Source organism: Lygodium microphyllum, chromosome 1 (assembly GCF_053477565.2).
Source record: "Lygodium microphyllum isolate KBCC chromosome 1, Lygodium_microphyllum_v1.1.10, whole genome shotgun sequence".
Taxonomy (NCBI): domain Eukaryota; kingdom Viridiplantae; phylum Streptophyta; class Polypodiopsida; order Schizaeales; family Lygodiaceae; genus Lygodium; species Lygodium microphyllum.
This window is the reverse complement of record NC_141135.1, coordinates 48,782,336-48,854,424: the sequence shown is the minus strand read 5'-3', so window position 1 is coordinate 48,854,424 and position 72,089 is coordinate 48,782,336. Positions and strand designations below refer to the sequence as shown.

Below are 72,089 nucleotides of genomic sequence, written 5' to 3'. Positions count from 1 at the left end.
TGAGTTCTTGCTGGTCATAATCAGAAAATCAGAATGGATCAAAATAATACATTAAAACACGAAAAACATGAAAAATCAAGGGAAAATGATGGTTTTTGGCATAAAAATGGGGAAGTAAATAGGAACATCAACTAAACTTTCATTTTTCCGCAAGAAGGAACTAAGGGCCACAGTCTATAACCTATTTTGAATTTTCAGTAATTAAATAATGCAGGAAAATAAGGAAAAACACAAGAAAAGGGTGTAAAAACCCTAAAAAATAGGGGAAAAATACATTTTGGGTTTCGAAAAATAAGGATAAATAAGAACAATGGGTGTGAATGTTTGTGGGGACTGAAGCATGAGGATTTTCCTCAGTTCAACCCCACCTTCTTGTTCTAGTGTGTCTTTTTCCGGTTTTTTCACATAAAATGATGTCAAAATACCTTATAAACCTATCCAACGATGCAATACTTAAACGGGGAAGGGTAGAGGAGTTGAAATATGTCTAAATGCCGTGTGAAATGATGGGAAAGTTGTTGATTTCTATGCATAGCATTTTAGGACGGATGATAATTAAAATTAAGAGCTTAGTAGCACGAGGATCACCTCGGTGCTAGGCCCATGCAACGAAGCACGAACGGTAGTTGGAAACCATTAAAAGAATGTTTTCGCACTTGTGCACAATACTGTTTTACTAAATGTTTGAGCACTAGGCATCCACCAAATGCATAGAGCATGAAAAGAGTTTAGAAAGTATCAGTGATCAACTCCTGGACATGCATTGCAATTGGTTTATTAGAACATGACCTACAATGAGAGGCAGTGAGGTACCCATGCTGTAGGTAGACGCGGGTCCCAAAGGGGAAAGATAAGTAAGGTCAATGGTACATTCCTGGACACGTTTATTTGGTACCTTGAGCGACTTTTGTGCGATGTGTCTATTTGTTGAGCGACGCACTGAGGGGCCACTCCCCAAGGTGTAGGAGAGTCGCAGAGGGTTGACGGCATTTAGCCGTAGGAGGAACCCCATGTGTATGTGATTCGAGCCTTTTGGCTATGTGAAAGGGACTCCCTCTGAGGAGTAATATTGGGTTAGGATCAGTTGGACTACAACGTATACAAACGCAATGTTTAGAAAGGCAGAGATTTTGATAGACGCTCCTGGCCGCGAGGCCGAGGGGTTGTCTTGTGCGTAGTGACGAGGCCCGGCTAGTGCATGAGCCAGTGCCGGCCCGTTTTTTGGTCCATCAATAGTCGAGATTGTGTTCGCCAGTTTGGCACAACACTACTCCTACATCAAATTTTGAAGCATCCATATGCATGTGGAAGGTAATGGTCCAATTTAGGGCTCGTAGAATTAGTGTTGTGGTTAGAGATGTTTTTAGTTTCTCATATGCGTGTTGGAATTCTTCAATCCATTCGAATCTAATCAATAGCTTGTACAAAGGTCTAGCAATCAATGCATAATTCAGCACAAACTGTCAATAATACCCCATATGGCCTAAGAAGCATTGCACTCCCTTATAGTTGGTTGGGGGTGGAAGATCAACAATGACCTTGACTTTTGAAAAGTCTGTGGCAATGCCATTTTTCGACACCACATGCCCTAGGATACATCCGTGCTTTACCCAGAACTGGCACTTTAAGGGATTCAGAGAGAGGTGATATAGGAGACACCATTCAAAGACCACTCGGAGTCTGTCTAAATGTTCTCTCTAGGTCGAGTGAATGCACAAGTCGTCTATGAAGACCTCTAACTCTTTCCTAAGCATGTCTTTAAATATAGTGCACATAAGGCATTGAAAGGTGGCTGGAGTGTTTGTCAACCCAAAGGGCATGACAATGTAGGCGAAGACACCCTACTCAGTGGCAAATGCAATCTTATGCCTATCGTCAGGATGCACCTGCACCTAATTGTATCCAAAGAAGCCGTCCAGAAAATCGTAGCCTCTTTGCCCGCCACTTTCTTGAGCATGTGCTCAGTATATGGCAATGGGTAGTTGTCCCTCTCAGTTGTAGTAGCATTCACCTTCTTGTAATTCACACACACCCTAATCTTTCCGTTCTTCTTCATTATAATGACTATGGGTGATACCCAATCTATGTGCTCAATTTCGTAGATGAACCCTGCTCTCATCAACTTATCGATCTGAGCATGTTTTGGATTCATGGGGTATGGTTGCTACTTGGCCGCCATTGCGTCTGGCGTCATGGGTATGTTATGAGTCACTACACTTGGATCTACCCCCTTGAGTTCTTCTAAGGACCAGGTGAATACATCTATATACTCTGGTAAGAGGACATCGAGACGTGTCTCCTCCTCCTCTATCAGGTCATCGACAATAAAGACAGGTCGAGGTGTCTCCCCTTCCTGGGCTAGGTTCACCTCCTTGACCTTAGTGGGTCCCTCGATGGGTTCACTTGTTTGCCCTTGATGTTTGGCACCTAGCAAGATCATTACCCTATCTCCCTTTTTAAACTTCGTAAATCTCTTGGGGAGGTCATGTGGTTTTCATTGTTCGTCTGCTCTTGCATTCTTAGACTATCCTGCCCTTTCTTCTTTCAAGCGTCTACGCCTCAGGTGGATGGGCATGTCTCCCCTGGTATGTCTAGTCTTGGGATGCCTCGGTATTTCTAGGTCGCTTTCTGAACTCCGACTCGGAATCAAACTCTCCATCTTTGCTAGATGAGGTAGTCTGACCCGGTGGTCGCAGTTCAGAGGGCGACTCTATCCTAAGCATTGGTGTGTTATCTGGTTGGGTTAGGCCTGCTTGCTTCAGATCTATGGCTCTTACATGTTCCAACCAAGTGCAGTCACAATCCACACGCATGACCCTTTGCTCTATCCTGAAGGTGTTCTTTCTCTTTGGCATGGAATCTGCCTACATATGTTCTATCACTTGTCCTTCGGTGTCGTATTCTATGGTATCTATCTCCTCCTCACTCTCATCAATGCAACAGCGGCAGTCCTTGTATTCATCATTGGAAGCATCTTCATCGACCGCTTGTCATCTCCTAGGTCTTGGCATGTCTTGTGTATTTGAACGGGGACCAGGGCCCAATTGTATCTAAGGTTTAGGTCATGCACCCTGGCCCATTGCCACCTTGGTTCATTTAAGAGATCTTGGAGTGGCTTGAAGTTTGCTGTTGGATTGCCTGCTAGCTTGCCAGTCAAATACTCTAAAACCCCTTGGAGCTCCCTCCAGTTGGTTGGCACTTGGAAGGTGACAGAGTTGGGTCTTCTGCAGAGGTTTCCTACCATCATGTATCTCAACCTTAATAAGTAGCCTTATTTTTGCTAGATAGTTGGATGATACTCGTTATCATGTCTCTTTTGGTAATTCTTTTTGGAAGATTACTAATGGAAACCTTGGTTTTTTCTAGATGTACCAAAGTTGGGAGTCTTTATCCCTTGCTTATTTCAAATTTATGAATCATGTATTGGGCAACATTGATCTTTCTCATGTATCTCTGTGGCATCATCATCTTGGTCACATGCCACTTAAAGGAATAAAAGTTTTGAATCATTTGCAATATCTTTCACTATTTGTGTTTTGATTCTTCTAATCAAATCAGTTGCTTATATGGTAGCAAGATTAGTAATGGTCATAAGAAGTCTAGCTCTACATGCATGGGTGAGCCATTGGCTCTTGTTCATTTTAATGTTTGTAATCCCATGCCCTATCTTTATTTGGATGATGCTCAGTATTTCATTATGTTCATTGATGATTTTTCACATAAAGTCTAGGTGTATCCCATAAAGCAAAAATCAGATGTTTTGATTACTTTTCAATGCTTTGTTATTTTGATTCAGAACTAGTTTATGAACTACCTAAGATTAGGTAATGGGGATGAGTATGTATCTTGTGCTTTTGAATAGTTCTATGATGATTGGGGCTTTAAGCATTAGTTGACCACTCCATATATCCCACCCTACAATTGTATGAGGACTATTTAGGAAAGGGTCCATAATATACTTAGCCATGTAGACTTACCCCATATATTTTGGGCTAAGGCACTTCATACAATAGTTTATTTGATTAATAAATCCCCTTGCATTGCTCTTGGTGGTAGAGTTATAGAGGAGGTAGAGTCTAGTAAAGCTCATTCATATGCATAGTTGAGAGTATTTGGATGTGAGGCCTTCTAACATATTTCCAAAGATAAGCACAAAAATTTTGATCCAAATCCTATCAAATGCATCTTTCTGGGATATGGTGATGGAGGTGAGATGCACTATCATCTTTAAAGTCCGAAAGCTAACAAAGTTATCCATAATCATGATGTTGTATTCCATGAGGATAAGATGTATAAGAAACCTAAGTGATTAATATGCACAAGGTGATCTTTCAAAAGAAACCTATTGCTACTATTTAGTTAGCCCCCATTAGACACCGTATAGTTGCTATTGATATTCATGTGGCCCAGGATCTCCCTATTGTGTAGGATCATATTGATGCTAGATAGAGAGGACTTAATGTACTAGCTTCACATCTAGTTTTGTGATGCTTTACAAGAGCCTCGTGTCCTTCTAATTGTTATGATCCCTCTATGGATTATGCCATGGTGACACATCTTAATGAGACCTCTATAGATTATGTAATGGTGACAAATCCCCATGCATTGCTCTTGGTGGTTGTTTACTGCAGAAAAAAGGAAGTGGAAAAAGAGACATCAAGAAGAAAAGTGCAAGGCGAAAAAAAGGAAGAGGCGCCTCACAAGAGAACAACCCATAAAAATCTAAAAGCTTGGGAACAATCACCAGAAGTCCAAGATGCAACTATCGAAGCCACAAAAAAGCCAAGAGCAATAAGGCACACCTTTAAACATAAAGGCGTAGCCAAAATCCTTGTAAAAAAGCACTAGGCTCCCTCATGTGCAATTTGTAACCATGGACGGGTGGTAGGACTAAGCTAGGAAGTTAGGGCAAAGGGAAAAAGGGCCTACCACGACCGGCCATGTAAAAAAGGGGATAAGGGAATGACCGTCCAAAAGGGATTTAGGGTATTGTATATAAAGTTAAAAAGTAAAGGGAGAGCTCATTCTTGGCATGTGGAAAAAAACTTCTTCTTCTTCTTCTCTTCTCTTGTCTCCTTGCTTGTGCTTGAGTGAAAGTGTGAGGGAGTGTGAGAGAGTGAGGTATCGAAAGAGAAGAAGCTCCCCACCTCCTCTCTTCATCTTCTTCTCTTCTCTTGCCTCACGCGGCTATGGAGGACGGAGCTTGATGGAGAGGGATTGAGGTTTCTTGAGCTTGCCTCAAGGATTGTGGAGCTACCGGTGTGCAAGAAAGAGGAGGGCACTCGATTGAGCATCAAGGTAAGCTCACTACACCCCATAGGTAGGGATAGCGTGTTGGCTATGTGAGAGGTAGCCATGGCCGCTCAGCTTGAAATGCTTGACCAATAAGCAGTCCGTAGGTCTTGGAGGTTGAGCTAGAGAGCTCCCTTCATTTTGGTTCCATTGCTGGGACCAACGGATTCGAGCCTTGAGCACCGCATGCTTCGAATCGAGCATGGAAGTAGGGTTTCATACTCAAACCAGTGCTTGAGGTAGATAGGATATTTAGGTAGTTTAATCTTCAAAACAAGTAAGTATTTTGGGTTTTTGATGTGTAGATGAGTAGGTTGATTTAGCCCAAGCATTGTCTTGTGATTTTTGTTTGCATTTAGTAGGATAGGAGTAAAACAGTGTGAGCACGTAGTAGGGGTTTTTGTTGTTGTATAACAGGCTAAAACATGGAAAAGAAGGGCAAAAAATGAAATCTTGGGTTAAATGCTCGTAAGAGGAGAAAGATTAAGGTGAATGCGGACCTAGCCGGGGCAGTAAGAGGCTAGGAGTGGCAAGGGAGACCTCATTTTGCATTTGAGGGATTAAGGAGAGCTTAAGAGAGAGAGAGACCTGCTAATCACAGAGAAGATCATGTTCTTTGATTCTGGTGTTTTCAACTGATCCAGGTACGCAAGGATCTTCTTTATATGCCATTGATGTGATCTGGAAGGTATGATAGGGGGCCGTGATGAGCATTAGGAGAAATCGGCCAAAGATTGTTGTGTTGTGCCCCGTCGCTTCATAACCACTGTGTCTTGGTCTGACTCCCAACATTGGGCAATCGGACCACCTAACTCCAGGAGTCGGCGGACCACAATCCAGGGACCACAGATCTAGTCCTAGAATCCACACCCAATCAGACACCTAGCTGTCCTATCGGACAACCAATCATTGACGGGTCCAATGAGACCAACCTCGATCAATTTTTTACTTCCCACCAACTAGTCAGATAGCTTGTTCAAGTGGACCTGCCTCAATCAGACCTGCCTCGATTGGATCGCCTTGTCCGATTGGACCAAAAACTGTAATTAGATCATACTAAAAATCAAACCACTTTTCGAAGTCGGACTAGCCGAGTTGGACTGTCCAACCTCTGAGAGTCGGATGGGACCATCCAGAATCGGACAGTCTGATTCTAGGAATTAGACTAGTTGGGCAGAAGACAAAAAAAATAGGAATAGGACCACCTCCCCAGGTTAGGACCAATTGGGACACATTCTCGAACATCCTTAGATGCCCAATCCGGCTCGCCGAAGCCAAAAACTAGAGAAAATAGTAATTGTACGGTCTAGAAGTGACCTCCAGTAGCATGGCCAACCGACTTAACTTAAAGCCAAAAAGTCGACCCTTACATGGTAATCCACCCTTGATAGAGCATAGAGGGAGCAACATAAGACCCCGAACAATCCTTAGGAGCAACTTGAGACTGCACTTAGAGCCATATTAGATCGTAGACAAGAAAGGGGGATAGCTAGAATTGCATAATCATTTTGCAGGTGCACCCCACAATGATTTTTTCCACATAAGTGCACTGAAAAAGGACGTAAAGCCTGATTTTGCACTGTGCACAACAGAGCACCCAACACTAATAAGTGTACATAAGTTGAGGACTATTTTCAAATAACAAGGAAGACACTCAAACATAATAACTTGAAGGAACCCACCAATAGGAGGAGACCCCAAAACATAGTTGAGTGCCTCGGCCCCATTGATAGGACCTTCGAAGATGGCGACAGGACCAAAAGGACAGCAAGATTGAGGGCAAGGCGCTACCAGAGCTGCTCGGAGTGATCGACAACCTCGTGGAGCAGGAAGCATGAATGATGTCAGGAACAAATGCAGACTAAGGAAACAATTAGCTGGACTTGGGTGAATTCCCAGTCGCGGAAGACATCGTCAATGAATATGACATGCAAACCAGAATGGTAATCCATGGTAGGCCAGTAGAGGAGGTAATGATAAGCCTAGAGGAAGAGAGGAAAGCAATTAAGAAGGCACTGTAAGTCATAGCTGCCTACAACCATGAGCAAAGAGCTAGAAAGCTACAGCAGGACATAGATGTGCATGAAGCTCGATGCGTGCTAGCCTTAGGCGGTGGGAGCAAAGCAGGACCAAATGCAAAGAGAGAGAGAGAGCGCTAGAGGCAGATCTTACTTTGAGCGAGCTTGTGACCAAGCAGCTCATGGACAACACAGCTACCGAACAGAGTGCAGCAGCGCTAACTACCTCACTACTCTTAGGCCTAGGAATTACTCAAGGGGCAAAGAGCCAATAAAAAATCCCTACAATAGCTAAGTAGCTGGACAAGTACTAGCCTAGTATAGAGACCCATACAGCTTTGTGGAGCACTTCGAGCAGGTTTGCGAGGCCAACAGTCTCACGGATCTTGCACAACACTCCTAGGATTTTGGGCTCTGCTTAGGTGACAAGGATAGGACATGGTACACCAGTTTAGATGCGGCAGAGCAAGTGAATTTTACCCGACTAAATGATATCTTCATCAAAAGATTCTTGGAAGCAGGATACTTTGTTAACCTCAGTTCAAGATGGTAGAAAAATGAAGCAAAAAGTGGAAAAAGAACAGAAAAAGAGCACAGGCATAGAGGCGACTCCTAAAAGCTAAGGTAAGGAAAAAGCGCAAAGGCGACTCCTAAAAGCAAAGGTAAGGGAAAAGTGCAATTTTAAATAGAAGGCGCCTCAAAAAACTATTGTAAAAGAGCGCCAAGCTTCTTCCTGTGCCGTTTGTAAAGGAATAAATAGGTGTAGGATTAAGGTATGAGGCAAGAAAAGGGAAATAGGAAAAGGAACTTGCCACAAAGGCCGGTCATGTAAAAAGGGATGGGCGCCCATGGAAATCTAGGGCTTGTATATAAAGTTCAAAAAGTGAATGGAAGCTCATTCTTTGGTGTGTGGCTAGCAAGAGACCTCTCTTCTTCTCTTCTCTTTGTTTGTGTGTGTACTCTTGAGAGAGGGAGTGTGAGAGTGTGAGGGAGTGAGTGTGTGGGAGTGAGGGATCAAGAGGGTGAAGCTCTTCACCATCTCCTCTCCTCTTCTTCTCTTCCCTTCTCTTTTCTTGCGTGCACAGGACTATGGAGGATGGAGCTTGATCGAGGAGGCTTGAGGATGCTTGAGCTAGCATCCAGGATCATGGAGCTACCGGTGTGTATGAAGGAGGAGGCAACTCATTTCGGCATCGAGGTAAGCTCACTACATTTGTAGGTTTGAGGGTGTGTCGGCTATGTGAGAGTTATCCGTTAAGCTCAGTTGGAATGCTTGAAATAAGAAGCAGTCCGTGGGTCTTGGCAGTTGAGCAAGAGCTCCCACATTTTGGTTCCGTTGCCGGGACCAACGGATTCAAGCTTGAGCACTTGCGCGCCTCATGTCAAGCATCAAAGTAAGGGATTCATCCTCAAACCAGAGCTTAAGATAGGTAGGAAGTTGGGGCTTTTGATCTTCGATACAAGTAAGTATTTTGGTTAATTTGGTTGTTTAACGATTGGGAAAGAAGGGGAGATCATTTCAATTATTTGCTTTTGATTCTTGTTGCATTTAGCATAAGTTAGGATTAAGAATCAATTTGGAGAAGCATAAGATTTACTATTGTAAAATAGGGTAAAAGAGGCACAAATCGGGGTAAATGGGAAAAAAGAATGGTTGGAATGATTAATGCCAGCAAGGGAGTGATTGGGGATAGCAAGACCTTGCTCGGGAAGGGGCTTAAGGGCCAAGAGACCATAGAAGAGCTCATTTTTCACCCTAGCATAAAGAGAGAGAGAGAGAGAGAGAGAGAGAGAGAGAGAGAGAGAGAGTTTCCATCATTGGTTCGGTTTGATCTTGCCATCGGGGAGGTTGTCACACGATTCACGTATATCAGAACCTTCATGCTATGCATTTGTTGTGATATGGAAGAGTCGGTGTGCTTTGTGATTGCGTGGATCATTGGATTCAACGAGATCATCCTCGGCACAGCCGTCATCATGCGCGACTCAGCTCGTTCGAGTGCCTTGGGCCAAGTTCTAGAATCGGACCATTCGACCCTCGGATAACTCGGACTACTCCACTCGGATACATATCACTCAACCTGCCCGAGTCAACCATTCAGACCACTCAGACCACTCGGCCTCGGCCAACTTCACTCAGCCCTTTTTGACTTGGCCCACTAATGTGACTCGACTCTCGGACCACTCGGCGCACTCGGCCCTTGGCCACATGTGTTTGGCAATCCAAATTGCAAGTTCGGCCGGTGTTCCTATTCAGCCCTCGGCCCGGTCGGAGTCTACCACTCAGCGCCTGCAATTCGGACGAGTTGGACCGAGTTAGACTTTTACAAATTTTGTGGAAGTTTGCACCATACCCAACTAGATCTCAATGGCGCCAACCTTTGTGAGCCGTCATGATGTCCATAACTCAATTCTGGCACAAAGAATAGGCAAATTCGCAAAACACGGCTGTTTAGCAGCTTGAATAGGTTGTCGAGAGAGTTAGCGCCTTAACGGCAGCTAGTGGAGACCTAGACCCCAAATGAACCTAAATCGAGTAAGACGATGCAGCAAGAAACCCTAAAATCTACCAAGATGGCTAGAAATTGATTGAACAAGCCCATCAAGCCTGACAAGATGAGAATGCGCTGGCTGCTTAGACACTTGTTCTTTGCACTCACCTTGACTTCGAGCACTTGAAGTACACCTAAAAATAGCCGAAAGCCTGATTGAGCACAAGTGCACGGAAAAAAACACACTTGCTGAGTGGAGGTAACTTGAGGATTGTATGCAATAATTAAGGAACTTGCTCAGATAAAAGAATGTGAAGGAACCCACCAATAGGAGGAGATCCCAAGACATAGACGGGCAAGTGGAGCCCAACATAGGACTAATCGAATAGCAACAGAGACATGGATCTACATGACCTCCTTAACCTTATCGACAGCTTGGTGGAGCAAAAGAACCCAACCAGGTCAGAGGAAAGCTCAGACCGCAGGGAGAATGAGGAATTTGACTTAGGAGTTTTCCAAGAAGTGATCCAGCAGTTGGTGAGTAGCTACGACTCTCAGCTCGGTATGAGCATCGTGGTAGAGCAAAAGAAGCCATCATAGCTGACCTAGAGGAGGAAAGGAAACTAGCCCACAAATCAATGCAAGGCATAGTGGAATACAACCAAGACCAGTAGACTAGGAGCCTGAGGCAGATGCAGAGATGTGAGAGATACAGCGAGTGCTGAACCTAGCAGGCAGGAATTGAACTGACCATGAGAGAGCACTAGAAGGAGACTTGATGCTAAGTGAGCTTCTCATGAAGCGATTTCTAGACAACGCATCAACAACAGAGCAGAGCGTTGCAGCATTAGCCATGTCACTACTAGAGGGGTTAGGGGTCAACCAAGGCTCCAAAAGCCAGCCTAAGATACCAGTTGTGTCGCTAAGTAGCTCAATAAGTACTAGCCCCAAGATGATCCGTACAGCTTTATAGAGTAGTTTGAGCAGGTCTGCAAGGCCAACGATCTCAACAACTTGACTCAACGCTCTCAAGCATTCGGGCTTTGCTTAGGCAACAAGGATCAGACTTGGTACACATGTCTAGACACCCCAGAGTGAGTGAACTTTAATGGACTGAAAAACCTCTTCATTAAGAGATTTTTTGAGCCCGAATACTCTGACAACCTGCTAGTACGACTTATGAATATCAAGCAAAAGGAAAAAGAGGACATCCGTGGCTATGTGACCCACGTAAGGAGTCTCTTCAAGAGAATCTCGACGGCCGACCAAAAGAGCAGTGCCGACGGTATTCATTAGTGGAATACGAAATGAGGGGCTTTATAAAGCCTTGGTGAGCAACTTGAGTTTGCATCGAGATGTGCTAGCTAGGGTGTTCGAAGAGGCCATTTGAGTTGACAACCAATTGAAGGAGAGGAGCTCTAGGAACTCAAACCAAGAAGAGACCAACTCAAGAAGTTCAGAGAGAGCTTCAGCATCTAGTGAGCGATCAGGTGCAAATACCCAAGATAAGGGAAAGGCTGCAAACAACACCAACCAAGAATTGACTGACATGAAAATGGAAATAGCCAAGATGCAGAAAATGCTAAGACGACTAACGCAACCACATGTCCAATGCATGTATTGTGGTGGGAACCACGTGCTGGTTGAGTGTCAAGACCCCAGGTCACGACCTTGTGCTAATTGCGGTAGATTTGGTCACGATGGTGTGCATTGTAGAGATTGCCTAGGAGACTTTCGTACTCACAACCATACGGTCAACCTTACCTAGCGAACATGCTGCAAAAATTCTTCGAAAGGGGAGCGCCATTGGCCCTTCCCACACCAAATGATGCTAAGCCGATTGTTCCTAGAATGGATATAAATCCTACCAGAATACCCAGATCACCTGGCCCCTATGTGACACATCCACCAAGCGACGCTCCATCCACTACGTGGAAGAGCCAAATGGGGAAGAGCCTTAAGTATACCCTTACTTCTCGCATGATGATGAGGGCAACACAGTTCTTATGGACTATCGACCAGTGCCGGTGATGGCATTAGGTGGGGGACAAGGTAGGGGCCTAGGAGGGCAGACCCAAGATCCAATCATGTGTTGGACTTGTAGTGTCCTAAGGGAGCAACAAAATAGAGACAAGGCTGACCTAAGGGGTCCTGAGTGTGGAATCACTCATCTCTTTGTTGACTGTCCAAAGCGAAAACCATCCTCGAGCTCAGCCAACGTGCCATCCATCCCATTAGGGTTATTCAGTGTCAAGAATCTAGACGAGGAGGCTACACCTATCCCATTGCATATCATGACCTGTGCATAAACGAAGCGGGCCAGCATATCACTACCAGATCCTAGCAATCTTGATGTAGCCTCGATAGGGAAGAAGAGCCATAGATGAAGGAAGAAGGGACCCAAAGCTAAATTTGTGCTTAAAACTGAGAGTGCCACAATGTTACTGCTGGAAAAGAAGTCACTAACGCTAAGGCAGAGACATCAGCTCCAAAGACGACTGAAAAGGGAAGTGCTAGGGTAGGGGAGTACCCCAACCTGAAGTGCCAACTAGAGGCCATCAAGAAGGTGAAGGAGTGGGTAAAAGAGACTCAGGAACACCTGAAAGATGTTGAGCCCATCTTAGAGGATGAGATCGAGGATCTCTCCAACATCGGCATGCCATTCTCACCCCCTCCACCAAAACAGAGAGATGTGGCTGTGCCACAAGCAATATCGCTTAGGCAAAGCCTTAACTCTATGGGCCAGCAACCTAGTCAGGACCACTGGCCAGGACAATTGGAACAGGAGAAAGATGAGCAGCCAATGACCTCCTTACCACTCTAGTGACCACCTCGGTGACGTTAAGCTTGGGAGATATGCTTAGGCAGCATCTGATTCTATGGCAGGACTTGAAGCAGTGGGTTGAAGGGTCACAAGAGCAAGCTGATGCATGCCTACAAGAACATGATGCAGAGACACAGATATCGAGTTTGACTTTGCACTCCATGCCTAAATCCTTACATGTTAATGATTTTTGGGAAGGTACCGAGATGCACGCGGTCTTACTGGTCTTATCCCTAGGCGACACAACAAGGAAAGGGATTGTAGACACAGGGGCGGGAGTTAGTGTACTGAGCCATGCAGTGCTCCAGACTTGGGACAACCCACCTGTCAAGACTGCTAGGTTCAATGTCACATTAGCTAACAGAATGAAAGTGAAGCCATTTGGGGTGCTAAAAGACTGGCCGGTTAAAATTGCTGGAGTTCAATTCTTAGTTGACTTTATAGTCATGAAGGGAGTGGACTACGATGTCCTATTGGGCCAACCGTAGATGCACAATGCCAGAGTGATCGAAGATTGGGGGAATGGTCTCATCTTCCTAGGCAATAGAACATAAGCCGTAAGGGTAGAGATGGACTCCTAGAAAACTGCACCAGCTGACCTCGACACCATCTCCATGATGCTTAAGGGTGATATCCAAATCAAGAAATCCTATGGGCCCCTAACTAAGTATATCCTATGTCCTGAAGATGAGAGAGATTGGATGCATGTCCTTGCTACCGTTGACCTGTCGTTCTCGGACGATGAGGAGTACGAACAAGCCATTAAGATGATCGGCAAGCCCAAGGGTGCACCCTCAGTACTGATGTACATCATGAAAAACAAAAGAAGAACCTACATGATCATCTCCCAATTGTACATAACATGAAATGGTACAATAGGTGCAAAACCAACTTTGATGTGGGGTCATAAGAAAGGAAGCCCCCAAATCAAGGAACCAACACTGAGAGAATGAGAAGTGACCATTAGTCAGTTGTGTGGTAGCAAGTGAAGAAGCAATCAATATATAGTCATTTGAATTGTACTCCAATGTATTAATCTCTTCAATCTTGATAGTGGATTTAGTGATGCACTAATCATTTGATGATTTACCATTATCCTACATTTTCCCTTTGCCTTTATCATGCCTATCTTGGCACATATTATGGCATTGTGGCCATATATGCCCCTACTACTTGCAATAATGGCATGTGATTAAAGACTTGGGATCATGAGATTTGCTACCAGTTTTCCCACGAGATCTAAACTTAGACCTATTCTATTGCGGGTCTCTACCATGACAGTAACTACTACCTCTAGCATCATTTCTACCTCAAACTATGAGAGTATGAAAGGCATGGGTTGTATCAACATTATTCTTGTTAACCTCTTCAGTGAGTAAAGCTCCCTCTACATATGAGCATGGAAAACCACCCTAGGGAGCATTAGTACTTATGGTAGTACTAAATGTGTCCCATGATTGAGGTAGAGTGACAACCAAGAACATAGACTTAGTATTGTCACGAAAGACAATATTTTGTGATATAAATTGGTTGCAAATAGAATGGAACTCATTCAAATGAGTAGACATACTCCCATTTTCTTCTAGTGGGAGAACCTTAACAATTTTAACTACTAGAAGACAAAAATTTAGCAAGTCTTGGTCTAAAAGAAGCAAATTAAGCCATTGAAATACAAAGGCATAAAGCAAAAAGAACTTGATGTGTGACATGTGATAACAAGACTACTAGAGATGCACGGCGATTATGGAACAAGATATGTGATAATAAGTAGAGCTCGACTTCATAGTTGTACTAGCTCAAGAAGCTTGTGGACGTTCGTATATGAAGGAAAGAATCCAAGAGCAAAGCAAGCTCAATTCATGTATGTCATAACATCTAGAAGCCCAAAGATCAAATAATACTTTTGAGAGCATGTAAATAATATAAGCTTCCAAGCTTGTAAACAAAAAATTACTAAACCATGAAACCTCTACAAATATGGATGGAAGAGAGCCTAGAATCAAAGCTAAAATTTCAAAGGAGACCATATCCATACATGACCAGTAGTGTCAAGAATACATATGATCAAAGAGCATTCCCAAATTGCATGTAAAAATAGATTACACTAACATTCAAAGCACATGCTTACTATCCAAAATTTATGACAACAAAGATCCTTCCAATGGCTAAGAAAAATGAGCTCTAATCAATTTATAGAGCATCCCCAAGTATCATTACATCATCCATCATTAAAATCTTAGTGAATAAGCATCAATGAAGCATAAATATTCAATGCTTGATGTCCCATATTGTGAACAATGGTTTGTCCATATATAACAATCAATGGTGGATGATTTCTTTTCGAATGATTGGGTACTCTCCCACCTTTGTCCTTTTAGTTTTTTCTATTTTTGGTGACATAGTAGCAGTTTCAGGTTTGGTCCTATTTGCTAGGTGTTATTTATATTGCTTTTTTACTCTTAAGAATCAACTTGGTAATGCAACTTTTTAAACTTTTTTCCTATTTTTTTCTCCCAGTGGATGATCAAGCTAGCTCTACTATTCTTAGACTAAGTTTTATTACAGTTAATGGTATGGACCTATAGTCTATATCTAATGACTTAATGCTAAGTAGGCTTAGTGGCACAAAGGGCATGATGACCTTACTAGAGACTTAATGCTTTGGGAAATCATGGAAAGGCTAAGTGATGCCACACTTGGGGCATTGTGGCTCTAATTATTTGTCCTTTTTGGAATCACATTTCTCATGGTGGCATTGAGATGATATGTGCTTGCATTGACCAGAATGTCACCAAGAGTTTCTTTCCCTGGTTTGAATCATCCCACGATCTCTTTTGTGCCCAAGAACCATCATTGGAATGGGTCCGTAGTCCATTAGGATCTCATTTCCTTCTTCATGGTAAAAGATGTAGGGGCTCATGAACAATATGTCTTCTAGTGGTTCCTCCACATAGTAGGCTAGAACTTCACTTGGTAGGTGAGTGTGTTGGGCTAAACACACAATAGCCAAGATGTTGGATGGACCTATTCTTTCAGAAGTTGCAACTCACTTCAATGACAATCTTTCACCTTGTCTTCTCAAGACTTCACCATAATTAACCGTGCATTCTTCTGTCTGACCCAAGAAATTAAGAATAAAAGACTAGCTTTGAGGCATAGTGATCTCATATATCTTGTCTTTCCATGTTATAGTCCAAAATCTTGAAGACTTACTTTGGTGACAACTCACTTTTTTTCACCTTGTCCCTCGACACTCCACTCTAACTAACCATGCATCCTTCTCTCTAACCTTAGAAATTAAGAACACATGACTAGCTTTGAGGCATAGTAAACTCACATATCTTACCTTTCCATGTTATAGTCCAAAATTAGTATAGACCAAAGTTAGCATCAAGGTTATGCCGCTCTGCAAGTTAGTGTTTGCACCTCTTTTGCATTTTAGGGTTTCCAAAACTATGAATTAGGTTTGCACTTTTTCTTGGTTATCCTACCCCTTTTGTGGGCTTTTGGCAGACCTTCCTTGATGCATGCTTCTACCTTAACTAAATTGAATCTAGCCTAGACTATTGCTATTACATTTTCATATGTGTTATTTACACAACAATTGTCAGTGTGCCAAATACAACTATAGAAAATTATTCTATTCTATGTGCATAATAGAGAGACAAACTCTCACAAAATAATACAAGTATAACATAAAAATGTGTCCATGAAATGATACATGTCTAAAAATAAAACACTAATATTCTAATATACTTTAACTTTTCTTTGACATTCTTTGGCATTTCGTGCTATATTTACTATTAACACTATTCCCATTTGAGAAAGTGAAAGTTCCATGGTAGTCACATCAAAATAATTGTGAAATGCTAAGACAAATCAATGTGGTAGCTTTGAAGAAATAATGGTCCTAATGGAGGAGTAATGTATGCTATTGATGAAGAATTGTTGTTGATGGAGAAAATAATGTTCCTACTGACAATATAAATTACTAGTGCATTAATAGATGGTGAGTGAAGAAGTTGTGGATCAATGATAGAAAGATGTTATCTGCTAGGGAATCACTAGTAGCACCATTATAGAAGAAGAATAGAACATGGAATGATGATGAGTTAGGGTGCACCAAAGTTGATGGGTCTTCAAATGGTTCTTCATAAAAAATCTTACAAGTCAACTTGTGCTCCCCCTAAGGGGTAGATGGGTCAAGCTCCAAGAAAGCTTGAAGTGTTGTCCCACACTTGAGGACCTAGTTGGTAAAAATTTGTTATGTGGTGTAAAGCCTAGGGTAACAAGTGATCTGAGTAGACCTCAGTGTCCTACCCTTGATGTGCCCCAAGACTATATAGTGAGGAGGAAAAGGGCTAGGCAGTGAGAAAGGAAGCTAATCGAGAAACGCCACCATAGATACCTACTTGAGAAACCCTAGGTGCAGTGAATATGTATGCACCTACTACCTTGGAGCCATTGCTATCCTTTTTTTGGTTTTTTCATTCTCTATTATTATTATTATTATTCTCTTTTGTTATTGTTTTTTTTGTTTTAGAAATGATACAAGATGGCTACTTAGGGAGTTGATGCAGTATGTATGATAGACACCATTTATTTATTGAAAAAATATCTTATGTGACTCACAAAGTATAATGGATGACTCTAAATAGAATAGATCGGCACACTGAGTAAATCACTTATCCACCATGTCCTCTAGCAAAGCTACATAGTAGATGGGTAAAGTAAAGCATACAAGTGGGTTTGAGCCACATGATTAATTCCTGCATTGATTTCAAATAATAAAATATGTAGGTCATCCTAATAGGGAGTCAATGGTTGCTATAGGAGCTTAACTAGCAAGCAATGGTAGTTATAGGTGAGAATGAATAAAGGATCAGTGCAATATTTTGTAAACCACTTGATGAAGCTATTGAAAGATGATTGTAGATCCCTCAACTAGAAAAATAAATCATGTTGGTTGTAGCATATTGGCATTGAAGAGTTTTGGAAAGCTATATGTGCATTTACTTTAAGCATTATAGCCCCACTCATGACTTCTTGGATAAGGACAATGAAGTGTATATGCCTATCGATTGGAGTAACAAAAGACACACAAGGATAGCTCATTTGCTTCAACAACAATGTATCTTCATTTTGGTTGAAATTTCCACACATCTTGTGGTTTCTTAGTGAGGTAATCTCATTGGCTCTTATTCTTGGAAATTTTACAAGCTACCTCAAAAGATGAATTGTCTCATTGTTTCAACCATCTCCTAGCTATATTTTTTTCCACTTTTATGAGTTTCTACACTATGACGAGTGGCTATTCCTTTTGAAATTTGGCTTCCTTATACACATTTAAGTCAAAAGCTATGATCAATTCAAAAAATCACTTTATGATTCTATTCCTTGCAAGTCTCAAATGATCTAGCACTCTTTGTGTAGAAGCCCATAGGACTTGTTTTTTTTTTGGGGGGGAGGTGGGGGGGTCACTAATGAAATATGTGTGTATCATGTGGGTTTGAAATAATGTATTTTTAAATAACATTTTTTACATACGAAAGGGGACATATAAATGGGTTATTTACAAATTGAATAAAAAAGGGTTGTTTTTATTCAAGGAAAATTTGCACATAAGGGCATTTACAAATAGGCCTTGAATGCACGTGATATTATAGTGAAACCTCCAAGATTATGGCATTGTTTCATAATGCTCTTGAGCATTAGGTGCCAAACTTGGTGTCAGTGGCAATCATGAGATTCTACCTCAACTTCCTCCTTGGTTCATCAATATCTAATGGGTCCATGTAGTCAAAAGGAGATGTCATTAACCCATGTGGTTCCAATGCAAAAGATGTTCCAACTATAGACTAAAGTCACAAAACACTTGGTTGAAAAGACTCTGATTATCCTAAACCTATGTCCCACATCACTTGATCATTGTAGCCATTGTCACACAAGTAATCAATCTTCTTAGTCTTTCTTGGATTAGAACTTGAGTCTAATGAGTGACAACTAACAACTCTCTAGTGAGCACTATTATCCTTGCCTTCTCTTACTTTAATTGCATTATGGGATTTGCAATATATATTTTTGTAAAATTATCATGTTCCCTCAAGGTTTTAGCTTATTTTAGTTCTTCCATGTCCTTACCATTCTCTTCAATTTGGACCTATTAGTCATGAAGTTCTTGAGTTGAGCATCTCAAGAACTCTTGGTGAGCAATTATTTCCTCCTCATTCTCTTATGCATCTCTAGCTACTCTTGGATAGTTTGTTTCTTCCTACTTTAGCTCCGCATGTCCAGAGTGCTAACAGTGCCTAGACTACATGGTATCCTCCCTTTGCATTTCCATGACCCAATGGTAAGCTCTGTAGGTTGTTTTTCTTTATAGGAAATCATTGTGACATCTTCAACCTGCTTACCCTTCTCAAACTCAATAGTCTTTGTTTGCATAGATTGGATAATGGCCATGGATATGTAAAAATCTATTGGGAAACCATAGGTTGATCATATGGAACTTTTTCTTTCCCTTTCCCTTTGCTAAAGATTTTTGCTCTTTTAGCAAGTTCTTCCTCAAATCTTTGTGGAATAGATGCTTCTCTTTTTCTTATTTCCTCTTCATAAGATTCCCACAAGGAAATGGGTGTGTCCTACTTCTCCTTTAAAAAATCTTCCTTACAAATTATACTTTCTTTAGAGTCTCCTTAATGGCTACCTTGAGTTCTTTCTAGTATTCTTCTTCCTTCTTACTACCTTTTTAGTTATTTTTCTTACATGGCTACTCCGAGCTAGGCTCATCTTCCTCTCTTGGCCGTCATCTTCTGATTGGATTGATCCATTCTTGGGATGATTCTTTCATTACTAATGTTTCCAGTGAGAATATGTGCCCATCACCAAGCAAGGTTGGCTGGATAAACTAAGTCTTCAATTGTAGCACCTATTCTAAAAGTCCCAAATTCCTCGTGATGACCTTAGACAATGCATTGCCATAATTGGTAATGCTTTGTTTAGACTCAACAAAGGTAAGCTTCTCCATAGGAGCCTTTCCAAGGGCATGATGCACCTAGGAGAGGGGCTCATGAATTGATTCCATGCATAGCTCATTCAAATCTCATTGGACGATCTCAATAGAAAGTATATCCTCCATAAGAGTCTTAATGATTTTGATTTATGGAAAACATGTGTAGTGACTCTAAGCTCTTCCTCGTGAATGGCTAAGAATAAAAATCCATCTTGAGTGACATAGGATTATCATCCCACCTTTGGTCTAATAGAGGAGTTCTTATGGGTCAACCATGTTTCTTCGATCCTTGCCAATGGCCTAAAACTTGTTCTACCAGTTTTGAAGTATGTGCTACTTTCCTAGAACTCTATTCCTACCCAATGTCCTATTAAGCTTATTTTAGTTTTAGGATCATAGTTTCAAAAAAGGTTGTAACATATGGAAAAATAAATTGGGCCATTAGTTGCCTTAATATAGTCACAAAGTTCACACTTACCCACCAACTCCCTAGTTCTAGGATACTACTAATCACATTGTCAAAGTTGGTGAGTAGTTTGAACCTCAAGGTTCCAATGCCCCACATGCTAGTTTCAAGATCAAACTCCTTGCATTGTTGTATGAAAAATATAACCTTTCCTTCAATGTGAGAATACTTGATGGAAACCAAAGTAGGCATTTCAACTAGTTTGAGTGGTGGACTCTCTGTAGTCGCCATTTGCACTTGCAAAAGGAAAACCACATCTTGAGAAATTTTCAATCAACTAAAAGAAACAAAGCATATTATGGATCTTGTCTTCATGTGTTACCAAAAATTCTAAAAAGGTGAGCTGTCTTATTTCCCACTACAACCAATGAAAGCTCGCAAGCTTCCTAGCTCGTAGATATAACACATGGAGCTTGGAAGGATATCAGTGCAAGCAAAAAAAATGTACCAAAAGAGTGAAAGGGAGCGACACATCAAAGGTTGGACTCGAGAGCTATGGCAGGAGAGCAAGAGCAAGAAAGGGAGAGACTAGAAATAGGAACTCCAACAGTCACAATGTGTGACCGGGCCTTCCTTTATTCAAATTGTCACTAAAAGAATAAAGAATAAAGTGACGGTGACAGGCGCCCGCCACCTGCAGTGTGCAATGGCAGTGACTGTCAGTGTAGTAATACATGGGCGGCTAGGCAGAGGCGCCTTTACCCCCAGCAACCTCCCACTTAAAGGTGAATCTGCCCCAATGAGGAATGAAAAGAAAAAGAAAAAAGATAGTACAACATGTACACATGTACAACAGGATGAGGAAAGACGTCATCTCATCCCATGCCCATCAACCTCCTGAGGAAGGCAAAGCACTCCGTAGAGAGGCTTTTCATAAGCAGATCTGCAGGATTCTGGTCAGTCGAGATCTTGACAAGATCAATAGACTTGTCCTCAACGACCCCACGTATGAAGTGATGCCTCACCTCAATGTGTTTCGTCTTCGCATAGAAGACCGGATTCTTGGCTAACTGAATAGCACTCATAGAATCCGAATGCAGGGTAGGGATAGCATCAATGCCAAGGTCAGCAAACTAAATGACCCAACCAAATGGCCTCCTTGCAAACCTCAGTGGTGGCTGCAACATACTCAGCCTCTGTAGTAGAAAGGGCCGTGCATTTCTACACCCTGGACATCCAAGAAATACCAACTCCAGCATAGGTGAATACATAGCCGGAAGTGGACTTCCTACTATCTACATGTCCTCCATAATCAGAGTCAGTGTACCCCACAACTTGATGCCAGGAGGCATATTTCACGGTGGATTCCGTGCCACGGTGGATTCTGTGCTACGGTGGATTCCGTGAGGTTTTACAGTGGATTCCGTAAACTTTGATGACCGGGGCTCATACACAAAGTGGATTCTTTGTGCGAGAAGTTGATGGGGACGCCTATCCTTTTCGGGCATTTCATTAATTTAGTGTGTACATGGGTGATTCCATAGCGGGTGATTCCGCAAAATGCATATTAAATTAATAAATGTTTATGAGTTTAGAGTGCGCACTCGTAATAAATTAAGGTTAGGATTGATTTCTAACCAGTTTATTTATTTATGTAGCTGAAGACTGCTAGGTATTCACTTTTGTCGGTTTAATTGTATTATTTTACTAACGATTGTGAATGCTTCAGTTGATGTGTAGAGATAGCAGCAGTGGCGGAGGAAAGCATTGGAGGATAGCGAGTATTCGATTTATCATTCATATTTTGATGGGCGCATACCTTAGGCATGGCGCCTATATTTTGTCGTGCCTATTTATTGAGGCGTTGGATATTTATTTATTATTTTGTATGCACATGGGTGCACGATTATGTTATTTGTACTTGGACATTGTATTGGGTATGCCAAACTCTTTGGGCACCACCCGTTAGCTTTATTCCTATTTTGTGCTAAAGCAAACTCAAAAGCTAAAAGCTTGCTATTTTGTAATTTGGGCTATTATTTGAGCTTGAAGATGATTAATACATAAAATACATGCTTTGTGGAGCGCTCACACAAGGCATGGGGGGAGATTGCACCCAATTGGTCTCTTTTTCATGTCCTGCATGCTTTTTACCTTGAGTTTTGTGCAAAAAGTAGAGTTCTATTGTTCTTGGGGACCTTCCGGCATTCACTACGCGAGCGTATAGCATCCGATCTGCGCACCACAACTCCTGTATCCTGGCTGTCATAGCATATGCACATATCTGCAGTGCCCTTCAAGTACCTCATGTTACCCTTCACGGCATCCCAATGCTTCTTACCAGGTGTAGCCATATAGCGTGCCACAACACCAACTGCAAAGGCAATATCTGGACGAGTGGCTATCATGGCATACATAAGACCTCCCACTGCGGATACATAGGGAATCTTGGCCATCTTGGCCTTCTGCTCTTCTGTCTGTGAACAATCAGCCTGTGATACCTTCACATAAGAAGGCAATGGACAGCCAATAGGCTTTATGTCCTGCATGCAGAAGCGCTCAAGGACTTTATGAATGTACTCCCTCTGTGTAGAGGAGTCCCTGATGCCTGTCGCGTGTGATGCGCATACCAAGTATGTGAGCGGCATGTCCCAGATCTTTAATCTCAAAGCTCTTCTTGAGCTGAGCCTTAAGAGCATCTAGCTCATCATGAGCTTTCCCTCCTTCAACATATCATCCACATAGAGTACCAAAATCAATAAAGAACCATCACGAGCTTTCTTCGTGTAAAGACATAGATCCATAGCACTCCGGCTGTAGCCCTATGACTGCATAAAGGCATCAAACTTATGATACCACTCCCTGGGTGCCTGTTTCAAGCCATAAAGACTTTTCTTCAATTTGCACACTAGGTGCTCCCTGCCAGGTTCTGCAAAGCCCTTAGGTTGCTCCATATAAATCTCATTATGCAAGTCCCCATGTAAGAAAGCCGTCTTGACATCCATCTAGTATAATTCTAAGTCAAGCTGAGCAACCAAAGCCAAGACTAAGCGCAGGGTGGTCATCTTAACCACAGGAGAAACGACCTCATCAAAGTCCACACCATACTCCTGCTTAAAACCCTTTGCTACCAGTCTAGCCTTGTATCCCGGCTTGGGGTGTCCAGGGGTACTTTTTAGCTTGTACACCCACTTGCATGGCAAAGCCTTCTTGCTTGTAGGCAAGGAAACCAAATCCCAAGTGTCATTCTTATGCAGGGAGTCTATCTCAGACTGCATAGCCCTCTCCCAGGAGTGACTGTCACCCCTGTGCATAGCCTCATCATAAGTGAAAGGCTCTCCTACATCTATAACCAAGACATAATGCATCGAGGGCTGAAATCTATCTGGTGGACATTTGTCTCTAGTAGACCCTCTCACGGCAGGCTCTACTGCCTGCTCAACTACCTGACCATGAGCATCTACTGCAGCTGTAGGCTGTCCAACTGGCTGTGTGGGAGCTCTAGGCTCCTCCTAAAATATGACCCTGCGGATCTCAACAACTCTCTCAGGCTGCCTATGCATCTTGTCTTCATGGAAGACTACATCATGACTGCAGATGACTTTCCATGCCTGCAGATCCCAGAGATGGTAACCCATCTCGCCTACATCCCCATAACCAAGGAAAATGCATTTGACACTCTTGGGATCCAGCTTACTTCTCTTGTCCCTAGGCACATGGCAAAATGCCTCACATCCAAAGACACGGAGATGCGCATAAGAGGAGGGTTTTCCAATCCATACTTCCTCTACAACCTGGAAATCCAAACCACTAGAAGGTGATCTATTTATGACATGCACAATTGTACACTAACTGCCTCAGCCCAAAAGCTATGTGGTAGGCCTACATGGCTAAGCATACTGCGTACACACTCCTGGATGGTTCTATTCATCTGCTCAGCCAAACCATTCTGGGGGGTGTATAGGGGGCGGTCAACTGACGCTTAATACCCCTCTCATCACATAACTGCTCAAAAGCACGTGAGACATACTCACCCCCATTATCTGTCCTTAGGCATTTTAGCCTATAGCCAGACTGGTTCTCAACCAATGTGGAAACACAGCCAAGACATTGGATTTCAACTTAATGGGATAAGCCCAAAATTTTCGTGAAAAATCATCTATGAACGTAACAAAATACTTTGCATCACCCATAGACTAACAAGGCATGAGCCCACAAACATCCGAATGTACCAATGCCAAGGGCTCACTCATGCGTGGCCTACCAGACTTCTTATGCATAGACCTAGTCTGCCTGCCATAAAGACAATGCTCACATGAATCAAAACATGCATAATCAAGGGGCGGTAAGTAGTGCAAACCAGAAAGCATTTTCATTCCCTTCAAAGATATATGGCCCAAACGGGCATGCCAAAGAGATACATGTGGGATAGAACCCGCAAACAAAACATGATCTAGGGAAGAAGCTGATACAATCAAGGGGTAGAGACTGCCAGCCTTGGCACATCTCACAATCACAAGTCTGCCACGAGTGATCTTCCATTCAGAGTCTCCAAAAGATACATGATAACCTACGTCATCAAGCTGTCCAACTGACATGAGACTGCATGTCAAAGCAGGTACATGACATACATCCTGCATAACAAAACTGCTGCCAGAAGGAAACTGCAACCTAACATCACCAATGTCCACAATATCAAGAGAGTTGTCATCACCCAAGCGCACAGTACCTGAAATAGTACAGGATGAATGAAACCACTCTCGGCAAGGTGTCACATGAAAGGATGCACCTGAGTCCAAGAGCCAACATTGTGCATACATAGAGTGTATCTCTGTCATCTACGAAGCACTAGAAGAAACTGCAAGGATATAATCATCATCATCAACATCCTCAGGTTGCATAACATTGATCTCTTCAATTTTAACACTGGACTTTGCAGGCACTATGCTGCAATTAAAAAAAATATATCCTGCACTTTGTCTTTCCCCTTATCTTTGTGCCTTTCATTGCACAATTCATGGAATTGTGGCCTAATATGGCCCTTTTTCCCACAATGGTGACAAGTAACATCTTCATTCCTGCCACAGGATTTGCTATGTGACTTCCCACGAGACTTGGACCGAGATTTTTGAGAATCCCGTCCACGGCCACTGCCACTGCCATGCTTTCCATATCCATCATTCCTGTCTCTCACTGTCATAGCATGAGACACACAAGAGGCATCCAAATTCTCATGGTTAACCTCTTCTTGTAGAAGAGCACTCTCAACATAAGATAATTTCAAGGTAGCAATAGAGGCACATAATGCAGTGCGGAATACATCCCATGACTCATTCAGAGTACCAAGCAAGAAAAGAGGAGTGACATCCTCTGCAAAAGTGATATCCTGCGAAGTCAAGTTCTTGAGTATAGCATGGAACTAGCTCAAGTGAGCAGACATAGTCACATTCTCCTTCATGCATAGATCCATAAGCTGCTTTAGCCAATACATTTGACTTGCTGGACTTTTCTTGTCACAGAGATTCTTGATTTTATCCCACAACTGCCATGCACTCTGTTCTTCCTCAAATACATTGTAGTGAACCTGTTCTGTGAGAGACAATACAATGGTGGACTTGCATAACTCATCAAGCTCAAGTCATTCCTCATCTGGCATAGTTGCAGGCCGATGCCCGCTTAACCTCAAAGGTTTGATCTGCAATTTCTGCACCAACACCTGCCAAATCTAGCTCTTCCAATAAGAGTAATTTGTACCATCAAGCTTAGTGATGTTGAAAATAGCGACAAACTCGCCATAATGCAGGCTAGAAGACTGTAGATAGTTCAAAACTGCTTGCTGTTTACTGCAGAAAATGACCAACAAATCACCAAAATCGAGGAAAAATGGCAAAAAAAGTGGAACCAAAGCTGCTGCCCACCAAGTACTAGTGAAAGTAAATCATTTCAGAGTGTCTCAGCATGAAAAATCCATGTCAGTCCATACATATATGCTTGCTGTAATAAATTTCAGATTCAGTAAAAGAGAGCTAACAGTGCCAAAATCGGATCCCAAGGCAATCAGATATTGCCAAGACCAAAGCCAGCATCATGCGGGCATAGCATAAGCATATGACGGTCGATAAGCATGAATCCAACGCCCAAGTATGTCATACAAACATCTGCCAGTGAGTAGGCACACCCCCTAGGCAATGGGGCAAAGTGTTCCTGCCACTACCAAAACTTGACACAAGTAGGTGTCAGTTCACAAAGATATGGATCCAAAACTGAGACTTAGCTCATAAGCATACAGTGAACCAAGACATATGATGTATTATCCCAAAAGGTAAGAAGTCCCAAATTCTCAAGTGTCTGTAAAACTGCTCAATGGCATATAACGTCTCAATGCATAAAAGTACCGCTACTCAATGTCTGATAAGCATTCAAGAATGCTCCAACTGGCACAAAAGTCGTATGTACTAGCTCAAGAGCTCAAGCCAAGGCAAGACACAGTGCCAATGATATAAGTCCAAGACAATACATTAATAGTACATCCCGAACATGTAGGTGGTAGAGCATCCGTATGTAGCATCTGTAAGCATGTAAGACATCAAATACATCCCAATCCAAACTCTGACAAGCCAAGTAACATCCAAGACTATCTAGATAATCCAAATGCATCCAAATTGGAGCTTCAATGAGCACTCAAGCTCAACGTATGCATAGGGTAATCAACCATGACATGAGCATCAAGCCATAGGCAACGGGTATGCATAAACCCAAGAAGCATCACTGTCAAAGCATATACCAATGTCAATAAGTGTAGGCTGAAATAAGCTCAAGCTTCCAAAAGCATCCGGATTCAATGGCAAGCTCAAAGTCATCTCTCGATGATCAATACATCATAACATAACCCAAGACATACATCCGGAACCAATAGGCATATGTCAAAGCATGAAATATAGCTTCAACCCAAGAGTATTCAACATGCATTTATGTTATAAACTGTGTGTTTCTAGCCCCAAAATTAGGCCAAAATCATAATATTACATGTAGCTTCAATCCCCCAATCAATCGGGATGCAATAGGCATCAAACCGGTTATGTAGTCATGCCCAAACAAGCATAGGCATACAAATACATACTGTCTCAGACCTAAAATCTATTGCAAAAGATTCTATCATCAAAATTTGGCAAATCTGACATCACCATCGCGTCCAGAGCATGCCAAAACCCCAACTTAGACTCTTACCTTGCTTGAATCGGGTTCCGAATGCCCGAGATATGACAAAAAGAGTGATTTTTGGGCCAGATTTTGAAATAGGCGCAAAAAAAAAACGTGAGCTAGCTAGGGGGGTCTGCTATCCCACGTGTCAACAATAGGGCCCAAAGGGGACACAAATGAGGGCCAAAAAAGGCCTACACCAAGCCTTAACAAGCCTTGATAGACTGGAAGCAAGATCCAGGTGAAGGAAGCTCCAAGAGGTGTGAGCTATGGCTGCCCACAACTTCTTTACAGCCTGTGAGACCTGATAACTGAAGTAAACCCTAAAAAAATGATCAAATACCTCTGATGTAATGCCCTAAAGGTGCCCAACAATGCCGAAAAGGTGCTTGAGAAGCCGGGGAGTGACGGAAGCTCAAAGGAGTCGAATATGGCTGCCGGGAAGGAGACCCAATGCAAGTAGGGAGTCAATGGGATGCTGAGAATGCCATGAACCAAGCTCAAGAGTCAGAAAGCAAAGCTCTGATACCAGTTGAAAGGGAGCGATGGATCGAAGGTTGGACTCGAGAGCTATGGCAGGAGAGCAAGAGCAAGAAAGGGAGAGACTAGAAATGGAAACTCCAACAGTCACAATGTGTGACCGGGCCTTCCTTTATTCAAACTGTCACTAAAAGAATAAATAATAAAGTCTCATGAGTCTATTATCATCTTGATAGCTAAGGATAGCCCATGTAACTTGAAGATATGAGTGAAGAAAAGGTGGGCTCCTTCTTTGACAATAAGCAGTAGCTTGGTTGGGATGAAGCATGCTTACTTTGAAAAGTAGTCCACCACTAGAAAGAGGATGGTATAACCATGGGACTTGGGGAGTTCCACAATGAAGTCCATGCTTATAGTGATTTGCTATAGGCATCAATTGAAGCAAGTGTACTAGCTTTGAGTGAGAGGCATTCACCATTTGGCAACTTAAACAAGTGTTTATATAATCAAATACCTCTTTTATGTTTGGCTTTGAAGGTTTTGCTTTGCCCCTTACATCCTCCTAGTTTCCCATCATGCACTTCATGTAAGTTGACCTTCTTCAGTTCCATATAGTTTGGGGTGTATAGTCTCTTGTCTACAAAGAAGATGCTTTCTTGTATATTGTATATTCCATGAAGTTTCTTCCCAAATTCCACGTCTACTATTAAGTCTTGCATCTCCTTGTTATTTTCTAGGACCCTCCTTCACCAACTCTTGGAAGTTATTATTGAGTACACTCTCTACTCTCAAGTCCACTTTATGATCTTAATGTCTAACTTTGCAAGAAAGTCTAGCCATCTGGCCTAACAACTTGGGTTGGGATTGGAAGTATTTTAGTGAGATGTTGTCCATAAAAACCATTATATGTTTGTCCTAAACATAGTGCCTCCATTTCCTACGGTTGTTTATTATAGCTAACATATTCTCATGAGTGATCCAATTGGTTTCTACCTCTGTGAACTTCTTGGATTTGTATGCAATTAGGTGTCCATTCTGCATTAGTGCTCCCCTAATACCATCGTCTAATGCATTCATTAAGATCTCAAAGGGATCGGTGAAGCCAATGACTTTGGGCACTAGGGTCTTACTTGGACACTCTTTCATAAGATTAAAACCTAGTTGTTGATCTCCTCCCCATGTGAAGTTCCCTTCTTCTTTTGTACTTATGAAAGTGGACCATTACCATGATGTAATCTTTCACAAACCTCCAACAAAACACTATGAACCCAAAGAACTCTCTCGCTTCCCTTCCTACTTTGGGCATTGCCAAATTTTTATGGCCTTCCTTTTCTTTGGGTCTACTTTGATTCCTTCCTCCCCTACTATGAGATCCCAAAATTTCTAACTCTTTTATTGCAAACTCACATTTCTCGAGCTTTGCATACAACTTGTGATGGCTCAACTTCTCAAAGACTTCTTCAAGTGTGCTTTGTGTTATTCTAGGGTTTTGCTATGGACTAGTAAGTTGTCTATGTAGATGATGATAAAGACATGTGTATCCTCTCTAAAGGCTCCATCCATCAACCCATATAAGGTACTTAGTCCCCCCAATACTAAGTCCAAATCCTAGAACTTAGCACATAGCTATCATACCTAGTGTGAAGTGCTATCTTTGGGATGTCTCCTTCAACTTGTGCAAATTTGGTGGTAACCAAACCTAAGATCTATATGGATCAAATATTCTTAATCTAGGGCTAAATGTACCTAATGCAACCTCAGTTGACATTGATGAATGGATCAACAAGCTTGAGAACTATTTCAATCCATTCCACAAAATGGTGAGGACAATTGCCACACCCTATTTGGAAGAACGTGTTCACATGTGGCATTAAAATTTGGCAAGGGACCCATAGGAATGAAAAATAGTTTTTTGTTAGCCATTGAGGCCGAGAAGCTTGCAAGGAAGTGGTATGGGTTGGCACAAAGGGGCATGAATTTTAGAGACTACAAAAAACAAAACATTTACCTATCTATCTCTATGGAGGGCATTGATTGGGATGCAAAGCTTTACACATTCCCTCATATTTGAAAGTGGCAACCTCCAATCCTGATTCCTCATACCCTTCACAAGGTCAAGGCCATGCAAAATTCATAGAGAACATGAGATGAATCAACACAACAACAAAATTCATGCCCTCTTTTCCAATGAAAAGTCTCTCCAAGGTTAGCCCTAATAAGTGAAGGCAACCCCCAATAGTATGTCACCACCTCCCATGAACAAATGCCTAAATCCATCGGGTTCAATTTTGTGTACTTAAAACATTGTTATGGTTCGAAATAGGGTGTTAGTTTGAAAAGACATTTCAATCCACCAATGTAGGCCAAGGAAATTAAGGACCTCCAAATCATCACAAAATTAGAGTAATAACAATAGATTCATTTCTAATCACCTTCTATGTGAAAGAAAGGAGAAGTGGCTATGCATTAAATGTAGTGAACCATGAACAATTAATCATAGGAACATGTGCAAAGTTCAAAATAACAAGATAAGCTACATACTTTGTAAGGGATTTGGTGCTAATGTTACAGTTGAAATTCATATGCATATAATGAGCTAGAATGGGAGTTCTCTTGATGGAGTTTCCTTTGACCTAGGTGGTATGTTGTATCCTTGTTCAAACGAAATGGGCATGCATATGCCTAATGAGATAGGATACATGAAGTATGCATAATATTTTGTTCATCAAGGCTATAATTTCATGAGATTTGGGTAGTTTTCATGTCTAGTCATTCCCACTCTCACATATGTTCCATAGGATGGGAATGTTTTATATATGATGAAGTAGATTGGCTAGTGTAGGAAGTTACTAGGCCCTATAACACCTTGTGATTGATGTTATTAAGTGTTGTGGAAAACTATAGAATTTTCCATAGCTTAGAGTTTATATTTATCTTCTAAAAGCTAAGCATCCTTGAGTACGAATGGTCCTTCAAATAATGTAAAGTAAGTATGACTCTAGTTTCAACAAAAAGCTATTCATAAAGTAGGCACATGTTTATTTCTAAGAAGCCACCTTCTTCCTTCCTTCAAATTCATCTTTCTTAATAAATTAGGTTATTCTCCATTGGCTATATACTTGTCTTGGAATCTATAATGTCACATAGTAAATAGATCTTGAAGTTTGCCTTGAATTTATCCAACATTATATTCTACTCAGTTACAACTAGAATTTGTTTTCCCACCATCTCATGAGGTGTTTACTTTTAGCTACATTCTAGTTATATTCATTAGATGTTTTTCAATTTTTATATACACAATCCTTTATATGTTGAATATTGCTTTATTATATCTTCCTATCAATGCAGATATTATTACACGCTTCTATTTTTTTAATAGCATAATTTTTTAACTTCTTTACCGGTGTCATTATAATTATTTCTCACGCATATTTATTTGCATTATGTTTTTAGATCATTTGTGCTCAAGATCATTAGATACATGCACTTCCATTGTCTTGGCTCTCATTATTAAGGAGGACCAATTGAGAGGAGTGCATGATGCATTGAAGAAACCAAAAATGAGTCCAAGTTTGGTTTGATGTGTAAAAAACCAATTATTTTTGTGTGAGTGCTTCATCAATAAGTATGTTAGTGGATGGATGTAAAGAAAAACAATATATCCATAGATGAGTAATTGGAAAACATTTAAATTATTCTATAGAATGGAAGTTGAAAAGGACTTCATGGTTTTGTAAAATTCATTTTAATCTTCACTTATTAAATGAAATACAAAAGAAAAATATTGGTTCCTATAACTATGTATGCAATATCATATACACCTTATATCTAATTAACTCAGTTATTTGAATGACTACTATTTTTAAAGCTCCATTTATTGCAAACCTTTCGTATTGTGTGGGTCTATACTCACTTGGGTGTCTATATGAAGAAATGACAATAGCTTTACAAAGTTGGCTATTACAAAGTTACTATAGTACATTGAAAGTGTCATGCTTTTTAGATTAACCTTTAACATACTCAAATAATATTTGTGCTAGAGGACTTATAGTACATTGAAAGCTCAACATACACAAGTAATAGTTGTGACAAAGGACTAAGACCATATGTACCATCCGACACTAGATATACACTAAAGACTTGTGATGACAGTGAAACCATACGTCTAAAGACTTTTGATGACAATGAAAGTATACATCTATCAAACTTCATACTCATAAGTGTTTTGCTTCAAAGTTCTTATGTGATATGAGCTGCTAACTTAACATGACTTAAAGAAGGTGAACAATAACAAGTTTTGCATGTGACATTAATAATGCAAAGGCAAACTACTCTTCTTAATGAGCAAGGGTGTTAGCATGACCATTTTGCTTTGTGGGTCCATGCACATAATAAGGCCTACTCACAATTCATAAGACAAGAATCAAGTAGCTTTGCTTTTCTAAAGCACATGTTTTGAACATCTATATTCTAGTTTATGCTCCATCGAGGAAGAGTCAACTCTATGATCTACCATCATTCGATAAAACGCCAGAATACTTTTGACATTGATTGTCTTGGGCCTTTCAAAATCCACATGGAGACTTTCTAAAGGGAAAATCAACAATAAGTTTACTTCTTATTCTTTTCTATATCTCAAATTGATGAGACTCATTTTAAAGGAGGAGGATGGCCATAATCAAGTATATCTTTTTAACATTGGGCAACTATAGAAATATCAAATCTACATACAAATAGTAATAGTACAATGCAAACTATTGGTCCCACTATGAAGAGATAAGGTTTGACAAAGAGGGAATGATTGTACACTTGTGCCAATTGGAATTGTCCATTACTACATGCAGATGAAAGCATATCAATACTTAGAAGGTGGCAAAAGTGTATCAAGTTGAAATGAATTTACAATGTTTAAGGGTTTGTCAAACACACAATAGATCATAAACCCTTAAGCACATACCATGATTTTAAGATCTTATCTAGCTATTATGTAGGTGGTGATGATCTCTTTTCAACCAATCTATTTTCTTAATTGTTGGTGTAATTCACCTGCAACCTAGGAAAGTGTGCATGTAGTCACTTTATGAATGTTAAAATTATAGCATCCCTCCACTTTCACTTAGCCTCTTAATTAAGCCAAATTGGTTATTGCCATGCAAGTAAGTAGACACTTCTTTACTCCAATGTGGAGTTCATGAACTAGAAATGGCAAGTTTCATAATTACATTTGTTTAGGTGTATGATAATGAGCTCAAAAGTACAATGAAAATCAATCCTTACATCAAGTGATACTAACTTGCTTAGGTAACAATGCTTGCTATTGCACTTTGGGTGGTGTGTGGGCTTGCAAAGCTTGTTATGCTACACCTTGCTCACTTTGCATTTTCTATGAGCCAAAGGAAGTAGTTGTGCTATTATGTGGCTACTCCCTTTTCACTCACACAAAACAAAAGATGTTGAGCTATGTTGTCTCATAGCCACGCCTTACAAAAACCATAGTTATAAATGCACACCCGAGTTTATAGTGTAGCTACTTCCTTAGTCCATTAACAAAAAGTAAAATGATTGAGATACTCTTACAGCTCAACAACACCTTAGAGAAATGATATCTTCACAAATAGACATCTCAAGTTTAAGTAGGTGGCTTTCATGTCCTTGTAAATAGGAAAGATGCTTATGAGAAACATACAAGCACATTATCATATAAATAATCCAATTGATAGCTTCAAAGCACAAAGTGCAAACATAATTAATAAATTTAAAAAATCATTTAACACTTTAAAGCAAATTGTAGATAACATCCACATAACCAAACACAGTTTTATGTATAGTAAATTAATATAACTTTGAAAGAGAAAGCTCTACTTGGCTAAAAAGGTTACTTCTTCTACATGAGCACAATAGCTCTCCATGCGTATAGATAACTAATCTATGTGTATAAAGTATAATTGCATATGTAAAGGGGTTGAACCACAAAATGGTACTGTACTTCACATTCCCTTTGTTCAATATCCCTCATGTGGGTGTAGACACTGTGTGCATAGTCACAATTAAGGTCTAAAAATGGACCCCATCTAGTGTGACCCCATGAACTTACCAAGGGTAGCGAGAATACAACATCAAAGTAGAGGGTGTGGAGGATCTCAAGACTGAAGGTGTCATGCAACCATTTGACCTTTTAAACTGTGGATTTAGGGCATATTTGCTCATTCAAAATGAAGGGGATGTGCTTTGTAGGTAACAACTACTATGCTTTTGTAGAATGACATACAAACACCTACCAATTGTATTATTATTATTCACAAATGTGCAAGAAGAAAGTTACATTCTTACACAAATAGGAGTGCAAGAGAATAATGTTGTTCATTAGCGTGACTCACTAAACTAATCTACATGTATGTATTCTTTCTTTTTTGACATGGAAATGTATCGAGCCCTAACTCGAACACAAGGCTCTAAACCTAGAGAAAAAAAAAAGTAGATTTGATGCTGGGTAGTCATATTTGATGAACCCACATACATGTAAGGTATCAAGCCCTAACTCGAACATGAGGCTCTAAACCTAGAGCCAAAAAAAAAAGTAGATTTGATGCTATGGGCAGTCATATTTGATATATACCTACATGTATGTATTCTTTCTTTTTTGACATGGAAATGTATCGAGTCCTAACTAGAACATGAGGCTCCAAACCTAGAGCAAAAAAAGAAGAAGTAGATTTGATGCTATGGGCAGTCATATTTGATACATACCTACATATATCTACACACATAAGAAGTTATGTGTGCGTGTGCGTGCACGCGCGCGCGTGTGTGTGTGTGACTCAGACCCTACATATTTGACACATATCTACATATATGTGCAGACATAAAAAGTTATATGTGCATGTGTTTGTGAGAGAGAGATTCAGACCCTTCTCACACACACAGGGTGATGTTCCTTAAAAATTTGGACCATATGCATATTGGAGCAAAGAGAGAGAGATGGTAGATGGCTATAGAACCTATCCAAATTTGGATGTCCTAGGAAAAGGAACTACTTTCAACTTTGTACATCACATACCACTACTTCTAAGATTTTGGGGTGGTGAATGTAGCTCAAGGATCACAAAATTCCCCGTTTGTATGCCCCAACAAGGCATGGTTCGTGAACTATCCTAATCTTTCTTTAGATTAATCCTAAACAACTTTGAAATTTTTTCACATTTTTGGTCTTAATGTAAAGGGGGGCTAAGAAAATAGCTCTTGGTTCTTTCTTCCATTTCAAGTCATCCATGTGAAAACACTCAAGAACATATTCTTCTTCTTACCTATTTGTTGTTTTCATTTTCTAGTTGTTTACAAATAGAGGCTATTTCTTTGCATCCATAAAACAATATTGTTAAGGGTAACACCTATTTTTGGCTTCCATGTTTCCATAGTTGATATATTTTCCTTACCTCCTCCCAATCTAATATTTGGTTGCTCCATTGACCATCATCATTCACAAGTGCAAAATACTTCACAAAGAAAATCATGTGTTAACCTACCACACACACACACACACACACACCATAAAGGCCTATTGTCCTCACATTAAATTGCCAACAAAAATTCATGTTTGTTAAAATGTGAAGCCTTTTTGGCTATTTAATTGATGCATTGGGTGGTAGCTTGAAGGCAGGAATGCTAACATCTTTGATAGGTGAAAAATCAACCTCGAGGCCACCCAATTGGCCCTTGATCCCACAACCTCATGTAACTCACATTAGTTTTCTACAATTAGTCTTATACAATCCAAATGCACTAGTCTCCACTATACACTAAAAATAACTACTTATTTAGTTGGCTTACCCATCTCATCCATGTTTTTTGTGCATTTTAGTTACTAAATTACCACTATCAAACACTTTTAGATAGAATTAGAGCCTTTACAACCTACAATTGGGTTTAATGAAAGTTGTAAGTCATGAAAATGTTGCATCTTTTTTCTCATTAGATAATCCTTTATTTACCTTGCGGTGCAAATAATGGTAGTAAAACTTTTTTTAAAGTGTCATGATGCAAACAAAATTGACTTTTGCAACCCAAAAAACAACAATTCTTAGAGTTGTAGCAGCATGTAACCTTTAACTTGGAGTTCTCTATGTTACAATGTGTAGTTATAAAAAATATGTATTGGTTTAGCTTGCCACTAAAGCCACATCTTTAACTTGCTCCTTTAACCATTGTATTGACACTTGCATTATTGTAAAAGATTTATGTACTGTAATTTCATGTATTATTCTACACCTCAGTTCTTCAAAAAACAATTCGACTTCCTCTCAGCTTAAGTAAACTTTTAAGAGAAAAATGTTACATATATATTATTTTGGCATCTTTTGAGTTGGCACTAACTTAAAAAACCCCTTTAAATAGACTTTTCTTTATTAGAGAGTTGGCTCCTCCTAAATTGGTTATAACCATGCAATTTTGGAGCTTTCCAAGTTGGACCATCTGCACATTTCCCTTCCTCTCCTAAACTTAATATGATTTATTAGTAGTTTTTCTCTTCTTATAGAGTTGGCTCCTTAACTTAATGAATTTCTAACCTAATCAGATTTTTTTGTTAAGTCTTTTATCTTTTACATTCAAGTTTGGCAATATAGTATAAAATTGTCACATGGGATCAAGAAGGATATGGTGGTTAGGGAAGTACCTTTGTGACAACCTCTTTAGTATATATTATAGATATATATTATGCATGTATTGTTGCCAAAGTGTCTTGGCTCTAATGAAATGGTTGAATGTTCCACAAGCCACACTAAGAGGTGGACATGTATTAGGGCAAATAGTCATAGAAACTATTTGTAGATGTGGTAAGGCTTGCAATGATTTCCTCTTTTTGCATTGCCAATGCTTATGGACTCTTGGATGAGGCAATTCTTAAATCAAATGAGGCGTGTTTATAAAAGTTTAGACCTACAATTATCATTATATAGAGGATAATTACATAATTTGTACCAAATTTGAGCTTCTCCTTAGTTGGTGGAAGGTTATTGGGAAGAAATAGTCCAACAAAAGTATGATCATTATCTCTTTGTAGCCCCTAATAAATCTTCTAAAAAGGGATGCTTTTTGGGGGATTGAAGCTGCTCTATTTTTAGTGAGTCTCTCCTCAACATGGCAAGTGTTCGATGGCCTTTTAGCCAAATAGTTCTCTCCCCATATAGGAAATTAAGTTACCCCTTTGAGATACCTTATATTGTGGGGACTAGATAACCGTAGTGAGTTTCATGCACTTGCCCTCAATGGGAGCAACCCTTACATGGAGGGAAAAGTGATAACAAAGAGTTTAGTTTGCATGAGTGAACAAAGCAATTAAGTGTTTTAGTTTACACATGTCAACCATGGGTCAAGGTGAGGATGTTTAAGAGTCTAAGTTTACATGCATGGAGACAACATGACAAGAGTTGAAGTTTATGCACAGCAATGATGAGCCAATGTGAGTGTGATTAAGGGTTTATTATACTATTACGAGTATAATTTACATTGGTCAACAATGGACCAAGTTGCAATTACAGGTTTAGTGATCAAGGGAACTTGCAGTGTTCATGAGAAACAATTTTGGGAGCCAATACGAACACCCTCAACCTTCACAAATTGTAGGTTTTTTCTTAGATGTTGTAGGTTTCTTATGTCATAGTATAACAAAACAACCTTACATTTTGAAATTAAAAACTTTTCTCCCAAAATTTCAAAGTTTTTAGATGTGAATGGATATGTGTATCAATTGAATGCCAGAGCTTACATCTAGACTTGTAATTCAAGGCTGCCCAAACCCTTGACTACTTACTCAACATGTGGTTTGATTACAAAGCCATCTTGGTGACTAGCCTTTTGAGGATCAAGCTCATTCTATTCACTCGACTCTCTAGTTGTAGCTTAGTTGTATGTCACTTAGCTATATGACATAACTCAACCATGGCTATACCTATGGTTAGTTGTAGACCTAGATTACTTTCACTATTGTGTGTTAGATAGAGGTGTGTGATATTTATGAAGAATAATGAAGAAGAAGATGACAGTGAGCACATTGTTTTGTTGTTGCTCCACCTCCTTGCCTTCTTGTTTCTCTTGAACTTTTAACATAACCAAGTGGAGCCATAATCACTTTTTACATTGAAAAAGGTGCCGTCACTATTGACTATGAGAATGGAACCCTTAGATCCTTAGGTTTAGCACATCATCTCACTACCACTTAAGATAGTGTGTTGTGGCAAAATTTCAATGTTGTTTTAAATTCAAATTAATTTAATGTGATCCCATATTTTGCAGTTTCTTTCATACCCTCATAGCATCCCATACAAGTAGAGCCAAAAATCCATTAGTTTCTCCTTGGGAATCCATTGAAGCGTTGAATTTATCACCATAGGTATTCAGAGCAACAATTCAATTGACAACCAATGGGGTCATAGAGCCGAGTTGGATCGAGTGTGGGTTGAGGTTTGGATGCAGGTGAGTTCAATCCCTATATATGTGCCTCCATGGTGGCACAAATCTATTCTTGTATAATAATTCCATTAATAGTGAACCTTGGTTTTTAGACCCAGAGCACACCCATGTCAAATCGACTTAAGTTAGTCCACATAGTTAAGTTTATTAGGTGTGGCCAATACAATTTAACTTGCACAATTTGGGAGAGGGCACTCAGAGAGTTGATGGAGTACTCTCTTTAACAAACAAAAAAGAGGGTACTCCATGAACTTGATGAGTTCAATGGAGTTGTCTATTAGAGATTGGTTGATAAGGCCTGAGCTCTCCTTTGTGCATTCTCTCTTTCTCTCCACATAGTAGCTCGAGTGGCTGAAATGGGGGGGGGGGAGTTTGGTGACATCGACTCACGTGTGACCATGCTGAACTCAACTTGTTGCAGCACACTCACAAATCCGTGTACCGGGGCGTGACAAGGCTCTTGTTAGGGGGCGTTGGGTGAAAGGCTCGTTATAGCTTATAAGCTTGGGTTTGCATTATAACTTATTATGAGCTTTGCTTTGCATGAGCCTTGAGGCTTCGTTGGTCAAAAGGCCAGCCAATCATACTAGGATCAGGAATTTGGCCGTCCCTGCCACACCACAGTCTACCCAACACACGTGGAAGGAACCTCCCCAATTTGGCAAGCTCACCCGGAGAAGAAGAGGAGAGACCATAGAGACGCCAGCATCCAAAACCAGAAACCCTACACCCCCCCCCCCCCGCCCCCCCCCCCCCCCCCCTCCCCCAGTCACTAATCGGCTGCTGTCACAGGCAGCTGCCATATTTTTCTGGTCCATTTTTCGGAAATCTTCTGTCGTCGCTTGCGCCGACTCTTTGTTGTTCTAATCTGTTCTCCAGATCATTCCATCTTCTACATTTGCTTCGGCAGTGGTGGTACTGATAATAGAGGTCTGCACCAAAAAGGCCGTTTCTGATGTCAGTGTCTGCTATCAAGAAGGGGTTTGGCTCGCATTGAATGGATGCAGCCATGGATTGAGCCGATCACATGCCATTAAGCCCTCTCTCAGGCATTGGCAGCCATGATCTCGTGTCCAGAACAGCTCTTCTGATACTTATCCTGTATGCGGGTGGCACATGGAGACACCATCTGGGTTCTTTGATGCAGAGGAGGTCTTCTGAAATACATGTTTCATGTGACTGGCTCTATGGAGTACAATCAAGCTTTATCTAGGTTCTTCTGATACAGAAGAGGTCTTCTGAGATACATCTGTCATGTGAGTGTCTCTGTGAACCTCAATCAAGCTTTATCTAGGTTTTTTGATGCAGAGGAGGCCTTCTGAAATATATCTATCATGTGAGTGGCTCTATGGAGCTCAATCAAGCTCTCTCTCTCTCTCTCTCTCTCTCTCTCTGTGGGAGATTACACATCTGCTTGTTTTTTAGCCTCTATGCAACTCAAGTCTTCATATGCATCTCTCTGCTGCCTAAGATTACAGATTTCATGTGGGAGCACAATCGAGCTCCCTCTCTGAAGCTGTGTCGGGGGGATCACACATCTGCTTGTTTATAGGCCTTTACGTATTCAAATAAAGATGGCATATTATGGAGTTCAGTCAAGCTCCCTCTCTGATGCTATCTAGTAGGATCGCACAGCTGCTTGTTTTTGAGCCTTTGTGTGTTTAAATCATCAAGATTGCTTATGCATCTCTCTGATGCTGCTTAGTGGGCCTATATGTATTCAATCCATTGCACTTAAGACAGCATATGCTGTTTAGGATTACACTTCTGCTCGTTTTTCCTTCTGTAAATCGCACTCAAGATTTCATATACATTAGCCCTGTCCGACTTCTGAGGACTGCACACGTTTTCAGTCTGTTGCACTGAAGACTGCACATGCTTTCGCTTTTCAGGTTTCCCTACGAAGACTCTAGCTTGCCTCTGCGTGAAGCCTGCAAGAAGAGGCAGCACCCAGACAACAGCTGTTCAGGCTCATCTTTATCCAAAAGATTGTTCATCCCCTCTGATGCTGGTTCGTATTCTACTAGTTCCTCCAGTTTAGATACAGTTGCTTGTTCAGGCTATGCTGCAAAGATCCATGATCATCCACCTCGTCGGCTTGATTCAGCGTCTAGCATGAGCTCGCTGTGCCGTGCCTCTGAAGTTACATGTGCATCAGCAAGTATTGCATGCCCAGGAACCCACTTGGATGGGGTGGTGGCGCGAAGCTCAAGGAGGTTAGTTCCTGAAGAGAAGGGTGCAGTTACCAGACTGCAGATTGTCAATTCTTCACATAGCAGTAGAATGGATTCTGATGCTGAAGTCAGCGAAGTGACATTTGATAAAGCTCAGACATGGCCGAGTTCTGCCCCTGGCAACTTATTTTCTGGTCGCGGTCCAAGTGGAGAGCATGTTTTTCCTAATTCGAAGCATACCAACTGCAGGAAGGAATGGGAAGCAAGGCCACAAACGAGGATAAAAAGTGAGAATTTATATGGGCAGGGCAGATTTGATATCCAGATGGATAATTTAGAAATGAAATGGCAGCCAAGGCTAGCTAGGTCCAAAAGATGCTCTCCAATTCTGGATGAGACTGGTTCTTCGTGGGTAGAGTCATCTGATGAAGTGGAGGAAATGAGGTCAAAACGTGAGTTGGATAGTATGTGGGGTTCTGAGCAAACAAGAAGATCACAAGTTTCTGAGTTTGTTAATTCAAGGACCAGATTGCTTCAGGCCTCATCGAGTGAGTTGGGCCATTTAGAGAGCTGCAAAATAGGCAAGTTTCCAGAATTAGAGCCAGTACAGCAGTCGGTTGGGGAATCACAGCTGCCCTTGGAAATGGGACAGAGTTGGGTAGAGCAAATCAGTCATGAAGGTCTGCGACCATCTCCAGTGGAGGATGGCAGGGAGGATGATGGAACACGACCCTCGTATGTTTTGTCTTCAGGCCGCCTCAGTCTTGAGGAAGGTATATTTCAAAAGCTAGTTGTTTGGAATTATGGTGTTAGTTTATGTTGTTTTGAAAGCAGAGGCCAACTACTGCGCAATGTTTTGATAGTATATATAACTGTGGGTACAGATCATTATTCAAGTTTATTTGTGTGTGCAGAGGCGCGACTGGGTCGAAGAGCACCAACCATTGACCACGATTTTGAAGAATACTTTTCTGCCCTTATGCTTTGAAAGAATCTTGCATGAAATGACGCTTTTCATGCCTCAAATGAGGCAGGATATGTAACTCTATCAGCACCATAATTTTGGGTGCTAGTCATGTGCATATGCTCAAGCACTTACACATAAACTGGGTGTTGGGGGCATCTTCATCAAGTCATGCCTCACAAAATGTCAGGCTCTTCCTAACTTACATATATGCCGCCAGATGGTTACATTTGTGGCTCTGTAAATTGTAAACTTTTTGTCAGGTGCTCTTTCTCTCCCTCTGGTACGTGTGTGTGTGTGTTTTGGGTGTGGATTTCCTCTGTGTAAATGATGAGTATTAAAGAGATGATAACTTTGTTGTATTAAAGAATAGTAAAGACACATACATCTGGAGGGTGGGTGGGGATGTGTGTTCAGGATGGGGCTTTGGAAAGTGAATGGGTTTCGTTAGCTGCTTGAGAGAGAGAGAGAGAGAGAGAGAGAGAGAGAGAGAGAGAGAGAGATGTGTGTATTAATGCCCTTTTAGATGCTTCAAAGGCATATAGGACAAAGAGACAAACATCACAATTTTAGTTAGAATCCACTTCAATGTTCCATTCGCACAAAAAGAAACCAATGTTAATGTGCCATTAGCACAAAAAAGAAATTCAACTACTAAAGCTATACATTCTGAACTTTTGTGTGTGTGTGTGTGTGTGTGTGTGTTCAGAATGGGCTATGGAAGGTGAATGGTTTTTATTATCTGCTTTCTAGCTTCATGTATGGTTTGCACCACTTTTGCATACTGGCCATACAGCCAATCGTAAATCTAACCATTCTGGTCGACACACACACACACACACATGTGCAAGCATTCTAATTGCATTTAATTGCCCTAGCAGACTTGAAAGCAGAACTGTGTTGTTTACTGCTCAGCATTTTTAATATCCAGCTGCTAAGAGAGCTCTGTTTGCATAGTTTTTGGACTCTGATAATGTGAATTGTATGTTGAGTTTTTTTAGTATAATGAAGGAGCACAGACATGACCTTGAAGAACTTGTTGACGCATACAAGGTGGTTCATGCAAATTTATTGGAGCCGATGTATTAGGGTGTTGTATATGATGGTGTACAGGGTAGAGACTTGCTGTTATTTGATCAAATGTCTAATGATTGTAGTGTCCTGCCATCAAGGAGCTGCTGATATCGAAGGGATAAGAATTTCCAAGCTACTTATGAGGAAATATTTATCTGAGAAACACAGACTACGAGGTTTAATGGAACTCAATCCAAGCAAACTTTTTTTTGGCATTGTGAGAGACTATATTCTAGTCCCATGCCAATTAACTCATGCTGCATGGCAACCATGCAATAATTACTGCAAAACTTTTCCAGAATATTTTCACCAATAATTATTGTATACGAGCTATGCCATTTATGTCAAGTTTGACCACTGCAAAAGGAATATCAATAATCTCACGTTTGACTATTGCACAAATAATGCCTATTTGGCTTCTAGCAGTGTGTTAAGAGCACACTTGTCATCATCATGTAGAAACAAGCTGGAAGTTGATTTTCTAAATCTGTTAATGAGAATGTCTTATCATGTTTTAGTCCGGTGTCATATGTGAGACAGGAGGTTAAGTGGATTTTACATTTATGAGTTGAAAAGATCCTCTGTTGGGATGAGTTGCTGTCTGCAGTTATAACGGCACTTATTGGCAGTGATCACAGTTAAGCTTGGGGACGGTAAAGAATGGGAATTTCTGTTTGTTTGATGTAATAGGAGATTCCTTTATAGCAAGGATTCCTTAGTCTTTCATGAAATCACTGTCTTGTACATGTTACAGTTCGAAGTGCACTTTTGCAGTGATCAGAGCTATGATTCCAGAGGTAAATTCCTCATGCATAATAAAAGTGTGGTATTTGTGTCTTTCATTTTTCCAGCTGGATTCTCAAAGAGACTAGGCCTTTAACTGTCCAGTAGTCTGATGCATATATTGACAATTAAAAAGCTATATGAAGCTGTTATGTGCTGGAGTGGTATTGTATTCTTGGTGTGCATGTTGTTCTGTGCAGGGGAGTAGGCAAGCTACACATGCGGGAGATTTGTCGCAGAACCATTATGCAAGGTACAACTCCTTTGGCAAAGAGTCAGTAATTTTTGTGGTCTCTTATGTTACATAACTTTGTTCTTGATAATGCAAGGTGGGAGGCATTTGTATGGGCCTGTTTGATGGTTTTGGAGTAGGATAAGACTTAGTCGAACAGGGGACTCCTCATTTGCTAGTGTATATGCTTCCCTGTAGCTTTTGTGTAGCTTATGGAGTTTTAAGTGTGGAAAGTCCAACAAACTGAAGCATTATGCAGTGTGTCAAGCTATTGTATGGTGCTTGTGCTGAGCCCTTTGATGTACTGCTACCGGCTTGTTTGTGATAAGGGGAGGAGTGTGTTGCTTTGCTTTCCAGTCTCAAGCGATGTGCAAAAGGTTTACTTGAGGGAAATTATTAACATGGTGGTGTAAGGATCTGAAAGAAAGATGATTGCATCCCACCATTTGGAAATATTTAAGCAAGCAACACTCAAGAAAAGGTATATTCAAACTGAGGATGCGTTTGAAGTAATTGCCAAGAAGGTCAAAGATAGCATACTGTACATATGATAATTATCTTTGACAGTTTAGGTGATTGGAATAACCAAAGCTAAGTTTAGAGTTGACCTCAGTCCGATTCCTTCATTGTTGATTGTGTTATTGCTTTGCCCTCTCACCATTGTTTCCAATAGTTGGTATAAGACTTGTGTTTCATCTCCTAGTGCAAGCCTCTTCTACGTGTGGTAATCTCAAATTGTTGCGCCATTGGATATGGATGTAGACCTCACTGTTTTAACTACTAAAATAGTGATTTTGTGGCATGTGTTAAAAGTATGTGTTCTAGGTCCTCCAACAAGAATTTGGGTGTTTCTTTGGAGCCTTGGCAATGACTCATTTGGTGATTTTATGCCTTTTTTTTGCATTGTGGCTATGGACTCCTATATGAAGGCACATCTATAATCTCGGACTTTGGGAACTCTTATTTGTTATGTGCATGCTTCTCTATAGTTTGTACCAGTTTTTCCATTGTGCAATGCTAACGTGGTAGGTGTAGTGTTTCTGGATTTGATAGCTTGGGAAAACTTGGTAGTTGTGCCTCGAGTAAATGTAGTGGTGCATTTGAGAGGTCAAGGTAAGTTTGAATCATTGATGTATTCAAGATGTTCTCACAAGGTTGATGGGCCTAATTATCCATTGTGGTCCTACATGATGCCATGCATTGGTTACCAAAGGGTCATGGGAACTTTCACTACAAGCGTGGAGAATTGGGCTCAAAGTCCCACAACTTTTGCCTCTTAAGGCAAGCAAGATAGATGCACATATTGCCTACTCAAGGACATGGGAATGGGGAAGTATATCTAGGCTTATGCGATAGACTCTTTTAAAGATGGTAGTTATTTATCATGTTTGCTCATGCAAATATTACAAAGTAGGACGAGATGCACTTGCTAATCTCTACTAGGTTGATAACAAGATGTGTAGCTTTACTTAAGTAGGTAGTTGGATATTGAACATATGAGGATTGAATCTTTGCGTGTATTTTTCCGAAAAGTCAAGGAGCCCAAGAATTCAAATCATTGTGAATGGCATCTAAATTATTGATGTTCTTTTAATGCTTTATTAAAGTTTTGTATTTGCAGTCAGGATCATGATAAAGGGGGGAGCTCAAGGAGCCAATTGTAGTAGTCAATGAAATTATTCTAGGTGGCATCTTGGTAGCCAATATTCATTAAATGCTTGATCAAAGTTTGCATTTGCACTTGGATGAAGGGCAATCCAAATGCTCTCATCTTTGATGAGTTCACTTGGTGTATTTTTACAAAATAGACTAGATAAAAGTCACTCTAGCAATTTCTACATGTGATGCAATAGGTGAAGGCAAGGCTTGTTTTGCCAATAGCACTAAGACCAAGGTGGATTTCACACAAATGGTGGTACATGTAGTGATAAGAAGACACTTACAGCGGACATGTCACATAATCAAGGATTGTTATAAGTTGTAGGGCAAAGAGTTGGAGTGTTAGATCACATGCAAAATACATAGATGCACTTCACATTTTAATTATGAACTTTTACTATTAAGCTCCAATGTTTCATTTAAATGTATCTCAATATATCTTTTATATAATTTTAAAGATGGGCATCAATCAATTATGCATCTAATTTAATAGTATGTCTACAAGCATAGTACTACAATTATATGCTTATGAGTATAATGATGAGGCCTATCCCAAATGTAGGGCTTATTTTTAGCTCATTTTTGGGCCTTTAGGTTTGAAAAAGCAATGTTTGTAACAAATAAGGGCACGCCTATGGTCACATTTTTGGGTCTTCAGGCTTCATAACTTTTGAGGGTTCTAACAAATGCGGGTATGCTTAATGTCTTACTCACTTTAACTTGGTTTTGATATTTTAGCTTTGGAAAAGAAAGGGTTTTGACAACTAAGGGAAGGGATATCCTATCATTCAATTTTAACCCTATAGTTGTTGTTTTGGATATTTTATGAGGAGGAAAGAAATTTTAAGACATTTTGTATGAAATAGTTTGCACCGTATTTTTAGATTTTGTCTACTCAATAAAATAGTTCATATTGCTAGTCACTTGGTGGCTCTCATTAAATGACATAGTAGTAAACATAATTGTTATCATTGCATTCATTAGTATACCTGGTTTCATTTTTAGTGGATGCATCTCCCTCGTAGTTAGTTGTAGCCTAATTCAAGCATCATTTTGAAATAGTGGAGTTGTTACATCCCCAATTCCAAGTATAGAACACACAAATGCTTGCATTTCTATTATATGCAAAAGTGCAAAACTGTATGAAGAATTATAGCAGAATAGTCGAACACCATTATAAATCTACATAAGAGAGAGCAAACTACAAGTATAATGACACAAAATGAAAGATACACACTGAATAGAAACAAAAACTAAGGTGCATTCATTCTAATACATTCTTTATCATGCATTCATTCTAATACATTATCATCAAGAATGTGGTAGTGATCTTCAACAACACGCTTGTAGTAAACCTTGAACCAATTCATCATATGAAACTCAATATAAATAACTAAGGTATAATACTGATATCAACGTCAAATCCTAATTAGTGGGGTAGCTCGTGGTGGTTGGCTAGCCACATCTAAGACTCAAACCCTTGGTACGTAAAGAAAAATGTGTTATTGAAAATGAGCTAATCTAGAGAGTATAGTTATATACCCCTTTTGAAACCTTCAACCTCAAGATGGGCCACATTGAGTAACTATTGACAAAGCTCCTTCAGGATATCCATATCCCTCTTGTGTAATTGCATAACAAACCCTAATGATTGTTAAACAAAGCAAAGGCAATACAAAATGATGAGAGTAAGTATCCATAAAGACATTACTAAATCATGAGCTTGACATGCTTATAAACCATTGCATGAGTATTATAGCTAAAAATATCTATCAATGGTCGATTTGTATGATGATTCACATGATGTACAACCATGAATACATCATCTATAAAGGTCGAGGTTGAACTAATATCCATATCATGCATTTTGTCAACTATCAATGTCCTAATCTTAGCCAGTTGATTAATGTTAGATAGTATATATGCAATTTTAAATCTAAAAACATCAAGTGACTTCGGAACATCCAATTGCATCATCCTTCTTTTCAACCTGCAAAGTCGACAAAACTTTGACCATTTTATCAGTGTACTAACATATGTTTCACTTTCTCTTGAAGTTTATTCTTTTTTTCAATCAAGCCTTTCAAATTTTTGGATATCAAACATAGCTAAAGTACTCCATAAGGTCTTGCAATCACTCATGCCATCTGATTAGCAATCAATTGCCATTGCTCCTACATATACTTTGTCAAGGAGCTTTGGTGACATTCAAATACTCTTGCATGAAGACCAATCTTCCTAAATCTACTTTTGTAACATGCAAAAGTTGTTTCTCAACCTATAACAAAGGTTAATCCTTGCATCAACCAATACTCTTTCATCTCTCAATATAGCATTATCTTGCATGAGAACCTAAACTTTAGCTTGAAATTTATCTTGCATATTAATAGTCCATTGTTTAAACAACTTGAAAGACACTTTACGTTTTTCCACCATGTTGCAATAGGCAATATATTTCTTGAGATTTGTAAGTTCATTATAATACATCTCCTTAACTTGTTTCAAATCTGGTTCCAACACTGCATACTTGTCCCTTTTCTCTTGCAATTGCTTCTACAAAATATGAACTACACCAAGTTTAACATCCATTGTTATTTGTAAGTCTATAAAAGATTTATCCAAACCGTTAGCTCATGAACAAGCCACATTCAAATTAAATGGCATACAAAATGAAGATGAAGGCATCCTAATGCTATGCATAGAAAATACTTATGGAACCATCCACTTTATACCTAGAAGTTGGAATCTTCATTTTTGAAAATTTGACCTCCTTTTGTATGCCAAGTACCACAACATCTTGCTTCTCATGCTCCTTTGGAACCAAGTTCAACCATTCAAAAAAGTCATAATACAAAGTAGCATCCATATACATTTTAGCATGATCCAAATCTTGCCCATAAAATCCTAATTGCTTATCTGCATCATCACGATCATCATTAGACTTATTTGCATCCATAGTCACATTCTTGACTTGCTTTACATTTGTCCCATGAGCACCATGCATTGCATTACCATGATCTTTCCACAAACTCTTTTTTACATTTGGATTCATATCCACAATCCAAGCATATAATGCTGCAAGTAAAGAACCAATTTTACTCTTTTGGTTCATTCGCCTAATAGCAGGAACATATATTTCAACCATAAGATGATAATGAAGGTTTAGGAATTGCAATGTTCTTAGCAAACCATAAATTCCATATATATCCATGGTTATGGCTGTATGAACAAAAAGGAAATGCTCCATAAACCATCTAAAATGGTGCTTTCAAAGAGGATCTAACACACAAAGCATATATAATTTTGTGACTTGTTGGTTGGCCAAATTAGGCATGCACATCCTCATTTATGTGCCTCCAATGTTTGAGATTATCATCAGAATCAATATGGAATACATCTGTCTCACAAGAGCATGGATAAATTATAATTTTCCACACCTTTCCCATCATTTTTATCATCTTAATTTGGGGTGCAATATGAAGATTTTTGGACCTTGCTCCCATGGCAACTCAACATAACGCAAGCCAAGCTACAACAAGCCCCAATGTTGGCATCATGTGCATCCAAATGTATTGTGCAACCTAAAAAGGGTGTAATGTCACTAGGTGAAGATTGACTATGCGTGGTTGATTTTGGGGTTGCCACATCATCACCTTTGTTGAGCGGCATGTCTAGAGGGTTGTCACTCTACTTCGGATCATCAATGTGATCTTGGTGTTGGTCATGAAGGCTTTTGATGGGCAATTTCTATGCCTTCCTTGCTCTTATTTGAGCCATGGTGGATAGAGCACGAGAGTGTACAGAGAGGTGACAATATGGTGGAGAGAATTATGCATTATTTGGACTTCCCATCACTTTTGTGGATTCGCCCACATCACCTTCAACACACTCAAGTAAAGGATGAGTTTGCTCACCATGAAATCAAGAAGTACAAAGTGCACTTTTTATCCCAAGTAGAAAAAACCTTGCACACTTGAGACTATCATAACGTAATAAACTTACTTTTAAATTGTATCCTCCATGGTTCTTCATGAAGAAATGCAAAGTCCTTAAAAACCTTGTGACTTATAGAAAATACACTTTCCTTATGGTAAATAAAACCATTTAATGCCAACATGAATGGGATCCATAAAGCCTTTGCAAACATCCTTATATTGAAGCATAATTTCCTCCAAAATACCATAGAGAAACTACTATTGAAAATAGTATCTGAAAATCATGAATAGCAAGAGGCCACAATGTCATGAATTGCGCAATGAAAGTCACAAAGACAAGGGGAAAGAGAAAGTGCATGAAAATTCTGTCAAACAAAAATTAGTGAATCCAATTTGTATCACTCATGTGTTACACAACAAATCATAATTAAGTACATGAAACTCTCCACATCTCTTCCAATAATCTCCCTTGCAAAGCACATTTATAAGCATTAGATCTTGCTATCTCACTTGAGTTGTGCTTGAACAAGATTAACATCCACCTCTTGTTGAACTTCCACAATAGACTTGGGGTCATCATAGTTAGGTTGGAGTAACTTCTTTAGTCTAAATCCATTCATGAAAAGCTTAATAATTGCCCCTGTAAAATGGTCAAAATAAAATTTCCATGTCCAACATCCTTCGCAATTTCATAAGGTCCCACCTTTAGTTTTCCATGATGCTTATCAAGCTTAGAGTTGTACACCAGTACAAGGTTACCTTTTTTTATTTTTTATTTTTGGATATTATGGTTTACCCATGTCTATCTTCTTACCCACACCACCCCTGACAAATAATGTGCAATGACCCTATCTTCTTCAAGTTGTATTAGTTGTAACCTGTTATGGATGAATTCTTCGAGAGAGAGTGTATGAGTTATAGCCACCCTCAAACTAGGCACAATAAACTCCATAGAAATTATTGCTTCTACCCCATAGACAAACTTGAATGGTGTCGATCATGTTGTCACTTTGAATGTTTTCCTAAGATACCATAAGGTAAAATGCAATTTAGTATATTAATCCTTTTGATTCATCGACAATGTTCTCAAGGATCTGTAGTAATATCTTTTTGGAACTTTTAGCCTATCCATTAGCATACACGTGATAAGGTGTAGATCTCTTGTGCAAAATCATATGTTTTGCAATAACCTCCTCAATGACATCATTTAGAAAGTGCTTACCTTTAGCACTAACCAATTCAATTAGACAACCGGATGTTATGATGTTAGAATATAAAAATTGAGCTAAATTGTAGTGGTGTTGTCTTTCAAAGCCTTTGCTTCAACTCACTTAGGTCAATAATTAGTACAAACCAAGATAGACTTATTTTTAGTTCTAATTGGTGCATGAATAAAATCCTTGGAATTTAGTTGCATGAGAGATCCCATTAAGCACTTGAAAGCTACCGATTTCAAGATGAAAAATGCAAATAATGGTCATAAGTAGGTCAACTATAGAAAAATGATAAAATGGTGTGATAAATGGGTCTTATATTTTTTAATATTTTTGACGATTTTTCAAAATTATACTTGAATTACATATACAATTTTCTCAAAAATAGAAATAGAGCAACAAAATTTCCAAGAAAATTACCACAAATCTTTCAAATCATATAGTATTTTGGAGGAAATCTTCAAGTCTTTAGATAAGTTGGATATTTTTGGAAAAGTAAAATACTCTATATATAGTAACATATACTATGAAAAAGGATCCTATGCTTGATCTTCCCTATACAGTTGCACTAAGTTTTCTATGATTTAGAGGAATATATTTTTTAGGAGCTTATCAAAAGAGGCTTAGTGAAATTCTTAGTCAATCTAGCTTGATATAGGGATTGTTATAACTAGTTTAGAGTGTTGCACGACCAGACGTGCTCAAATGTTTTCATGTTCCTTCTGTTCAAGTATTAGCATATAAATCCAAAACTTGCTTTGCTACCATTGACCATACAATGCAATGTAGCATGTTTGTAACACAACAATCCCATTTATTGTGCCATATTGTCGTTTCCACCCCATGTAATGAAATGGGGTGCTATGGTGTGGTCATGCCTTGGCGACTTCTCTATATTACTATACATCGTTTCCATCCTTTTATGGCCAAATGAAGTGATATAGCATGTCCATCACCCGACGATTTCCCCATATTGTGTTGTATCATCATTTCTCTCTTCCACTACTATTTTAACCTCGATGGCTACGACTAAGTAAATAGATCACAAACTATACATAACCAAGCTTGTAAAACCTCCAGAGGCCTCTCCAAGTACTTTGATTGATGAAACTGAGCCTTCTATGGTCAAGTTGAGGCTTCTTCCAATGAGGGTTCTAAGGATTCTGAAGCTAAGGCTCCTCAAAAAGTAATTGATGTTGAGCTTGAGTCTACAAAGGCTACATTAGCGAAATGGCCTATTTCTACAAGTGCATATTCTTAGGAGGCCAAATCTAAAGGCCCAAGTGTTGTCACAAATGCACTATGAGGAAGAAGAGAAAGTCCATATGGTTCTACATGCAAAGGTGCTTCAACAAAATAAGGATATCAAAGGAAGAAACTAATCACCAAATGAGAACAAATTACACCTTCTCTCCATCTCTATGATGCTTTTTGTAACAACAAAGGCCTCATAAGATCAATCATGACAATTTTCCATCAAGGCTAAAGTTTGGTGTCACTATGTTCCCCCCTCTACCCTAGTTCTTGCCTTTGAAAAATTCATTTAACACTACAAAAATCTCATGAATAAGGTGATCATCCTCTCTATCCAACACCTCATCCTCCTGTGTGAACTCCTTTAAGTGCCTCCCCATCCCATTCAACACAACACGTCCCTTCTCTACTTCAATCCTCAATTATGCCTTGTTTTAACTCCTCCTATGGGCTACCTTCCTTCCCTCATGGTACCTAGCAATGGTAGAAGATATGGTCCTCATGAGGTTTGTAATCATTTAACATGTGACCTTTCAACCTCAATTGGCCAACTATTCAAATGCCATTTGCATTTTCATAGCACGGAAAGGGATAGCATCACCTAACCATTAGAATAATGTAGCACTAGCTACTATGACATCTAGCATGAGAGTTGACTATACTCAACCATTAGCATGGCATGGCCGGGGCTAGTGAGACAAGTAGAAACCTAGGTGGCATGAGCTAGTGAGATAGATGGTAACATGAGTGATGCCATCTAGTTATTGCAAGATACAAGTTGACTATGATGTTTGTTGTTGATACCCCCTAATATTGACATTTGGCAAATGACTACCATAAGGTACCCTACATTAGGGTAAAAAATGCTTCAATAAATGTCATTTTCTTAATCCTTGGATTAAGAAAAGAGTCAAAGGAGAGTTTGCCACATGTACAAGAATATGATATTCTTATCTAGTGATGGTATCAAGATAGAAGGATAAAACTGCAATCCTTAGTAACCAATCACAAAATCCTATTCAAATCATCATCCAATCAATGGTTCAAATATCATGAAAATTGTCTATCTATGGAGGAATGGGCTCTAGTGTTTTTGAGGCAAAGATCTATTGGCCCTTATACCCTTACTCAAGCCTGGTTCATATTTCTTTGGATATGATGGTTGTACAAAGACATGATTGTGACATGTCCTGCATGGATTGATCCAAAAAATTGGCTACCTAGAGGATCTCCATCCATGCTATCACCCTCAATGGCTCCACATAAGCTTCAAACTAATATATTCCTCCTTAAGAGGTGAGCTACTATACAATACACCAATAGCAAGCCAACATGTAGATAAATCTAAGTCCTTGTCCACTACGTGTGAAAGACACGAGTGTGAATCAAGTCTTACCATTCGCCCAAATGTGAACTGGGCCTTGGTTCATTGATAGGCTTGAAGAGGAGGTGGCAGTTGATTGCAGGGATAAGGGAGATACATGCAGAAAATTGCACTCATAATACACTACAGCAATAGAGACATAAGAGAGAGAACAGGTATACTTGTATATTGTTCAAATGAACCCAAAAGTGTGGTTACATAAGCTTCAGAGAGGAAGTGATTCGGTGAAAGGTTCATGCCGTTTTGCATGATTAACATCAAAATTCATTGTCATAATTATTGAGTTTACAACATACCCCTTTAATTAGGGCAATTAAAGAAATTAATGTTGCATAGTCTCAAACTCTATCCTTTGTAATCCAACATTTTTACAACATTTGTTATGCTGCTCTGCACCTAATGGTTTTGTCATAAAATCAGCCCACATTTAACATGTGGAAGTGTGCTTCAAGTACAACTTCTTGTCTTCAATCATTTCCCTTGTGAAATGAAACTTTAGATCCACATGTTTTGTCTTTTCAGAATGTTTTGTATTACTAGCAAGATATACACACGAGAGATTGTCGTAGTAGATATTTAAAATTGGTCTTGGTATGATCTTCAATTCTTCTAATACCATTTGTATCTATATGCCTTCCTTTGCAGCCAAAGCAAGGGCTACATATTCTGCTTCTGCTGATGATAATGTCATTGCTGTTTGCTTTCTTGATTGCCACGTTATTTCCCCTCCTACAAGCACGAAAACAAATCCAAAAGTAGATCTCCAATTATCGATACCCCCACCCCGCCCCCCTCCCCCCGCGTCCGACCCACCTAATCCAAACCAACCAAGCAAATGAGTGCATTGAATTGAAGACTGTTCACCATGATAATTAATTCCAACATTAGAAGTAAACTGTAAATAATGAAGGGTGCACAATAAGCTTTTCTAGTGATGTAGACTAGGATTGTGCATGAACTGTGAGAGGAAGTTAACTGCATATGGTAAATTAGGTCGAGAACTAGAGCCTCGATAACGAAGTTTGCCTATAAGAGAGGCATATAGAAACTGAGATATATAAGCTGAGTCAGAGGCTTGTTGAAAATTAGCCAAAGAGACCTTACATGAGGTTGGCATGGGAGCAGGAGTGGGACGAATAGCACTAAAGCCACTAGTATGCATAATTTCATGATTAAACTTGGACCTGTGAAGAAGTAGCATGTGCTGGCTATGATCACGATGTACTTGAAGACCTAGAAAGTATGAAAAGGGTCCAAGATCAGTAATATTAAAAGTAGCATAGAGTCCTATGATAATCCATTGAACTAACAAAAGCGTGGAGCCTAAATTGGCAATATCATCCAAATCGAGAGCCACTATGAGGGAGATGGGAGGGTGGTGTCGTATGTAGATGTTAGGCTTAGACTTGAGCCTGCTGGTGTATCCATTTGCAAACATGAAATTATTGAAACATTGGAACCATAGTTGGGGGGATTGTTTCAAACCATAAAGCGATTGATGGAGGAGACAAACATAGGAGGGATATTCCTTGGAAACATAATATGGAAGCTACTCCATACACATCTCCTCGGGTAGTTCTCCATGTAAGAAAGCAGCTATACATCCAAATGATGGAGTTCCAAATCTAAAGATGTGGCAAGGACAAGGAGGACACACAGGGACACAAGGTGAAGGACATGTGAGAAGGTTTCGTTATAGTCCAGGCCAGCAACATGAAAGAAACCTTGTGCCGCCAAGCGAGCCTTGTATTGTGCGATTGATCCATCTGCATTATGATTAAGGCAAAGAAACCATTTGCAGGTGATGGGCTTCCTACCAAGTGGGAGAGAGACCAATGACCATGTATGGTTGGATTGTAAAGCCTTAAGCTCCTCTTCCATGGCATTACGTCATTGCAAGACATGTGCCCCTTTGAGGAGGGCATCGTAAATCGAGAATGGGAGAAGGGTCAGCCAAATCAATATCACTAGGTGTAATGGATATAAAAAAAGAATCATAGGAGGAACACACATCAATATGAGGATTTGCTAAGGAAAAATTTGAAGTACGACTGCTGGAATAGATGTCCTAGAGGGATCAAAAGTGAGTGGAGGCAAGAGATTCAGGTTGACCATTAGACTCCACATAAGTGGATGATGTCAAGGGTGATGGGGCTGCAAGCGGTTCAACCCAATGAGAGAAGGGTGAAAGGAATGGAGAACATCATGATGTTTTCGAGAGACCATGGGTGATGAGTGCATGGAGGTTGGGGCACTAGTCTAGGGGAAGGAGGGTAGGCATTCCATAGGGTGGGTTCTAGCACGGGGACAACAGGTGTGGATCAACCACACGTAGAGGCATTGAATGTGATGGAGGGTTAACCATAGGGGGTGGATCATGTTGAGACATGCACCAAGTGATAATGTCATGTCGTGGAGAAGGAGGATCAACAAAAACAATGTATTTGAAGGTGATGTGGATGGTAGAGTGGTTGGTAAGGTAGCAGTGTGGGTGATGGAGTATCTGGTGGTAATGGATTTGAGATGAGGGATCCTCATTAAAGATTACCACATGAGAAAATAAAAATTTCAGCGTATGTGGTTCATATAGGCAATAACCTTTGACCTAATGAGGCTCACCATAGCCAACAAACATTGCTTTAACATCATGGTCTACCAATTTATGTTAATCATCAAGGGGTAAGTACAAATAGACAAGGCAACCAAAGATGCGAAGAGATGCATAGCTAGGCAATGTACCAAACCATCAAGTGAAGGGGATGGCTTGGATGCTATGGGTGCAGATGGGGTTTTGGAGGTGGTTAGCTATAATGATAGCTTCCTCCCAAAAAGTGGGTGGAAGGCCTATGGTTTTGAGCATTACTCGAGAAGCATCAAGCAATGTTCTGTTCTTTCGCTCAACCAAACCGTTTTGTCGGGGGTTGTTTGGCATTGTCATATCCCATGATGTTGGCAATAGGCCTTAAACTCACAAGAGATGTACTCCCCACCATTGTCCAACTATAGTGCCACTAGGGTGTATCCAATTTGATTTTGGGCCATTTGATGATACACCAGGGTGTATCGAGAGGATCTTTGTGGATAAGATTTATTAGCTAGCTTACCAAACACACACACTTGACAAAGTGAAATTCATGCATGTTTGGGCAATTTGTACTGAGTAGCTGATGTATGGTTACTCATATAGCACACGGTGTTTAAATTGAGATGACCTAGTCGATAATGCCACAACAATGTGCTATAATGATAGCTCTCATTGGAAACATGAGCAGAGTACACCTTAGCCACATGCACATGATGTCCTAGGAGGTACAATCATCCAAATTTAGGACATGAGATAGTATATGTTCTACCTAAAGGTAATTTATGGTGAATTAATGAGTGGGTATGATAAAAGGAGATGGACGTATTTTTAGATGTGAGTTTACTCACAACGAGGTGTTTTGCAATATTGGGCACATAATAAAATCAGAGATAGCAACAACATTGCCATTCGAAAAGCTCAATATGTGTCGTGCCAACACCTATTGCGTTTTGGGATGGTGTTATTTCCAAAGAGAACATCAAAAGGAGCACCTAGAGCTTGTAATTAACCAGCCAGTCCCGACAAGAAGTCCAATGATAGGTAGCAATGGTGTCATGTCAAGCATCCATAGGTTTGTCAGGCTAAGGACAAATGCTTTGTTGCAACAAAGGCAAGGAGAGCATCCTCGGAGGAAGCCTCTGATGATATGACAGGAGTTGAAATTTTTGAGTGAAAGGTTTCCCTCAAGAAGTGGTGGCAGCCATGGCAAGAGTGAGTGAGCCGATTGCCAAGTATTAAATTTTTTTTGGGATATCATTATCGTCCTTTGGGACGAGGGTCATTAACCACTTTAATGGGGTCACACACGTGGATATGTTCATAGGTTCATACACGGTTTTTAAGAGTTTCCAAATTGTGGTCATTGTTCTCATAGCTTGTGTTTGTTGGTCACCCGAATGAAGTAAGAGCTCCAATCCAGCACTAAGGTCATCTTTTTTCCAATCAACAAGATCAAGACTGTTTGGTTGAGGCTGTACCACTAAGGTCTCAATGAACTAATCTAATACCATGCAGAAAAATGAACTCGTAATATGTTATAGCAAGAGGGATGTAAGAGAGAGAATAGGCATACTCGTATATTATTCAAATGAACTCAAAAGGTGGTTACATATGCTTTAGAGAGAAAGTCACTCGATGAAAGGTTTGTGCCTTTTTTCATGATTAACATCATAATTAATTGTCCTAATTATTGAGTTTACAATTGCACTTTGCTTGAATGTGGAGAAGTAAAATTCATGGTGGGAGGGGTTTTGCATGAAGTAAGTAATAATGGGGCTCATTCAGCCATGGTAGAGGGATCCTTGGTAAGGAGGGTGCACTCGATGGGGATGATGGGCCGAGAGGTCGAGTTTATTGGAACTCCTTACATGGATAATGGCATAGGTATTTTAGAGTTAGTTAGGAGTGGCCAGATAAAGGATGGAGAGATCAAAACATTGAGTGGAGCTTGTTGTAGGCATGTCGGGCATTCATAAATGAAAGTCACTCGGGGTAGCATAGAGGGAGCACTTGGGTTGTTGAATTTGGAATTTCTTGGGATCCTCACCTTGAGACCAAACGTGGTGAGTCACAACTATGTTCTTTCTCCACATTCACCACTATGTTCTCACCTTGGGAACAAATGTGGTGAGTGACAATTATGTTCTTCCTCCACCATTGTCATCACTAGTGAAGAGGGAGGGCCACTCAAGGGGATTTTCAAGGGTAGAGGTGACCATTGAGGAAGAGGGTAGGGTTGCCAAAGTTTGAGTGGGTTAAGGAACATGTGAAGGAGGGCATGGGGGAGGAGTATAGAGGAGGGAATGATGGAGAGGAGGTAGGTGAGAATAGGAGCCATTCGATCAAGTTATCATCAAGTTGGACTAGCCTATCCAAGAAAGTAGAGGTCTCATAGGAGCTTTTGAGTTTTCTATTGGGCATGCTCAACCATGCATAAGGGTACTCACTTAGGTGCAACTCAAAAGTGTTGATCTCTTGGATAAGCCATTGGTGTATTCATTAGGGTATTTTGGAAGGTAAATAATTATTGTTGGAGCTCCTTGGGGGTGTCACTCATAGATATGTAAGTATACTACATAGGTTGATTATTAATGAATAAAAAAAAACAGGCATATTTTACATGCAAAAGTGTATTATTTAATGGGAATATTCACAAGTTGAGTATGAAAATGATGTGTTTTATTCTTGATAAAATTATAGACAATGAGTTTTTTAATTAGTCCTTGAACACATGCAATACTAAGGGTTTACTAGTATTAAAGTCCCTCGAGTGGAGCTTATAGTAAAGATGGGTAAAGTTACAAGTGTGGCCTAGGAGTAGCACTTGCATATCCTTTTGGAGAGCTTCATGTTGGCCATGGAGGGTGTACATGAAAACAAACAAGAGGGGAGAGAGGTGAAGAAACCAAGAGCACACACACAAAAACAACAGAGACTTGAGCATACAGAGAGATAGGATTGGAATCTTCTTCTTCCTCTTTCTTTTTCTTCTACTCAAAAGAACTAAGTCTACAATATGATTAAAAATATATATGAAATTACCACAATGTATGTACACATGGTCACTAAATGTGAACCCACTAAAGAAAGAAGAAGTGATACAATGAAAGTGCAATAATCAAGGATGCACTATATGGGTGTAGTCCAACTGTAGAATCATTGGTGTATCTTCATATCAGTCACCTAACATGCCAGTGAGTAATATTATGCCACATCACAAAGGCGCATAGTGGATGCCAACTCATGTAGAGTTAGACATCCAAACACACCCCCTTGAGCTCAACATGAGCTTATGAACTCCAAGCATAGTCCTAAAGCATTGAAGCTTCTTAACTCCCAAGGCCTTGGTGAAAATGTTAGCAACTTGATTCTTTGTGGTGCTGGCATAAATCAAGTCTACCACATGGTAGAACTTATTCCTAAATGAAATGGCGATGAACCTCTATGTGCTTGGTCTGTGCATGATATATTGGGTTCTTGGACAATTGAATGCTGCTAAGGTTATCATAGTAGATGATAACCTTCTTGTCCACCTACATTTCCAAATCACTAAGTAGCTCCAAGTAGCAAAACAAGACTACTAAAGGAAAATATAAAACCACTAGTAGGCCTCCTATACTACTAGCCCAATCTGTATCTATGTAACCATGCAAGTCCAAAGGTATGCCTACACTATAGAATAATACATAATTCAATGTGGACTTTGTTGAGAAATAGGCATGTGAACTCACTATATCCAAGGGTGGATAAGGGTATAGGCATGTGAACTCACTATATCCGAGGTTGGATAAGGGTAGATGAGTATGAACGGACTAGAGAGTAGGGAAAACCCTAACCCTAGCAATCCAAAGGCTATTTAGATAGCCCTAAGGGTCACTTTTAAGGTGTGAGAGAGTACCCCAATTGTACTTGTGAGAAACTTACTAAGCAAGATTTTATTCTTGTACTTTGAGCTCTTTTATCCCTCTTGTGCATGCTTTTCCATGTTACCACTCTAATATTCCAACATGGTATCGGAGCTATCTCTGATTCAACAAGCTTCCTCCAACTCTATCTCACACTAAGTGCACATGAATGTGTCATTTCTTCATTATACTTCTTAATCTTCATTGTTGTGTGCCACACCCACCTCTATTGTGTCAAGAATCGCATGGTGGGGGACCTTGCTCGAGCTACTGCTCCAAACACACACTGTACACACAAGAGGAAGCTCACTCAAGAACACAAGAAGAGAGATAGAGTCCAAAACGTTTTCTTGTTGATTTTTTCTTCTTCATTCACACACTATACAATGTACACAAAGTATAGATAATATATAACATAAAGGAAAGTGGCATTCTAAGTCAAACAGTGCATAACCGACTACACTAATCGACTGGTGTTATATCTTTACTAGTTGTAGGTAGGTGTAACAAACTAAATGTAATAAGTGATAAGTCAGTGGCCATGTGAGTATCATAATGACCACCGATGTGCTAAGTGTAGACGTGCAGACTCATCTCGCTAGGCGGTCCATCATTAGTGTCCGCACATGTTGAGCTTACCATCTACACACTCCTCCTCAAGCTCAACTCTATCTCTGCAACTCCAAGTAAGCTTCGGAACTTTCGAAGCTTCTTTGCACCCAATGCCTTTGTGAAAATGTCAGCTATTTGATCCTGTATTCTGACATATACCAAGTCAATCTCTCCTGCAAGTACCTTCTCTCTCACAAAGTGGTAGTGCATCTCAATGTGTTTTGTCCTAGCATGGAACATTCGATTCCTAGCTAATTTTATGCTACTTATGTTGTCACAATGAATGACAACTGGACCATCTCCCTTTCTCACATAAAGTGAGTGATCAACATAAAAAATACAAAATCCAATATTGACAAGATACTCTCCAATCTTGCCAGACCATGCTCTAGGTGCTTGCTTTAGCCCATAGAGCGCCTTCTTTAACCTGCACACATATGTGGGATGTTCTAAATCCTCTAACTTGCTGGCTGCTCCATATACACTTCTTCTTGTGATTCACCATGCAAGAAGGCATTCTTAACATCCATTTGCTGTAAACTCCAACCTTTGGTTGCTGCCAAGGCAATCACACACCTAACAGTTGCCATCCTAGCAACTAGATTGAATGTCTCTTCATAATCTATGCGATTTGTTTGAGCATAGCCTTTTGCAACCAACCTAGCCTTATACCTGCTAACTGAACCATCTGCATTATGCTTGACTTTGTAAACCCACTTACAGCCAATATCTTTCTTACCCTTAGGTAAGGATACCAAATCCCAAGTCTTATTGGCTTCTAATGTAGCCATCTCCTCATCCATTTTCGCATCCCAATGAGCATGACCAACAGCATCCTCAAAACAAGTGGGCTCAACATCCTCAACTAGTTTCACCATATAAGCATAATGGTGAGCTACATAACCTTCAAAATCAAATCTTTTAATAGGGTATCTGACCCTGCTAGATCTGCGCACCACTGGATCACTCAATGGAGCCTTTACATTACTATGAGCTCTCTGTGCACTTGGTGTCTTGACTGAAGGAATACCAAGCTCATCATCCAATCTCTCTGAACCATTGGAATATTTGTTGAATCCCAAATGACTAGTAGATGCATCATTACCATCCAGCACTTTCTTCTTTCCTTTGTCCTTTCTTGCAACACTTATGGATCCACCTGAAGATGTGGGACTACTCCTTAGTCTCACAGACCAAGGGCTCACTGTAGGTATAGTAGCACATGATGTTTCTGGTCCACAAGGACTCCATGATTCTTATTTTTCTTTTGGCACATAGCTGTTCTGATCATTATCATCAGCTAATACATTACCATCAGGTGCATACCTGCTGCCCATCTAATTAAAGATAACATCCCTGCTCACTTTGAACTCACCTGTGATAGGGTTATAACACTAATACCCTTTTTGCTCTAAAGAGTATCCAATAGAAATATATTTTTCTGCCTTTGGATCAAGCTTCTTCCGTAGCTCATCTGGTGCATGAACATATGCAACACATCCAAATACTTTCAAGTGCGATACATCAGGCTTCTTGCCAGTAACACACTCTTCAGGAGCCATTCCATGAACTGTAGCTATGGGAGTTCTGTTCATAATGTAGACAGCAGTATGAACAACCTTAGACCAAAAATGTTCGGGCATATTCTTTTCAGCCATTAATGCTTGTGCGACTTTTGCAATATGCCCATTTTTTTCTTCCACAACCCCATTTTGTTGTGGGGTATACTTGCAAGTGAATTGCCTCTTTATCCCATGGGTCCTCAAGAAGCCACTAAACTCATTAGAGAGGTACTCTCTCCCTCCATCTGATCTCAAGCACTTTACTTTTAAGCCTGTTTCTATTTCAATAGCTGCCTTAAAAGTTTTGAAGTACTCAAACACATCACGTTTTTCCTTCATGAAGTATACCCATAACTTCCTTGAATAGTCATCAATAAATGTGACAAAGTATTTGCTGCCATTAAGAGATACATTTTGTGTAGACCCCCAAACGTATGTATGCACTACATCAAGTATTTTTCTACTCACTTCTTTGTCATGCAAGGAGGGTTATCTTGCTTGCTTACCAAACTGGCATGCTTCATAAACTTTATGTGATTATACAACTCTAAAAGAAGGCAACCCTATAACCAATGTCAAGAATCACGTGATAAGGGGATTTGCTTGAGCTGCTACGCCAAACACACACTGTATACACAAGAGGAAGCTCACTCAAGAACACAAGAAGAGAGATGGAGGACAAAACGTTTTCTTGCTGATTTTTTTTTTCTTCTTCCACACACAATACAATGTACACAAAGTATAGATAAGATACAACATAAAGGAAAGTGGCCTTTTAAGTCAAACAATGCATAACTGACTAACTAATCATCTGGCGCTATGTCTTTGTCAGCTGTAGGTAGGTGTAACAAACTAAATATAGTAAGTGATAAGTCAATTGCCATGTGAGTATCATAATGACCACCAACGTGCTAAGTGTAGACGTGCAGGCTCATCTAGCTAGGCGGTCTATCATCAATGTTTGCACGTGTTGAGCTTGCTATCTCAACAATCCCCCTTAAGTGCAACTCTATCTGTGTAACTCCAAGTTGTCTTCAGAACTTTTGAAGTTTCTTTGCACCCAATGCCTTTGTAAAAATGCTAGCTATCTAATCCTGTGTGCTGACATATACCATGTCAATCTCTCTTGCAAGTACCTTCTCTCTCACAAAGTGGTAGTGCACCTCAATGTGTTTTGTCCTAGCATGGAACATTGGATTCTTAGCTAGCTGTATGCTACTCATGTTGTCACAATGAATGACAACTAGACCATCTCCCTACACGTCCAAATCACCTAATAGCTTTTGTAGTCATATGACCTCACATGCTGCCGTAGCAACATCTCTGTACTCAGCCTCTATACTTGATAAAGCAATTGTAGGTTGCTTTTTGCTGCTCCATGTAACTGCTGCACTACCAAGGGAAAACATGAATCCAGTTGGTGATCTTCTGTCTGACATGCTACCAACCCAATCTACATTTTCCTATCTAAAGACTTGTACGTCCTTACCTACGTCATAAAAAAGTCCATAATGTAAAGTAGACTTCACATACCTCAATATACGTCTAACTACATCCAAATGAGGCTTTCTAGGCATTTGCATAAACTGACTGACAAGACCAACATCATAGCTCATGTCTGGCCTTGTGATAGTCATGTAAATCAAACTCCCTACTATCCTCCTGAACATAGTAGGGTCTTTTATCTCATCCTCAACGTCAATAGTAAACTTCACATTTTGCTCCAATGGTACTGAAAGAGGCTTACATGCTGTCATACCATACTTGGATAGCATATCCAAGCCATACTTCCTTTGGGACAGCCATATACCATCATCACATCTGATCACCTCAATACCAAGAAAGTATCTCAGCTCACTCCAATCTTTCATCTCAAACTTCTTCTTCAAGAAGTCCTTAACTTCAGCAATCCCATTGTCACTGTCACCTGTAATAATCAAGTCATCCACATAGATGATTATGATGACGAAACCTGCATCTCCCTTTCTCACATAAAGTGAGTGATCAACATCAGAAATACAAAATCCAACATTGACAAGATACTTTCTAATCTTGTTAGACCATGATCTAGGTGCTTGCTTCAGCGCATAGAGTACCTTCTTTAACTTGCACACATATGTGGGATGCTCTAAATCCTCATAACCTGCTGATTGCTACATATACACTTCTTCTTGTGATTCACCATGCAAGAAGGCATTCTTAACATCCATTTGCTGCAAAATCCAACCTTTGGCTGTTGCCAAGGCAATCACACACCTACCAATTGCCATCCTAGCGACTAGACTGAATGTCTCTTCATAATCTATGCCATATGTTGAGCATAGCCTTTTGCAACCTGCCTAGCCTTATACCTGCTAACTGAACCATCTACATTATGCTTGACTTTGTAAACTTACTTATAGCCAATAACTTTCTTACCCTTAAGTAAGGATACCAAATCTCAATTCTTACTGGCTTCTAATACAGCCATCTCCTCATCCATTGTTGCATCCTAATAAGCATGACCAATAGCATCCTCAAAACAAGTGGGCTCAACATCCTCAACTAGTTTCACCATATAAGCATAATGGTGAGCTGCATAACCTTCAAAACCAAATCTTTTAACAGGGTATCTGACCCTTCTAGATCTGCACAACACCAGATCACTCAATAAAGCCTTTACATTACTATGAGCTCTCAGTACACTTGGTGTCGTAACTGAAGGAATCCAAGCTCATCATCCAAACTCTCTGAACCACTAGAAAATCTGTTGAATCCAAAATGACTGGTAGATGCATCATTACCATCTAGCACTTTCTTCTTTCCTTTGTCCTTCCCTGATACACTTATAGATCCACCTGAAGATGTGGGACTACTCGTTAGTCTCCCAGACCAAGGGCTCACTGTAGGTATAGTACCACATGATGTTTCTGGTCCACTAAGACTCCATGATTCTTGTTTTTCTTTCTGCACATAAGTGTCCTGATCATTATCATCATCTAATACATCACCATCAGGTGCATACAAGCTACCCTTCTCATCAAAGATAACATCCGTGCTCACTCTAAACTCACCTTGACAGGGTTATAACATTGATACCCTTTCTGCTCTAAAGAGTATCCAATAAAAATACATTTCTCTGCCTTTGCGTCAAGCTTCTTTCGTAGCTCATCTGGTACATGAACATATGCAACACATCCAAATACTTTCAAGTGAGATACATTGGGCTTCTTGCCAGTAAAGCACTCTTCAGGAGTCATTCCATGAACTGCAGCTGTGGGAGTTTGGTTCATAATGTAGACAACAGTATGGACAGCCTCAGACCAAAAATGTTTGGGCATATTCTTTTCAGCCATTAATGCTCATGTGACTTTTGCAATATGCCTATTTTTTCTTTCCGCAATCCCATTTTGCTGTCCATTTATGTTTCAATAGCTTCCTTAAAAGATTTGAAGTGCTCAAACACATCACTTTTTTCCTTCATGAAGTATACCCATAACTTCCTTGAACAGTCATCAATAAATGTGACAAAGTATTTGCTTCCACCAAGAGATACATTCTATGTAGGCCCCCAAACATATGTATGCACTACATCAAGTATTTTTCTACTCACTTCTTTGTCATGCGAGAAGGGTTGTCTTGCTTGCTTACCAAACTAGCATGCTTCACAAGCTTTATGCAATTCTACAACTCTAAAAGAAGGCAACCCTGTAACCAATGTCAAGAATCGCATGATAAGGGGATTTGCTTGAGCTACTACGCCAAACACACATTGTATACATAAGAGAAAGCTCACTCAAGAACATAAGAAGAGAGATGGAGGACAAAACGCTTACTTGCTGATTTTTTTCTTCTTCTTCTTCCACACACAATACAATGTACACAAAGTATAGATAAGATACAACATAAAGGAAATTAGCCTTCTAAGTCAAACAATGCATAACAGACTACACTAATCGACTGGTTCTATACCTTTTCCAGTTGTAGGTAGGTGTAATAAACTAAATATAATAAGTGATAAGTCAGTGGCCATGTGAGTATCATAATGACCACCAACGTGCTAAGTGTTGACGTGCAGACTCATCTATCTAGGAGGTCCATCATCAATGTCTGCACGTGTTGAGCTTGCCATCTCAACACTCCCTCTCAAGCGCAACTCTATCTCTGCAACTCCAAGTAAGCTTTGGAACTTTCGAAGCTTCTATGCACCCAATGCCTTTGTGAAAATGTTAGCTATCTGATCTTGTGTGCTGACATATACCAAGTCAATCTCTCATGCAAGTACCTTCTCTCTCACAAAGTGGTAGTGCACCTCAATGTGTTTTGTCCTAGCATGGAACACTGGATTCTTAGCTAGTTGTATGTTGCTCATATTGTCACAATGAATGACAACTGGACCATCTCCCTGCACGTCCAAATCACCTAATAAATTTTGCAGTCATACCACCTCACATGCTGCCATAGCAGCACCTCTATACTTAGCCTCTGTACTTGATAAAGCAAATGTAGGTTACTTTTTGCTGCTCCATGTAACTACTGCACTACCAAGGAAAAACATGACTCCACTTGTAGATCTTCTGTTTGACATACTACTAGCCCAATCTGCATCTGTCTATCCAAAGACCTGTACATCCTTACCTGCCTCATAAAAAGTCCATAATGTAAAGTGGACTTCACATACCTTAATATACATCTAATTGCATCCAAATGAGGCTTTCTAGGCATTTGCATGAACTAACTAAAAAGATCAACATCAGAGCTCAAGTCAGGCCTTGTGATAGTAATGTAAATCAAACTTCCTACTATCCACCAACTGAACATAGTAGGGTCTTCTATCTCATCCCCAACGTTAGCACTCAACTTTACATTTTGATCGAATGGTATTGAAAGAGGCTTACATGCTGTCATACCATACTTATATATCACATATCCAAACCATACTGCCTTTGGGACAGCCATATACCATCATCACATCTGATCACCTCAATACCAAGAAAGTATCCCAGCTCGCTCACATCTGTCATCTCAAATTTCTTCTTCAAGAAGTCAACTTCAGCAATCCCATTGTCACTAACACCTGTAATAATTAAGTCATCCACATAGATGACTACCTGCATCTCCCTTCCTCACATAAAGTGAGTGATCAACAAAAGAAATAAAAAAATCCAATATTGACAAGATACTCTCCAATCTTGTCAGACCATGCTCTAGGTGCTTGCTTCAGCCCATAGAGCGCCTTCTTTAACCTACACACATATGTGGGATGCTCTAAGTCCTCATAACCTACTGGTTGCTCCATATACACTTCTTCTTGCGATTCACCATACAAGAATGTATTCTTAACATCCATTTGCTAGAAACTCCATCCTTTGGTTGCCGCCAAGGAAATCACACACCTAACAGTTGCCATCCTAGCAATTGGACTGAATGTCTCTTCATAATCTATGCCATATGTTTGAGGATAGCCTTTTGCAACCAGCCTAGCCTTATACCTGCTAACTGAACCATCTACATTATCCTTGACTTTGTAAACCCACTTACAACTAATAGCTTTCTTACCCTTAGGTAAGGATACCAAATCCCAAGTCTTATTGGCTTCTAATGCAGCCATCTCCTCATCCATTGTTGCATCCCAATGAGCATGACCAACAGCATCCTCAAAATAAGTGGGCTCAACATCCTCAACTAGTTTCACCATATAAGCATAATGGTGAGCTGCATAACCTTCAAAACCAAATCTTTTAATAGGATATCTGACCCTTCTAGATCTGTGCACCATCGGATCACTCAATGGAGCCTTTACATTACTATGAGCTCTCTGTACACCTGGTGTCCTGACTGAAGGAATACCAAGCTCATCATCCAAACTCTCTAAACCACTGGAATATCTGTTGAATCCCAAATGACTGGTAGATGCATCAGTACCATCCAACACTTTCTTCTTTCCTTTGTCCTTCCCTGCAACACTTATAGACCCACTTGAAGATGTGGGACTACTCCTTAGTCTCCTAGACCAAGGGCTCACTATAGGTATAGTACCACATGCCGTTTCTGGTCCACTAGGACTCCGTGAATCTTTTTTTTCTTTCTATACATAGCTGTCCTGATCATTATCATCATCTAATACATCAGCATCGGTGCATACTAGCCGCCCATCTCATCAAAGATAACATCCCTGCTCACTCTGAACTCACCTGTGATAAGGTTATAACAGTGGTACCCTTTCTGCTCTAAAGAGTATCCAATAAAAATACATTTTTCTGCCTTTGGATCAAGCTTCTTCCGTAGCTCATCTGGTACATGAACATATGCAACACATCCAAATACTTTCAAGTGCGATACGTTGGGCTTTTTGCCAGTAAAGCACTCTTCAGGAGTCATTCCATGAACTGTAGCTATGGGAATTTTGTTCATAATGTAGACAACAGTATGGACAGACTCAGACAAAAAATGTTTGGGCATATTCTTTTCAGCCATTAATGCTCGTGCGACTTTTGCAATATGGCTATTTTTTCTTTCCGCAATCCCATTTTGTTGTGGGGTATACTTGCAAGTGAATTGCCTCTTTATCCCATGGCTCCTCAAGAAGCCACTAAACTCATTAGAGAGGTACTCTCTCCCTCCATCTGATCTCAAGCACTTTACTTTTAAGCCTGCTTCTCTTTCAATAGCTGCCTTAAAAGATTTGAAGTTCTCAAACACATCACATTTTTCCTTCATGAAGTATACCCATAACTTCCTTGAACAGTCATCAATAAATGTGACAAAGTATTTACTGCCACCAAGAGATACATTCTTTGTGTAGGCCCCCAAACATATGTTTGCACTACATCAAGTATTTTTCTACTCACTTCTCTGTCATGTGAGAAGGGTTGTCTTGCTTGCTTACCAAACTGGCATGCTTCACAAAGTTTATGCAATTATCCAACTCTAAAAGAAGGCAACCCGGTAACCAATGTCAAGAATCGCATGATAGGGGGATTTGCTTGAGCTGCTACGCCAAACACACTTTGTATACACAAGAGGAAGCTCACTCAAGAACACAAGAAGAGAGATGGAGGACAAAACCTTTCCTTGACGAATTTTTTTCTTCTTCTTCCACACACAATACAATGTACACAAAGTATAGATAAGATACAACATAAAGGAAAGTGGCCTTCTAAGTCAAACAATCGATAACCGACTACACTAATCGATTGGCACTATGTCTTTTGCCAGCTGTAGGTAGGGTTAACAAACTAAATATAATAAGTGATAAGTTATTGGCCATGTGAGTATCATAATGACCACCAACATGGTAAGTGTAGACGTGCAAACTCATCTAGCTAGGCGGTCCATCTCAATGTCTGCACGTGTTGAACTATCCATCTCAACACTCCCCCTCAAGCACAACTCTATCTTTCCAACTGTAAGTAAGCTTCGGAACTTTCGAAGCTTCTGTGCACCCAATGTCTTTGTGAAAATGTCAGCTATCTGATCATGTGTGCTGACATATACCAAGTCAATCCCTCCTGTAAGTACCTTCTCTCTCACAAAGTGGAGTGCACCTCAATGTGTTTTGTCCTAGCATGGAACACTGTATTCTTAGCTAGCTGTATGCTACTCATGTTGTCACAATGAATGACAACTAGACCATCTCGTTGCACGTCCAAATCAGTTAATTACTTTTGCAATCATACCACCTTACATGCTACCATAGTAGCACCTCTGTACTCAGCTTCTGTACTTGATAAAGCAAATGTAGGTTGCTTTTTGCTGCTCCATGTAACTACTGCACTACCAAGGGAAAACATGAATCCACTTGTAGATCTTCTGTTTGACATGCTACTAGCCCAATCTGCATCTATGTATCCAAAGACCTGTACGTTCTTATCTGCCTTATAAAAAAGTCCATAATGTAAAGTGGACTTCACATACCTCAATATACATCTAACTGCATCCAAATGAGGCTTTCTAGGCATCTTCATAAACTCACTAACAAGACCAATAACATAGCTCAAGTCTAGCCTTGTGATTGTCATGTAAATCAAAATCCCTACTATCCTCCTGAACATAGTAGGGTCTTCTATCTCATCTTCAACGTCAACACTAAACTTCACATTTTGCTCCAATGGTACTGAAAGAGGCTTACATGCTGTCATACCATACTTGGATAACATATCCAAGCCATACTTCCTTTGGAATAGCCATATACCATCATCACATCTGATCACCTCAATACCAAGAAAATATCTCAACTCACTCCAATCTTTCATCTCAAACTTCTTCTTCAAGAAGTCCTTAACTTCAGCAATCCCATTGTCATTGTCACCTGTAATAGTCAAGTCATCCACATAGATGACTATGATGATCAAACCTGCATCTCCCTTTCTCACATAAAGTGAGTGATCAACATCAGAAATACAAAATACAATATTGACAAGATAATCTTCAATCTTGTTAGACCATGCTCTGTGTGCTTGCTTCAGCCCATAGAGCACCTTCTTTAACCTGCACACATATGTGGGATGCTCTAAATCGACATAACTTGCTGACTGCTCCATATACACTTCTTCTTGCAATTCACCATGCAAGAAGGCATTCTTAATATCCATTTGTTGCAAACTCCAACCTTTGGCTACTGCCAAGGCAATCACACACCTAACAGTTGCCATCCTAGCAATTGGACTGAATGTCTCTTCATAATCTATGCCATATGTTTGAGCATAGCCTTTTGCAACCAGCCTAGCCTTATACCTGCTAACTGAACCATCTACATTATGCTTGACTTTGTAAACCCACTTACAACTAATAGCTTTCTTACACTTAGGTAAGGATACCAAATCCCAAGTCTTATTGGCTTCTAATGCAGCCATCTCCTCATCCATTGTTGCATCCCAATGAGCATGACCAACAGCATCCTCAAAATAAGTGGGCTCAACATCCTCAACTAGTTTCACCATATAAGCATAATGGTGAGCTGCATAACCTTCAAAACCAAATCTTTTAATAGGATATCTGACCCTTCTAGATCTATGCACCATCGGATCACTCAATGGAGCCTTTACATTACTATGAGCTCTTTGTACACCTGGTGTCCTGACTGAAGGAATACCAAGCTCATCATCCAAACTCTATAAACCACTGGAATATCTGTTGAATCCCAAATGACTGGTAGATGCATCAGTACCATCCAACACTTTCTTCTTTCCTTTGTCCTTCCCTGCAACACTTATAGACCCACTTGAAGATGTGGGACTACTCCTTAGTCTCCTAGACCAAGGGCTCACTGTAGGTATAGTACCACATGACGTTTTTGGTCCACTAGGACTTCGTGATTCTTTTTTTTCTTTCTATACATAGCTGTCCTGATCATTATCATCATCTAATACATCAACATCGATGCATACTAGCCGCCCATCTCATCAAAGATAACATCCCTGCTCACTCTGAACTCACCTGTGATAAGGTTATAACAGTGGTACCCTTTCTGCTCTAAAGAGTATCCAATAAAAATACATTTTTCTGCCTTTGGATCAAGCTTCTTCCGTAGCTCATCTGGTACATGAACATATGCAAACACATCCAAATACTTTCAAGTGCGATACATTGGGCTTTTTGCCAGTAAAGCACTCTTCAGGAGTCATTCCATGAACTACAGCTGTGGGAGTTCTGTTCATAATGTAGACAACAGTATGGACAGCCTCAGATCAAAAATGTTTGGGCATATTCTTTTCAGCCATTAATGCTCATGCCACTTTTGCAATATGCCTATTTTTCTTTCTGCAACCCCATTTTGTTGTGGGGTATACCTGCAAGTGAATTGTCTCTTTATCCCATGAGTCCTCAAGAAGCCACTAAACTCATTAGAGAGGTACTCTCTCCCTCCATTTGATCTCAAGCACTTTACTTTTAAGCCTGTTTCTCTTTCAATAGCTGCCTTAAAAGATTTGAAGTGCTCAAACACATCACGTTTTTCCTTCATGAAGTATACCCATAACTTCCTTGATCAGTCATCAATAAATGTGACAAAGTATTTGCTGCCACCAAGAGATACATTCTCTATGTAGGCCCCCAAACATATGTATGCACTACAACAAGTATTTTTCTACACACTTCTCTGTCATGCGAGAAGGGTTTTCTTGCTTGCTTACCAAAATGGTATGCTTCACAAACTGTATGCAATTCTCCAAGTCTAAAAGAAGGCAACCCGGTAACCAATGTCAAGAATCGCATGATAGGGGGATTTGCTTGAGCTGCTATGCCAAACACACATTGTATACACGAGAGGAAGCTCACTCAAGAACACAAGAAGAGAGATGGAGGACAAAACGTTTTCTTGCTGATTTTTTTTTCTTCTTCCACACACAATACAATGTACACAAAGTATAGATAAGATACAACATAAAGGAAAGTGGCCTTCTAAGCCAAACAATGTATAACCGACTATACTAATCGACTAGCTCTATGTCTTTGTCAGTTGTACGTAGGTGTAACAAATTAAATATAATAAGTGATAAGTCAGTGGCCATATGAGTATCATAATGACCACCAACGTGCTAAGTGTAGACGTGCAGACTCATCTAGCTAGGCAGTCCATCATC

General features: G+C 40.1%; 1 protein-coding gene across 6 annotated transcripts; it reads left to right on the top strand.

The window, feature by feature from the left end:
* The first annotated feature begins 38,745 nt into the window (after positions 1-38,745).
* Positions 38,746-45,298, top strand: LOC148041083 (uncharacterized). Of its 6 annotated transcripts, XM_087676716.1 has the most exons (4): positions 38,747-39,447; positions 40,084-40,202; positions 40,299-41,138; positions 41,280-45,292. In XM_087676716.1, coding segments are annotated over exons 1-4 (1,035 nt in total). In that variant the 5' UTR covers positions 38,747-39,445; the 3' UTR covers positions 41,354-45,292. The 6 variants fall into 6 exon arrangements, 3 of the variants coding, with proteins under 3 accessions (XP_087532833.1, XP_087532842.1, XP_087532826.1); XR_015690691.1 differs by having other exon boundaries at positions 38,746-41,138; positions 41,280-41,592; positions 42,487-45,298; XR_015690690.1 differs by having other exon boundaries at positions 38,746-41,138; positions 41,280-41,612; positions 42,331-45,291.
* The last annotated feature ends 26,791 nt before the right edge of the window (positions 45,299-72,089 follow it).

Coding starts and splice junctions, on each gene's coding strand:
- LOC148041083 (XM_087676700.1), top strand. Junction 41,139..41,279: donor CCGCCTCAGTCTTGAGGAAG/GTATATTTCAAA, acceptor TTGTGTGTGCAG/AGGCGCGACTGGGTCGAAGA.